Below are 71,158 nucleotides of genomic sequence, written 5' to 3'. Positions count from 1 at the left end.
AAATTAGAGTTAACGGCCAGCTTTCCTCTCCCCTCGACATTTGTAATGGTACGAGGCAGGGGTGCCCTTTATCCCCGTTGCTATTTGTCCTCTGTATGGAACACCTTCTAGTAGTGATTCGACAGAATCCCGACATTAGAGGTCTCCAAGTACCCTCGCACCATCACAAATGCTCCGCTTTTGCGGATTACCTTTTATTGTTCCTTTCTTCACCCCTCACCTCTCTCCCTTCAGTGCTCTCCACCATCCGCACCTATACACACTACTCGAACTATAAGATTAACTCCACCAAAAGTGAGGCCCTTAATGTCTCCCTTCCTCCTGAGGTAGTTCACCACATCCAAGCCAATTTCCCCTTCAAATGGTGTTCCACGTCCCTACAATACCTTGGTATTCAGGTTCCAAGTGACCCTAAGGACACCTTTCGTCTTAACTTCCCCCCATTGCTACACACCATTAAGACTGACTTGGCCAGATGGGAGCGAAAGGATTTCTCCTGGTTGGGTAGGGTTAATATTGTGAAGATGAACATTCTCCCTAGACTTCTCTATATCTTCTCTTGTGTTCCCTCCAACCTCCCTAAATCCTTCTTTGGGGGACTCGTTTCGCTTTTATCTGGTTTTGTCTGGGCACACGCAAGACCGAGGGTGGCGCATTTTGACTAGACGTAAAGCCGATGGAGGGCTGGGTCTCCCTGACTGCCTTTTCTACTTCCTAGCAGTGATCCTGACCAGAGTGATGGATTGTCGTGCAGCCCCGACTATTAAACAGTGGGTGACGCTGGAGAGCCACACCTCCTCCCTGGACCCTAAAACTCTGTTGTGGCTCCCTACGCCATCCCTAGCGACCGCTTTCACCCCAGAGGTACCTCCTGTAACCTCTTCAATTGTATTTGCCCGACGATACTATTTGACGGCCACCTCCCTCTTCACCCCAGATGGTCCCCTAACACCAGTTTTCGGAAACCCAGCCTTCCCTCCAGCTCTCTCCTCCACCTCCTTCCTTGGCCGATCTAGATTGGATGGTGTATCATTCTGCACCTTCCTAGACCACTCTGGCCTGAAGCCACTTGATGACCTCGTCCCTGATTCCGCCGCCACGCCTGGCCAACGCTTCCAATATATACAACTCCAACACTTTTACTCCTCTCGAAGGGCCGACCTGCACTTACATCGCCCCCTTTCCTTGTTTGAGAAGCTATGTGTCTCTACGTCAGGGCCTGGTCGCCCAGTTAGCGCTATCTACTCACTCCTCCTTGACTCCCTCAGAATGGAATCCCTTCCCTTCAGAGCAAGCTGGGAGAGGGAGCTGTCGCGTGGGTTCTCGGACGAGGAATGGAATAAGGCTGTTCGTATGTGTCATAAATCCACCATCTCTAGTAAAGCGCAGGAGACAAACTATAAAGTTCTGACGAGGTGGTATAGAGTTCCGACACTACTGTCTCGTATGTATCCCGGGGTGCAGGACGTTTGCTGGCGTTGTGGCGGTGGAGGAGGCACGATGTCACACATTTGGTTACACTGCCCCATCCTAGCCCCGTTCTGGTCGACTGTTCGAGAGGTCATACGCAAACTAACTTCTGTATCACTTGACTTAGATCCGGCTGCTCTCCTTCTTTCCATCCTCCCGCACTCGTCCCAAAATGGCACTCTCGCCTGATCAGTTTTATGCTCCTAGCGGCCAGGTCAGTTATCCCGAGGCTCTGGAAATCCACTACACCCCCGTCTTTCTCTTCCTGGGCCCAAGAACTGTCCAAAATACATAGGATGGAGGAGCTTATTGCTGACTCCAAAAACCAGGTGACAAAACATCATCGAATCTGGAGCCCTTGGACTACGTTCTTGTCGTCCAGTGACTACAGAACCTTTTACACAACACCCTAGCCGCCTCCTTGACTCTCTTGTGCCTTTCTCGAGTGTGTTGCCCTGCTCAGCATAGCCAGCAAGCCTGCCCCGTGAGGGCCCTGCCCGCGCCTGTCGCCTCCCGAGGTACGTACACCATCTAACTTGCCCAGTCTCCCTCTATCTAACCCTCTCTCATACTCCCTATTACTCATATTCTGCCTATCTCTGGCCCTTCCTCCCTTTTTCTCTGTCTCTCCTCTCCTTTTCTCACATCCCCTGCTTCTCATGGGAACTATCAACCTACTCCCACTTTGTTGCCGCCAATTGCTCCCTCAAGTTCCGACTGGTAGTTATGGCTCCTCAGAGTATGACCTAGTATACATGCACTGCTGATAGTGTTCACCCACACTTGTCTTCCTTAGATATTGATATGTGTCCTCCTGTCCTCTCATGAGGAGATTTGCTTAGGCCACCTAACAGTGCTCTGCTGTTCTTCCTTTTTTTGTCTTTCTGTTTTGGCGACCTAAGCTGACTAAATATGATAGTCTCTCATTTACTTTGAGTTTGATTTCCATATGTCTAGTGCTCTACCATGCATGTTACTGTTACATGACTCCACTGACATGTTGGATATGTTGCTGTTACCCCAACTATGTATGACTTTAAAACTTAATAAAAATTTACTGTTTAAAAAAAAAAAAAAAAAAAAAGGAATAAAGTGAGCCTTAATGCCCCACTGGGGTTTCACGTCTTTTGCATATGTAAAAAAAATAATAATAATTTCACTAAAATGTGTGTTTCCCCCCCCCAAATTTCACATTTTTGCAAGGGTTAATAGCAGAAAATACCCCCCAAAATTTGTAACCCCATCTCTTCTGAGTATGGAGGTACCCCATAAGTTGACCTGAAGTGCACTATGGGCGAACTACAATGCTCAGAAGAGAAGGAGTCATATTTGGCTTTTTGAGAGCAAATTTTGCTCGGGGGGCATGTCGCATTTAGGGAGCCCCTATGGTGCCAGAACAGCAAAAAAAAAACACATGGCATACCATTTTGGAAACTAGACCCCTTGAGGAACGTAACAAGGAATAAAGTGAGCCTTAATACCCCACAGGGGTTTCACGACTTTTGCATATGTGAAAAAAAATGTGTGTATCCCCCCCAAATTTCACATTTTTGTAAGGGTTAATAGCAGAAAATACCCCCCAAAATTTGTAACCCCATCTCTTCTGAGTATTGAAGTACCCCATAAGTGGACGTCGTGAGCGCTACAATGCTCAGAAGAGAAGGAGTCACATTTGCAAATATTGCTGAAATGGGTGGGACATGTCGCATTTAGGAAGCCCCTATGGTGCCAGGACAGCAAAAAATAAACACATGGCATACTATTTTGGAAACTGCACCCCTCAAGGAACATAACAAGGGGTACAGAGAGCCTTAACACCCCACAGGTGTTTGATAAATATTCATGAAGTGGAATGTGAAAATGAAAAATTTGATTTTTTTTACACTAAAATGCTGGGGTTACCCCAAATTTTTCATTTTCACAAGTGGTAAAAGGAGAAAATGTTATTGTAAATGTGTAAATACATTTCTTTGGAGTAAGTACATACCTCAAGTCTGGGCGTAAACAGCGTGCACACCGGTCTCAGAGGTGCCGGAGATCAGTCAGGGTCCTTGAGCTTTGGCTTTCTCCTATGGAGCCAGAACAGTGGGACCCCCCTCAAGGGGCATTACATGGGGTAAATAACTGGGGTACACTAAGTAACTAAAATGGGGTACAGTGGGACATAAAATTATAAAACAGATTATGTTCCCAGAATGATGACCCAGAGCACAGCCAAAACAAAAAAATATGCCCGCCCCAAACCCTATACTCTGAATCATCATTCTGGAATGTGATATGTGTGGCCGTCCCTAACTTGTTGCCTCAAATGCGCACCCCGCTCAGGTGGAGAGAGCGCTGCGCATTTGAGGCAACAAAAAAAGTCCCCGATGATAGTGACTCAGTGACCCATAACCCATTTATTATAAAAGATACCCCCAGAGGTCCTATCAGTTTTTAGTTTTTTTTGGATTAAATATTTTTTTGGGCAATTTAGTGGTTTTATGGGGTTAAAACTTGGAATGTACTCTGGACTTGGTACATTTGGGTCAAATTGTGGAAAATTAAAATGAAGAGGGAAAATTTAGAACTCCATGGAAGTGTGATACTCCCTGAAGCAATCCTTAATGCAGAGGCCCGGATTATCTGGGCAAGTGTCACATTGAGTGGTGGTGTCCTTCCGTATCCCCCTCTTGTAACACACTCTGCATCTTTTCTGGGCTCATCCCTTCTTTCCAGTGTGGGGGACCTCACCTGGAAAGTGTTGGCCTGGGATGATCCTGGCACCTATTACTTCAGTTCCTTGGGAAGCCCGGCCTGCTCTTTCCCGGTCGCCAAAGATCAGGACCTTTAGGACTTCCTCTTGGAACTGGAGGAATGTCCCTGTGTTGCCAGTGTACTGGGACAGTACAAAAGAGTTGTACATGGCAACCTGTACCATGTAGACCGCAACTTTCTTGTACCATACCCGTGTTTTCCGCATGGCGTTACATGGCTTGAGGACTTGATCAGAAAGATCAACTCCCCCCATATACCGATTGTAGTCCAGAATACAATTGGGCTTGAGGACCGGTGTTGTTGTACCTCGCACAGGGACAGGTGAGCTGCCGTTGCCATGAATAGTGGTCAGCATAAGGACATCCCTCTTATCCTTATACTTGACCAGCAACAGGTTTTCATGGGCAAGGGCACGGGACTCACCCTTGGGAATAGGTGTCTTAACAAAATTTAGAGGGAGGCCTCTCTGGTTTTTCCGCACGGTCCCACAAGCGGACGTGGATCTGGAGGCAAGGGATGTGAAGAGAGGGATGCTGGTATAAAAGTTGTCCATGTACACATGGTAACCCTTATCCAGCAATGGGTGCACAAGCTCCCAAACGATTTTCCCGCTAACACCCAGAGTGGGGGAACAATCTGGGGGTTCAATACGGGAATCTCGTCCCTCATACACTCTAAACTTGAGAGTGTACCCGGAGGTACTCTCACAAAGTTTATTGAGCTTCACGCCATACCGCGCCCGCTTCGAGGGAATATACTGGCGGAAGATGAGTCTCCCCTTAAAACTGATAAGAGACTCATCAACCGAGAGCTCCCTGAGGGGTATATAGGCCTCCAAAAATTTGGCCCCTAAGTGATCGATGACCGGCCTCACTTTGTAAAGCCGGTCATAGGCGGGATCACCTCGGGGTGGACATGCCACATTATCTGCATAATGCAGGCATTTCCAAATGGCCTCGAACCGCCTCCGTGTCATGACCATACTGTAAAGTGGGGTCTGGTAGAGGACGTCCCCGCTCCAGTACTGTCTGACACTTGGCTTTTTGACCAGGCCCATATGCAGCAAGAGGCCCCAAAATGTCCTCATTTCTGCTGCATCAATGGCGCACCATTCATTGGACCTGGCCAAAAAAGAATCAGGGTGGTGGGCGATGAACTGCCTGGCGTACAGATTCGTCTGCTCCACCATGTGATTGACAAAACTGTCACTGAAAAAATAACTGAAATAGTCAATTTCAGTGAATCCAGAATTGTCAATCCGGATTCTGGAGTCGCCAACAAACTCCGGAACCCGTGGCTGATAACCCTCTGGGGGTCTCCAGACAGGTTCACCGGAAGGGGGCTCCGGTAAACTTGTCTGGGGGGTCGGACTCCTAGTACGAGCGGCATCACAACTCGCACTAGTGCCGGCCACTGGGCCTCTATCATGGGGGGTGCGTGGCCTCGCACATGGGGGGTGCGTGGTGTATTAACACGCCTGTGATCAGTGTTATCGGCGCTTGACTGCTCCTGCCTGGATCTCAGGCACGGAGCAGTCATTCGTAGATCGGACACCGAGGAGGCATGTAAGGGCCCTCCCGATGTCCTGCAAGCTGTTCGGGACGCCGCGATTTCACTGCGGCGGTCCCAAACAGCCCGACTGACTAGCCGGGATACTTTCGCTTTAGAAGCGGCGGTCAGCTTTGACCGCCGCTTCTAAAGGGTTAATACCACACATCGCCGCGATCGGCGATGTGTGGTATTAGTCGCGGGTCCCGGCCGTTGATGAGCGCTGGGACCGACACGATGTGATGCGGGGTCGCAGCGCGACCCCGCTTCATATCGCGGGAGCCGGCACAGGACGTAAATATACATCCTGCATTGTTAAAGGGTTAAACACCCTCCTTGCACACTGAAGCAGACTTACAACTCCTCCAATGTGGTTCTCAGCAGTACATAATATAACAGGCAAACAGTCCACTTAGATAATCCAGATGCCCTTGTCCAGATCTCGTTCTATGAAGCGCGCTCAGGAACTGAGCTTGCTTCAAACCCGGTGGGTCTCTGTTGCTTTTAGCAGCCAGAACCCATGGCTAATGCAGGACATCATCGATTGGGCCAATGTTCGGCATTAACCCTTTAGACGTTAATCAAAGTTGATTGCGGCATCTAAAATGGGGAAAAAAACTTTGCTGGTCAGGGAGCTGACTGTGACCACTACGACAAACGCGCGATGTCCCAAGGACGGGCAGGGGTCTTTTACCTATGTCCGTCAGTGCTGCTTCAGCCTCAGCAGCCTGTAGTAATGGAGCACCAATAACACTGATCATTGATGTGCTATAGCACAACATAGTTTAGTGAATGCAATAGCGAGGTTACAAGTAATAGTCTACTATGGGGACTAAAAAAAATAGTAAATTAAATGTAAAAAAAGAAAGGAATAAATGTAAAAAAAATGCTTCAAATAAAAGTTTGAACCACCCTCCTTTTTTTCTTTTTTAAACAAAATAATATAAACGAATATAAACATATGTTGTATCGCTGTGTACATTGTCACGATTCGGCTTACAGGTAGTGGATCCTCTGTGTCAGCGAGGGATTGGCGTGGACCGTGCTAGTGGACCGGTTCTAAGAGGCTACTGGTGTTCACCAGAGCCCGCCGCAAAGCGGGATGGTCTTGCTGCGGCAGTAGCAACCAGGTCGTATCCACTAGCAACGGCTCAACCTCGCTGACTGCTGAGAAGGCGGGGGACAGAAGTACTAGGCAGAGGCAAGGTCAGACGTAGCAGAAGGTCGGGGCAGGCGGCAAGGTTCGTAGTCAAGATGGATAGCAGAAGTTCAGGTAACACAGGCTTTGGACACACTAAACGCTTTCACTGGCACAAGGCAACAAGATCCGGCCAGGGAGTGCAGGGGCAGTGAGCAGATATAGTCTGGGAGCAGGTGGAAGCCAATTAAGCTAATTGGGCCAGGCACCAATCATTGGTGCACTGGCCCTTTAAGTCACAGAGAGCTGGCGCGCGCGCGCCCTAGAGAGCGGAGCCGCGCGCGCCAGCACATGACAGCAGGGGACCGGGACGGGTAAGTGACCTGGGATGCGATTCGCAAGCGGGCGCGTCCCGCTGTGCGAATCGCATCCCCGACGGCCATGACAGTGCAGCGCTCTCGGTCAGCGGGACTGACCGGGGCGCTGCAGGGAGAGAGACTCCGTGAGTGCTCCGGGGAGGAGCGGGGACCCGGAGCGCTAGGCGTAACAGTACCCCCCCCCTTAGGTCTCCCCTTTTCTTTGTCCGGTAACTGCCTCCCCTGGGATGAGGACACCGGGAAAGAATGGAGGGTTTCCTCAACGGCAGGCAGTACAGCAGGAGTGGGAATGGGGAGGGAGGGCATAGGGGGAAGCCTGGCACGGGGCAGTGTGTCACCAGGACGGGGGCCATGAGGAGGCACTGAGGCTTGCCTGATGGGACTGGGAGGGGGGGAGAGGCACTTCCTATGGCAGGCAGAGTCCCAGTTCTTGATCTCCCCGGTGGTCCAATCAAGGGTGGGAGAATGAAGCCGGAGCCATGGCAGACCGAGGAGGACCTCAGAGGTACAGTTGGGAAGGACGAATAACTCAATCCTTTCGTGGTGGGGTCCAATACACATCAGGAGGGGTTCTGTGCGGTAACGCACGGTGCAATCCAATCTGACTCCGTTGACCGCGGAAATGTAGAGCGGCTTGACGAGACGGGTCACCGGGATGCGGAATTTATTCACAAAAGACTCCAAAATAAAATTCCCGGAGGCACCAGAGTCCAAGCAGGCCACGGCTGAGAGGGAGGAGTTGGCTGAAGGAGAAATCCGCACGGGCACCGTGAGACGTGGAGAAGCAGACTTAGAACCAAGAGACGCCACACCCACGTGAGCTGGGTGCGTGCGTGCGTTTCCCAGACGTGGAGGACGGATAGGGCAATCCACCAAGAAATGCTCGGTACTGGCACAGTACAGACAGAGATTTTCTTCCCTACGGCGATTCCTCTCTTCCTGGGTCAGGCGAGACCGATCCACTTGCATGGCCTCCTCGGCGGGAGGCCCAGGCGTAGACTGCAAAGGATGCTGTGGGAGAGGTGCCCAGAGATCTAAGTCTTTTTCCTGGCGGAGCTCCTGATGTCTCTCAGAAAAACGCATGTCAATGCGGGTGGCCAAATGGATAAGTTCTTGCAGGTTGGCAGGAATCTCTCGTGCGGCCAGCACATCCTTGATGCGACTGGATAGGCCTTTTTTAAAGGTCGCGCAGAGAGCCTCGTTATTCCATGATAATTCGGAAGCAAGAGTACGAAATTGGATGGCGTACTCGCCCACTGAAGAATTACCCTGGACCAGGTTCAGCAGGGCAGTCTCGGCAGAAGAAGCCCGGGCTGGCTCCTCGAAGACACTACGGACCTCAGCGAAGAAGGACTGGACTGTGGCTGTGGCAGGATCATTGCGGTCCCAGAGCGGTGTGGCCCAAGAAAAGGCCTTTCCTGAAAGAAGGCTCACTACGAACGCCACCTTATACCGTTCTGTAGGAAACAAGTCCGACAACATCTCCATATGGAGGGAACACTGAGACAAAAATCCACGGCAGAGTCTGGAGTCCCCATCAAATTTGTCCGGCAGGGACAAGCGGAGGCTAGGAGCGGCCACTCGCTGCGGAGGAGGTGCAGGAGCTGGCAGAGGAGATGGTTGCTGCTGTAGCAGAGGCAGAAGTTGCTGTAACGTGGCGGTCAACTGCGACAGCTGCTGTCCTTGTTGGGCAATTTGCTGCGATTGCTGAGCGACCACCGTGGTAAGGTCAGCGAGACTTGGCAGCGGCACCTCAGCGGGATCCATGGCCGGATCTACTGTCACGATTCGGCTTACAGGTAGTGGATCCTCTGTGTCAGCGAGGGATTGGCGTGGACCGTGCTAGTGGACCGGTTCTAAGAGGCTACTGGTGTTCACCAGAGCCCGCCGCAAAGCGGGATGGTCTTGCTGCGGCAGTAGCAACCAGGTCGTATCCACTAGCAACGGCTCAACCTCGCTGACTGCTGAGAAGGCGGGGGACAGAAGGACTAGGCAGAGGCAAGGTCAGACGTAGCAGAAGGTCGGGGCAGGCGGCAAGGTTCGTAGTCAAGATGGATAGCAGAAGTTCAGGTAACACAGGCTTTGGACACACTAAACGCTTTCACTGGCACAAGGCAACAAGATCCGGCCAGGGAGTGCAGGGGAAGTGAGCAGATATAGTCTGGGAGCAGGTGGAAGCCAATTAAGCTAATTGGGCCAGGCACCAATCATTGGTGCACTGGCCCTTTAAGTCTCAGAGAGCTGGCGCGCGCGCGCCCTAGAGAGCGGAGCCGCGCGCGCCAGCACATGACAGCAGGGGACCGGGACGGGTAAGTGACCTGGGATGCGATTCGCGAGCGGGCGCGTCCCGCTGTGCGAATCGCATCCCCGACGGCCATGACAGTGCAGCGCTCTCGGTCAGCGGGACTGACCGGGGCGCTGCAGGGAGAGAGACGCCGTGAGCGCTCCGGGGAGGAGCGGGGACCCGGAGCGCTAGGCGTAACATACATAAATGTCAAAACTATTAAAATATAATGTTAATTGAACTGAATGGTCAATGTTGTAAATGCAAATAAAATACCAAAGTACAGAATTGCTGATTTTTGATCACTTAAAATACTAGAAAAAAAATATGTACAAAAAGTGATCAGAAAGTCCCATGAAAAAAAAAAAAGGTAGTTATAAAAGCTACAGATCATGGTACAAAAAATGAGCCCATCTAAAGAATATGAGTGTTATAGGGGTCAGAAGAGGACAATTTTAGGCATACTCAATTTCGTACGAAAAGTAAAATGTTTTATAGTAGTATTAAAATAAAAGGAAACCTACATAAATTGGGCATCGTTGTAATGGTATTGACCCACAGAATAAATATCATGTGTTATTTTTACCAGAGAGTCCACTGTGTAGAAATGAAGCAAAACTATCTTGTTGTTTTTTGTTTTTTTTTTGTTTTGCCCCACACTTAATTTATTTTTGTTTCACCATAAATTTGGTGGTAAAATGATTGATGTCATTACAAAGTAAAATTGGTGGAACTAAAAACAAGCCTCATATGGTTCTGCAGGTGGAAAATGTAAAGTATCGTGGCTGATAGAAATGAGAAAAAAAAAAAAAACACGGATGTCCTTAAGAGGTTAGGGGGTTACATTTGATTTCTTTTCATTCTACAACTATTTCATTATTGTGGATGCTTTTTACTTATGATTTTATGTGAATATATATATATATATATATGCAGATAAGGTCAGGCTGCTCACCACTCTCGCGTTTGCTGCACTATCTCGTGCTACGGACACCGGTACCGCTCCCGGCTTAGTAGAAATCACACAGAAAAGAAAACGTCCGGCACTCGGGAAGATGCAGGTAAAACTTGTCAATGGCTTTATTCACACTCTTAGGCAGGACACAATCTGACGCGTTTCGCACACTCAGGTGCTTAGTCGTAGATGAGTCGTATATATATATATATTAGCTCAGGGATAGTCCCATCTTTGTACAGGACACATTTTTACTCGGAGTCAACAGGCTACAGCCGCTTCATGCAAGGTCTGGCTCCTCGCCAGGTTTATTTCACTCAAGTTGCAGAACAAAATAATTTGAAGTCAATGGGTAGTAAAATCAGCTGCATATTTGGCTACCCATTGACTTCAATGGGAAGGAAAATACACAGCAGCAAATACACAGCAAATTACGGCATGTGGGAACAGACCTTGAAAGTTGATGTAAAGGCCAGGATGACATTCTTTACGGTATGTGCACAATGGTGAATTGGAGAGGAATTTAATTGATTAATTCTGCTTGTGTATTCCGCTCTAAATCATCCCAAAAAAAATTTCCATTGACTTTAATGGACTTTCCACTGCCCTGTTCACACTGAGGAATTGCTGCTAGCAGAATTCCAATGCTGAATTCTGTTCAGCCTGAAAATAAAACATGTTCATTCTTAAGGCTGAGTCCTCTTTTTTTTTTCACATAGAAATTTAATGCAGAAATTCCTCGCAAATTCCCTGCAATTTCCACACAAATTCCGTACAAGGGAGAAAATGGAAAAAAAAAAAAAAAAAAGATTTTCCTCACCAAAACTATTCCTCGTCAATTCTGCTCCAATTCCTCAGCATGAACATACCCTTAAGGCTTATAGGGATGTATGCATATTTTTTCAGGAACCTGGAAAGTAGAGCTAATTTATTCAGACTAAAGCAATCAACAGCCAAGCCATCAGGTTCAGCCATTTACTGTAAGTTAACTTAACACTATTCCTGGTCTCTGTATGAGAATCCCAGTGATTCTCTGAAAGAGTCCCAATACTGTAGTATAAAAGTTTTGAACAAGAAAAGCCCATCATTTTCTTTATTTTCTAAATATTTTTTACATGCATGTATTGGCTCATATATTGTAACCTCCTTAGTGGTGGTTATCAGTTTATTGTCCTATATGTACACGGGATTTTGTATTCAATTGAGGCTTGACCAAAATTATATAACATTTTGGGAAAAATATAAAGCTTAAAAGTCCAGCACTCGAAGCCAAGATGGAGAAAATTTCTACAGCCACCATGTTTTTCCCTTTGGTGCTCAGATAGGAAGGTACCATAGTAATCCAGACACTACAGAACACCAGCATACTGAATGTGATGTACTTGGCTTCATTAAATCGATCTGGTAATGTTCTAGCCAAATAAGCTAAAGTAAAGCTAATAGCTGTCAGGAAAAATAAATAACCTAGAATAGCAAAAAAGGCTACTTGGGATCCCTCATTGCACTGAATGATGATCCTTCTCTGATAGGAATGTGTGTCCTGCTCCAGATATGGGGGAGAGAAGTATAGCCAAATAATGCTGATAATAACCTCAATGGCTGAGGCCAATACAACTATAGAGTTGGACATCTTAATTCCAATCAGTTTTCTCCATCGATTTCCAGGTCTGGATATTTTAAAAGCTGTATAGACAGTGATGGTTTTGGCCAAAATAGAAGACACGGAGATGGAGAAGATGATGCCAAAAACAATTTGTCGTAATTTGCAGGTTCTATCAACAGGACGACCAATAAATAAAAACACACAGAGAAAGCACAATGAGAGTGAGATGAGAAGGATGAAGCTCAGGTCCTTGTTATTTGCCTTCACAATTGGTGAATTTTTATGTGAGACAAATATTCCTAATATCAGAACAGATATTGTCCAAAAGAGAAGAGCAATAGATGATAAAGCTATGGAGAGTCCATCAGAAAAGGAGAGGAAGTCTTCAAGTTTGGGAATACAGTGATCTCTTTTACTGTTTGAAAATTCAGTATCCAAACACTTCAGGCATTTTTCACTATCTGGAAGGACAAAACAAAATGTTAATATGTGTTATTTTTAGAAACATATAAGTTAAACTGATTTTGCTGAAATACACTGTATAATATACTTACCTGGTCATTCTCCCTCCATTGGCAAACTCTTCCTCCTAGCCTCTACAGCACCGATAGTGTTCCTCAGCAGCTTTACTAGATAAGTGATCAAGACCAGTGTTTCTCAACCCAGTCCTCAAGACACACCAACAGTCCAGGATTTGAATTTTTCCCTGTTCTATTCCTATGGAGTAACTGAAAAAACCCGGAATGTTGGTGTGCCTTGAGGACTGGGTTGGGAAACACTGATCAAGACAATGAAATCTTACCCAGGCCAGCCCCTCATCTCAGCCACAGTCCTCTTCTTTACTAGTCTTGGGCGTGAATATTCGCATTTCAAATTTTTATCTTGAATATCGCAAATTTGCGAATATTGCGAATATATTCAAAATTACGAATATTCACTTTTTTCCCGCCAATGCACATATTTGCATATTCCTTCTTTTCACTTGTGGGCCAACTAAAATTATGCAAAAACACTTGTCAGAGGTTATCAACAACATCCCTAGCAACCAATAGTAAAGTTGCCCACGCCCTCACTGTTTTCTTCCTCGAATACGCCAATATGCAAACATTCACATATTCGAATATTCACATATGCGAATATAACGAATATGCAAAATTAGTGAATATAGGATTAATATTGGTCTATATATTCCCGAAATATCGCAAATTCGAATATGGGCAATTCCGCTCATCACTATTCTTTACTACTGTTGCTGATGTGCAATACAGACAGGAAATGTCCACTCAGCAGCTGATCTCTATGCTGTCTAGAGATCAGCAAGCTTTTCTGAAAAGTTCAATCCGCCAGACTCACCATACTTTCATGAAATATGCAGTTCTGGGCTAACTAGTTTGACGTAAACAACAATAAAATTAACTCCTAAACTGGTGTAGAACACAGCCTAAGAGCTCTAAAGCCCTGTATAACACTTTTCGGAGAGTATTCAAGTTTAAGGCTCAGTTATTACAACATGCGGTAACCAATGATAACTAACAACACTGTATGTTTTTTTTTTTTTGCTACAATAAAGCCACATAATGTGTTCCTGGTGGTTGGCAGATGCCTGCCAGTGTTAAAATGCACATGGAGGTATCGGAAGATGCAATGTCTTTTTCCAAGAATTTCAAAAAATTATTCCTTTTTGTCAGTAGCAACAGGTTTTGAGTCTGGCAAGTGAAGAAGTTATGGATTTTTCCAATCATTCCAAAAAGTATCCCTTTTTTGGAGCAGCAGCAGGATTGGTGTCCCAAAATAGTGAAGAAGAAATAGCTTTGAAATAAAAAGTCAAAAAATGATCCAATTTTTATGGATGTATGTGTAGGCCTGGCTGGAAGTAGCAGCAGCAAGGGTAATGACGGACTGGTTGGGGTTTTAGTTAGGTATGAGCGAATCGAATCTGGCAAATCCAAATTAGTTACGAAATTCAGGAAAAATTTGATTTGTAACAAATGCGAATATCACCGCGATTCGATAGGGACAGAGAGCAGTGTGTTGCACTGAAAAGCTTTCTTTACAGCAGCGAGTGAGATTGAAAGAGAAAGTGCAATTTTGGGTGTAGACTCCACCTCCTCACCACCATGTCCTCAGCCTATACTGCACGGACAAGTCTCAGTGCCCCTCCAGCATACCATGCGTGCAGGGCACGGCAGTGTCACGATGTTCTTCACATGGTTTGCCTTGGCAACCAGAGTCACACAGGGGAGGAACTGCTTCAAGAAATTGTATCATGGCTTACTCCACGAAAACTGGAAATGGGAACCATGGTGACCAACAACGGGAAGAACATCTTGTCTAAGCTGCGACAAGGAAGGCTGAGCCTTGCGCCCTGCATGGCACACGTGTTCAATCTGGTCAAGCAGTTTCTGTGTTCCCCATCTGCAAGAAATCCTAACAATGGGAAGGAAACTTTTCATGCACTTCAGCCACTCGTACACTGCATAGCACATCCTCCTTGAGCTGCAGCGTCAGAATGGTATGCCCCATAGTCTGATTTGCGACATTTCCACACGTTGGAATTCCACCCTCCATATGTTGGACCGACTATATGAACAGAGAAAAGCCATCACCAATTTCTTGATGATCCAAGCGGATAGGGGTACTCCCCTTTGAGGAACCACATTATTAGTCAGTCGCCAGGGTAACGGGATGAACCATGTCATTCCACTGCTTCATTTACTACAACACATGTTGGAAACGATGACTGGTCAGGGCACTGGAGATGTTGTGCCTACATCTCATGGCCACATGAGCCCTGTGGGGGCTGAACTGAAGGAGGGGGAGGGACACAGTGGAGCACAGTTTAGGTTTCATGAGATGGGCGTTTTTTTCTAGTCATTTGATAGGAGAGGAGGAGCAGAAGCAGCTATAGGAGCTAGAGGGTTATGAGGAAGGCGAGACAGAGGACCTAGACACATCGTGGCAGTATGCAGTGGAGATGGAGGCAGAGAGTCCCTCCGAGTCACTTGCACAAATGGCAAGATGCATGCTCACTTGCTTGTGTAGTGGCCGCTGAATTGTCACCATTCGGCAGCGGGATGACTTCTGGCTCTCTACCTTAATGGATCCTCACTACCGGCACAAAATGGGGGCCTTTTTTACACCCACTAAGAGGGAGGACAAACTGACCTACTACAGAGACATCCTACGTAGTCAGTTGGCCGATTGATCTGCACGATCATCCATCCTCTCGCAGGTCTGACTCAGGGGACACTCTGCCCTTGCCTTCTACTCCCATGGCTGTGTGAGGAGGGTTGGGGTGGCAGGAACAGTACCAGCTCCATCAGCAGCAGCCTGAGTCTACAGTTGCTGATGAGTACCTTTCTTCACCCGCATTGTGAAGCAACAGTAGCAGATAGACCTGGATCATCAGTAGCAGTTAGATCTGGAGCAGGACCTGAACCAGCAGGTGGTGGCATACCTTGACATGCCCATGCCAACACACCTTGAAGATCCGCTGGACTTCTGGGCATCCAAACTTGATTTGTTGCCGCGACTAGCAGTGTTTGCCCTGGAAAAGCTATCCTGCCTGGCCAGTAGGGTGTCATCAGAGTGGGTGTTTAGTGCGGCGGGGGCTATAGTAACCCCAAGGTGAACTCGTCTGTCCATGAAAAATGTAGAGAGACTGACGATTGTGAAGATAAATCAGGCACGGATCAGCCAGGATTTCCACCCACCAATGCCTGATGCATCAGAGTAGATTGACCATGGTACCACATCAACACTTGACAAATATGGATAGTGCTTAACATATTTAAGGTGCTGCTCCCCAGTTACAGACATTCCTTGGCATCAGACCACAAGTAATGAGGATGTGCATTAGCTAAAACATAACTTTTCTTAGGAAAAAATACAGTATATGTACCCACATTTTTTTTTTAAATCAAACAAAAGGAAAGGTGTGCAAAAAACACCATGTGCCACCTACACCACCAAGTATTGATGTGATGCAAAGACCTCTAAAAGGTGGAAGGGAACAACGTATGGTTCATTGTAACTGGTGGGGGTAAAAACTTCCCCTGTAAGGCTCTACTCTCGCATTATTAATTCCCTTCTTTGCAAGTGTTACTTGTCCAAAAAAGGACGGCCCCACACAGGAACCTCTCCCTATTCCCCCCTACAAACACTGCCATTTCACAAAGTTTTTAGGTGGAAATAGGGAGAGTTTCCTGTGTGGGTCTGCCCTTTTTAGGGTGAGTAACCCTTGACAAGAAGGGGATTAATAGAGCAAGACTAAGACTTTACAGGGGAATTTTTTTTAACCCCCGCCTGCTACATTGGAGAATACTTTGTTCCCTTCCACCTTTTCGAGAAGTGTTGCTCTTCTTAAAAAGGGCGGTCCCACACAACTCCTTATTTCCACCTAAAAACCCTGGGAAATGGCAGTTTTTGCAGGTGAAAATAGGGAGAGGTTCCTGTGTGGGGCTGTCCTTTTTAGGGCGAGTTAGATTTGCCAAGAAGGGAATTAATAATAGAGAGTAGGGCCTCACAGGTGAAGTTTTTTCCCCCACCGGTTACAATGGACCATGCGTTGTTCCCTTCCACCTTTTAGAGGTCTTTGCATCACATCAATACTTGGTGGCACATGTTTTTTTTGCACACCTTTCCTTTTGTTTGATTTAGAAAAAAATTTGGGTACATATATTTTATCCTAAGAATATTAATAAAAGTTACGTTTAACGTAATGCATATCCTCAATACTTACTTGTGCACACTAACACTTTTACAAAAGAGACTGTTTTCTTCTGTCTATCTGCCTCAGCTACTATTCTGATCCTGCCACCCACCTGATGTCACACATCTGATGCAAAGTTCTCCTTTTTTCACCCACCTTCGTCACTGGGTATTGCCACCCACTGTCCCACTATGTCACTGGGTCACTTTCAGGACTCCTGATGCTGCTGATGCCACCTCCAGGCCGTCTCATACTGCCACCATATGTTCTCCTCATGCTGATGCCAGCTCCAGGCTGTCTCATTCTGCCACCATAGGTTCTCCTCATGCTGTAGCCAACTCCAGGCTGTCATTCAGCCACTATATGGTCTCCTCATGCTGCTGCCAACTCCAGGCTGTGTCATTCAGACTATATATGGTCTCCTCATGCTCCCGCCAACTACAGGCTGTGTCATTCAGGCAATATATGGTATCCCCATACTTTTGCCACCTCCAGGCTGTGTCACTGTACCGCCATATGGTCTCCTCATGCTGCTGGTACACTAAATAAAACTTTTTAGGTTCATCTATTTGAAATCCTCAATTTAAATGTAAAAAAAATCTTTAATCTTTTCAATTGTGAGGCCCTGTTATCTCATCAGGCTGTTGCCACCTCCAGGCTGTGTCGTTCAGACTCTATATGGTCTTCTTATGCTGCCGCCACCTCCACGGGGTATCATTCAACCACTATATGGTCTCCTCATACTGATGCCACCTCCAGGCTCTGTCATTGTTTCACTCTGCAACATTGATTCTAATAGCAACGCCTCTAATCTGCATTTCATACTGAATAACAGTATTATTTCACTAACCCAGTACACACCCTATGCGTGTTACAGCAAGGCAAAGTGTTCTACACTCTTATTGAGGCTGGTGACAGAAGCTGGACCAGACCGGCACAACCAGGGTGGTGTAACTACAATTTCCTGGTGGTGGAGCCTTTTTCTGCAGAATGTTGATCCAGTGTGCCATAAAAGACATGTATTGGCCCTGGCCATAGCTACTACTCCAAGTAGATTCTTGAAGGAGAACAGCACTTCCTTATATCATGTCCAGGTGCAGGCTGGTCTGGCCCAGGTAGGGCTCCCAAAATTACCAAAAAATGCAGTAGCACTCCGGTTCAGATGAAGATGACAAAGACCGTGTGAGATGGTTGAAACGTTGCATGTTTTCTCTTGATGAATAAAGCCTAACACCATCTTCATCTGAATCGGAGTGCTTCTTTATTTTTTGGTACTACTCCAACTATCTACCATGGCATGCACTGACTGCCCACCAACAACCGCACAGGGTGACCCACCCTCTCCATCACATGATTGTGCAAAGCAATGACGGCTTTCTTAGCAAAATAATAGTGACTAGGTATACGGCCCATTAGTTGCCTAAAGGCCTTGGAGTCAACAAAATGGTATGGCAGCACCTGCACAACTAACAACTTGAACAGGTGTGAATTAAGGTGCATTACAACAGGGTGACTGGGAGAAAACTATTCTGTAGGACATAGATTCCCACATAGATAATTGATGGGATTGAGTAGGAGGACTAGACACTGATGAGGAAAAGACAGATAATGTGCTACCTGTGTGCTATACAGTTGGAAGGGATCTGGAGGAACACAAGTAACAGCAGCAGGGTTTTCCTCCCATTGTGGGGCATCTCAACTGTCCCATGCCTCTCCATATGCCTACCTGCCGACATAGTTCCTATACTCAGACCCTGGCCACAGCTTATGTTTCACAGGTGTTCTTCCTACCTCGGGTACGCTCTTCTCCGCTGACATTACCAATACCCTCCTGCTCTAAACATGTCACCTCTATCTCACCAGGTTCCAACGTCCTGTCCAACATGACATCATCATCAAACTCCTCATCGTCACCGTCACTCCTCTTTGCATGAACTTCTTGGGCCCCTTGCTCCTTCCAGCATAGCCACCATGACACTGCTTCCACCACCTCGGTAATACACTCCAAAGGTTAATTCTCTTCACACATCTCCTTTTCGTGACCTATGCTGTCCTTCTAGTTAGCACTAGGGGTGGGAAGCAAAGACAGAGACAATGTAACAGACCATCTAGGACTGACATTTTCACTGTGCCATGTAGACGATGAGGAATCTATTGATAACTGACTCACCGTCATATCGTCAGACTCCCCTTCCTCCTCCTGAGAAGACATTAAATGAGTCCACATGGGCCGTACTATTCTGTGAAACCATACAAACCCTGACAGACAGTGAGAACTATGGATGGATGGAGAGACTACTCCTACTACCACAAGGCACCTGGCTGCTGTTACCGTTACTGGTGTTCATACTGCCACTAACATTCTTACTGGCAGAGGACATAGCAGGGATTTTCTGTCCACTAACATGTCTAACAAATCCTTTACCAGACATTTTGGGGTTATTTCGATCTTTTTGTGGGTTTTCACTCTCCTATCAGTCAACGTACACCTTTTTACTTTCAACGCATAGTTCTCTTAAAACCAGGTAAATATAACGTGTGTTTGATTATACTAAAAATATATACACGTACAAGTGCTTTTTATTGCGCTGTTAGCTTACATCTGGCAGAAATACTGTGTGGGCAATTAAACCCTAAAGTAAAGTTGCTTTACTATGGCTATGCTGCTTTTACAGCTATTTAAATATGTATTGCTATCATAAAGGTTAACCCACAACTTTGCTCAGTTGTACAGATATTTGTATGTGCCTGGAACAATGTTGGCTGGGATTTGTACTGCACAATGATACTTCTACAGCAAGGGACAGGAAGTCCCGAAAATCTGCCCGCAGATCATTTTGCTATGCAATTGTATTTCCTAGCATTTGTGCTCAGCCAGCTGAGGAGGTTATTGTGATATGAGAAGGGTTTTTGGGATTCTGCTGGATCGCTGGCTCCTGCTCACACACACACACACACACATACTCTCTTTCTAGAATGTCGGCAGCAGTGCGCCAACATCTTTTTAAAACTGTGTAAAAGTCCCTCCCCCTTTGGGCAAAATCCATTATAAGGTAGAGTAAATAAAGATGAACTACAAAAGATGGGACCTGCAAGAAATTATTATATCCATATAACTAAAATTCAAATAATTGAAATGAAGAACAAATCATTCACTTCACAGGAAAAATGTTTATTCATGAGGTAATACATAACCTATTAAAGTGAGAAATGTTATTAATCAAATAGTATATAGTTTATGGATACATAATATATGTTACGATTCGGCAGACTGGATGTGGATCCTCTGTGTCAACGAGGGATTGGCGTGGACCGTGTCGGTTGACCGGTTCTAAGGTGGCTACTGGTTTTCTCCAGAGCCCGCCGCAAAGCTGGATGGTCTTGCTGCGGCGGTAGCAACCAGGTCGTATCCACTGGCAACGGCTCAACCTCGCTGACTGCTGAGAAGGCGTGGGACAGATGGACTAGGAAGAGGCAAGGTCAGACGTAGCAGAAGTTCGGGGCAGGCGGCAAGGTTCATAGTCAATAAGGATAGCAGGAGATCTGGAACACAGGCTTTGGACAACACTAAATGCTTTCACTGGCACAAGGCAACAAGATCCGGCAAGGGAGTGCAGGGGAAGTGAGGTAATATGGACAGGGAGCAGGTGGAAGCTAATTAGGTTGATTGGGCAAGGCACCAATCACTGGTGCACTGGCCCTTTAAATCTTAGAGAGCTGGCGCGCACGCGCCCTAAGGAGCAGAGCCTTAGGGCGTGACATGACAGAGACGTGACAGCCGGGGATCGGGACAGGTGAGTGACTTGGGATGCGATTCGCGAGCGGGCGCGTCCCGCTATGCGAATCGCATCCCCACCGGCAATGTCAGGGCAGCGCTTCCGGTCAGCGGGTCTGACCGGGGCGCTGCAGAGAGAGGAACGCCGCGAGCGCTCCGGGGAGGAGCAGGGACCCGGAGCGCTCGGCGTAACAGTACCCCCCCCCCTTAGGTCTCCCCCTCTTTTTGTCGGGATGTTTCTTCATCCGGGATGAGGCCTGTATGAGGGATTTTTGAGTCTCTTTCCAGATGGTGGAGAAGTCCCGGGAAACCTCATCAACAGCGGGCAAACCAGAAGGCGTGGGAGTGGGGAGGGGGGGAAGAGGGTGAAGCTGGGCACGGGGCAAAGTGTTACCAGGACGGGGGCTATGAGGAGGAGACACAGCATAGTCCTGATAGGCCTTGGGGAGACCAGGTAAAGGAGGAGACACTGAGGTTTGACTGACGGGACTGGGAGCAGACATGAGGCATTTTTTATGGCAAGAAGCATCCCAGCTCTTGATCTCCCCGGTGGTCCAATCAAGGGTAGGAGAGTGGTGTTGGAGCCATGGCAGACCAAGGAGGACTTCAGAGGTGCAGTTGGGCAAAACAAAAAGTTAAATTTTTTCGTGATGCCGTCCAATACTCATGAGCAGGGGTTCTGTGCGGTAACGCACGGTGCAGTCCAATTTAACTCCGTTGACCGAGGAAATGTAGAGCGGCTTGACGAGACGGGTCACCGGAATGCAGAACTTATTCACTAAAGAGGCCAGAATAAAATTTCCAGAAGAACCAGAGTCCAAGAAGGCCGTGGCTGAGAAGGAGGAGTTGGCAGAAGGAGAAATCCGCACGGGCACAGTGAGACGTGGAGAAGCAGACTTCATACCAAGAGACGCCACACCCACGTGAGCTGGGTGCGTGCGTTTCCCAGACGTGGAGGGCGAATAGGGCAATCCACCAAGAAGTATTCGGTACTAGCGCAGTACAGGCATAAATTGTTATCCCTACGGCGAGTCCTCTCTTCATGGGTAAGGCGAGACCGATCCACTTGCATAGCCTCCTCGGCGGGAGGCACAGGGGTAGATTGCAAAGGATACTGTGAGAGAGGTGCCCAGAGATCAAGGTCTTTTTCCTGACGGAGCTCCTGGTGTCTCAGAAAAACGCATGTCAATGCGGGTTGCCAAATGGATAAGTTCTTGCAGGTTGGCAGGAATCTCTCGTGCGGCCAGCACATCCTTGATGTTACTGGATAGGCCTTTTTTAAAGGTCGCGCAGAGAGCCTCGTTATCCAAGATAATTCGGAAGCAAGAGTACGAAATTGGATGGCGTACTCGCCTACTGAAGAATTACCCTGGACCAGGTTCAGCAGGGCAGTCTCGGCAGAAGAAGCTCGGGCTGGTTCCTCGAAGACACTACGGACTTCAGCGAAGAAGGACTGGACAGTGGCTGTGGCAGGATCATTGCGGTCCCAGAGTGGTGTGGCCCAAGACAAAGCCTTTCCAGATAGAAGACTCACTACGAACGCCACCTTAGACCGTTCTGTAGGAAATTGGTCCGACAACATCTCCATATGTAGGGAACATTGAGACAAGAAGCCACGGCAGAGTCGGGAGTCCCAATCAAATTTGTCCAGCAGGGACAAGCGGAGGCTAGGAGCGGCCACTCGCTGCGGAGGAGGTGCAGGAGCTGGCTGAGGAGATAGTTTCTGCTGTAGCAGTGGCAGAAGTTGCTGTAACGTGGCGGTCAACTGCGACAGCTGCTCTCCTTGTTGGGCAATTTGCTGCGATTGCTGGGCGACCACCGTGGGTAGGTCAGCGAGACTTGGCAGCGGCACCTCAGCGGGATACATGGCCGGATCTACTGTTACGATTCGGCAGACTGGATGTGGATCCTCTGTGTCAAGGAGGGATTGGCGTGGACCGTGTCGGTGGACCGGTTCTAGGGTTGCTACTGGTTTTCACCAGAGCCCGCCGCAAAGCGGGATGGTCCTGCTGCGGCGGTAGCAACCAGGTCGTATCCACCGGCAACGGCTCAACCTCGCTGACTGCTGAGAAAGCGCGGGACAGAAGGACTAGGCAGAGGCAAGGTCAGACGTAGCAGAAGGTCGGGGCAGGCGGCAAGGTTCGTAGTCAATAAGGATAGCAGGAGATCTGGAACACAGGCTTTGGACAACGCTAAACGCTTTCACTGGCACAAGGCAACAAGATCCGGCAAGGGAGTGCAGGGGAAGTGAGGTAATATGGACAGGGAGCAGGTGGAAGCTAATTAGGCTGATTGGGCCAGGCACCAATCACTGGTGCACTGGCCCTTTAAATCTTAGATAGCTGGCGCGCGCGCGCCCTAAGGTGCGGAGCCGCGCGCGCCAGGACGTGACAGTCGGGGACCGGGACAGGTGAGTGACTTGGGATGCGATTCGCGAGCGGGCGCGTCCCGCTATGCGAATCGCATCCCCGCCGGCAATGTCAGTGCAGCGCTCCCGGTCAGCGGGTCTGACCGGGGCGCTGCAGAGAGAGGAACGCCGCGAGCGCTCCGGGGAGGAGCAGGGACCCGGAGCGCTCGGCGTAACAATATACCCCTATAAATTATAATATTCCCCATTACTTCCTTTGATAACCCCTGATGAAAGTACTTTGTTTCTTGGCCTCATAATGAATCCGAAACATTATAAATATCCTAATAAATATCTATGAAAAAATATGATATCTTGAGTCGGATCTAATACTTATTATATACTAATTATCTTAGCCAGTGAGAATCCTTTATAAAACCAAACACGCCAGAAGGCAATAATATACTACCAAAGCATAGTGAATCGTAGCACAGGTTTTAATTTTTGCTTTATTAGTGTAGATTTAATACAAGTTATATTAGTTATAGTTATGGTATTAGTTTATGGGAAATCATGGGTAATTTGTGGATCAACCTTGAGGTATCCTATGGGATTATATTCCCCCTTGCTGTCTCCTTATTGGCCTGGGAGCTGATTGACATATAAACCAGTGTTACGCCGAGCGCTCCGGGTCCCCGCTCCTCCCCGGAGCGCTCGCAGCGTTCTCTCATTCGCAGCGCCCCGGTCAGACCTGCTGACCAGGTGCGCTGCGATATTACTCCCAGCCGGGATGCGATTCGCGATGCGGGACGCGCCCGCTCGCGATGCGCATCTCGGCTCCCGTACCTGACCCGTTCCCCGTCTGTGTTGTCCCGGCGCTCGCGGCCCCGCTCCTTAGGGCGCGCGCACGCTGGTTCTCTGCGATTTAAAGGGCCGCTGCACCACTGATTGGCGCAGCAGGCCTAATCAGTATTCTCACCTGTGCACTCCCTACTTATACCTCACTTCCTCTGCACTCCCTCGCCGGATCTTGTTGCCATTGTGCCAGTGAAAGCGTTTCCTTGTGTGTTCCTAGCCTGTGTTCCAGACCTCCTGCCGTTGCCCCTGACTACGATCCTTGCTGCCTGCCCTGACCTTCTCCTACGTCCGACCTTGCTCTTGTCTAATCCCTTGACCGCACTTATCTCAGCAGTCAGAGAGGTTGAGCCGTTGCCGGTGGATACGACCTGGTTGCTACCGCCGCTGCAAGACCATCCCGCTTTGCGGCGGGCTCTGGTGAATACCAGTAGCAACTTAGAACCGGTCCACCAACACGGTCCACGCCAATCCCTCTCTGGCACAGAGGATCCCCCTCCAGCCAGCCGAATCGTGACAGTAGATCCGGCCATGGATCCCGCTGAGGTCCCGCTGCCAGTTGTCGCCGACCTCACCACGGTGGTCGCCCAGCAGTCGCAACAGATAGCGCAACAAGGCCACCAGCTGTCTCAACTGACCGTGATGCTACAGCAGCTACTACCACAGCTTCAGCAATCATCTCCTCCGCCAGCTCCTGCACCTCCTCCGCAGCGAGTGGCCGCATCCAGCCTCCGATTATCTTTGCCGGATAAATTTGATGGGGACTCTAAGTTTTGCCGTGGTTTTCTTTCGCAGTGTTCCCTGCATTTGGAGATGATGTCGGACCAGTTTCCAACTGAAAGATCTAAGGTGGCTTTTGTAGTCAGCCTTCTGTCTGGGAAAGCCCTGTCATGGGCCACACCGCTCTGGGACCGCAATGATCCTGTCACTACCTCTGTACACTCCTTCTTCACGGAGATTCGAAGTGTCTTTGAGGAACCTGCCCGAGCCTCTTCTGCCGAGACTGCCCTGCTGAACCTGGTCCAGGGTAATTCTTCTTTTGGCGAGTACGCCATCCAATTCCGTACTCTTGCCTCCGAATTATCCTGGAATAACGAGGCCCTCTGCGCGACCTTTAAAAAAGGCCTATCCAGTAACATTAAAGATGTGCTGGCCGCACGAGAAATTCCTGCTAACCTGCATGAACTTTTTCATATTGCCACCCGCATTGACATGCGTTTTTCCGAAAGGCGTCAGGAGCTCCGCCAGGATATGGACTTTGTTCGCACGAGGCGGTTTCTCTCCCCGGCTCCTCTCTCCTCTGGTCCTCTGCAATCCGTTCCTGTGCCTTCCGCTGTAGAGGCTATGCAAGTTGACCGGTCTCGCTTGACACCTCAAGAGAGGACACAACGCCGCATGGAGAACCTTTGCCTGTACTGTGCCGGTACCGAACATTTCTTGAAGGATTGTCCTATCCGTCCTCCTTACCAGGAAAGACGCACGCTGACTCCGCACAAAGGTGACACAGCTCTTGATGTGAACTCTGCTTCTCCACGCTTTACTGTGCCTGTGCGGATGTCTTCTTCTACCATCTCTGCTATGGCCTTCTTGGATTCCGGATCTGCAGGAAACTTTATTTTGGCCTCTCTCATCAACAGGTTCAACATCCCGGTGACCAGTCTCGCCAGACCCCTCTACATCAATCCTGTTAATAATGAAAGATTGGACTGTACCGTGCGTTACCGCACGGAACCTCTCTTAATGTGCATCGGACCCCATCACGAAAAAATTGAATTTTTGGTCCTCCCTTACTGCACTTCAGAAATTCTTCTTGGATTACCGTGGCTTCAATGCCATTCTCCTACCCTTGATTGGACCACAGGGGAAATCAAAAACTGGGGTACTTCTTGCCACAAGGACTGTCTTAAACCGGCTCCCAGTACTCACAGTCAAGACCCTGTAGTTCCCCCGGTATCTGGTCTTCCCAAGGCCTATCTGGATTTTGCTGATGTTTTTTGCAAAAAATAAGCAGAGACTTTGCCTCCTCACAGGCCTTATGACTGTCCTATTGACCTCCTCCCTGGTACTACTCCACCCCGGGGCAGAATCTATCCTCTGTCTGCTCCGGAAACTCAAGCCATGTCGGAATACATCCAGGAGAACTTAAAAAAGGGGTTTATCCGCAAGTCCTCCTCCCCTGCCGGAGCTGGATTTTTTTTTGTCTCCAAAAAAGACGGCTCCCTACGCCCTTGCATTGATTACCGCGGACTTAATAAAATCACTGTAAAAAACCGCTACCCCCTACCTCTTATCTCGGAACTCTTTGACCGCCTACGAGGCGCCCACATCTTTACCAAACTGGACTTAAGAGGTGCTTATAATCTCATCCGCATCAGGGAGGGGGACGAATGGAAGACTGCATTTAACACCAGAGATGGACACTTTGAATATCTGGTTATGCCCTTTGGCCTTAGCAACGCCCCTGCCGTCTTCCAAGACTTTGTAAATGAAATTTTTCGTGATCTTCTGTATACCAGTGTTGTGGTTCACCTGGACGATATTCTGATTTTTTCTGCCAACTTAGAAGAACACCGCCAGCATGTCCGCATGGTTCTTCAGAGACTTCGGGACAATCAATTATATGCCAAAATGGAAAAATGTCTCTTTGAATGTCAGTCTCTTCCTTTCCTAGGATACTTAGTCTCTGGCCAGGGACTACAAATGGACCCAGTTAAACTATCTGCCGTATTGGATTGGCCACGCCCCTCCGGACTCCGTGCTATCCAACGTTTTTTGGGATTCGACAATTATTACAGACAATTTATTCCATACTTTTCCACTATTGTGGCTCCTATCGTGGATCTAACCAAGAAAAACGCCAATCCTAAGTCCTGGTCTCCTCAAGCGGAAGACGCATTTAAACATCTCAAGGCTGCCTTTTCTTCTGCTCCTATACTCTCCAGACCTGACCCATCTAAACCCTTCTTATTGGAGGTAGACGCCTCCTCGGTGGGAGCTGGAGCCGTTTTTCTACAAAAAAATTCTTCCGGGCATGCTGTTACTTGTGTTTTATTTTCTAGGACCTTCTCTCCGGCGGAGAAAAGCTACTCCATTGGTGATCGAGAATTACTGGCCATAAAATTGTCGCTTGAGGAATGGAGGCACCTGTTGGAGGGATCCAAATATCCAGTTATTATATACACTGACCCCAAGAATCTCTCTTATCTCCAGTCTGCCCAACGGCTGAACCCTCGCCAGGCTAGGTGTTCGTTGTTCTTTGCCCGTTTTAACTTTGAAATCCATTTTCGCCCTGCTAACAAGAACATTAGGGCCGATGCCCTCTTTCGTTCTTCAGATGCCTCTGAAGTGGAAGCCTCTCCGCAACACATCATTCCTCCGGACTGTCTGATCTCCACTAGTGTTGCTCACGAATATTCGCAATGCGAAATTTATTCGCGAATATCGCATATTCGCGAATTCGCGAATATTTGCGAATATAGCGCTATATATTCGTAATTACGAATATTCGTTTTTTTTTTTTTTATTCATTTTTTTTTTCACAGTACACATCACAGTGATCATCCCTCTCTGCTTCCAGCTTGTGTGGTCTAAAGAAGTCTCTAATACTACTGTGTGAGACCGGCGTGCGCATTTTCGCACATGCAAAAATTAGCATATGCTAATTTTCGCATTTGCGAATTTTCACTTATGCTAATTTTTTTATATGCTAATTTTCGCATATCTTAATTTTTCGCATATGTTAATCGGCGAATTTTCGTATATGCGAAAATAAAACGAGAATATTACGAATATGCGAATATTCGCGAATATATCACGAATATTTGTCCATATATTCGCGAATATTCGCGAATTCGAATATGGCCTATGCCGCTCAACACTAATCTCCACTTCTCCAGCTTCCATCAGACAAACTCCTCCAGGGAAGACCTTCGTTTCTCCACGCCAGCGCCTCGGGATTCTTAAGTGGGGTCACTCCTCCCACCTCGCAGGCCATGCTGGCATCAAAAAATCCATTTAACTCATCTCTCGATTTTATTGGTGGCCTACTCTGGAGACAGATGTTGTTGATTTCGTGCGGGCTTGTACTGTCTGTGCCCGGGATAAGACTCCTCGCCAGAAGCCTGCTGGTCTCCTTCACCCTCTGCCTGTTCCTGAACAACCTTGGTCACAGATTGGTATGGACTTTATTACTGACTTGCCTTTATCCCATGGCAACACAGTTGTTTGGGTGGTCGTTGATCGATTCTCCAAGATGGCACATTTTATCCCTCTTCCAGGCCTTCCTTCGGCGCCTCAGTTGGCAAAGCAATTTTTTATACACATTTTTCGCCTTCATGGGTTGCCCACGCATATCGTCTCGGATAGAGGCGTTCAATTTGTGTCTAAATTCTGGAGGGCCCTCTGTAAGCAGCTCAAGATCCAATTAAACTTCTCTTCTTATCATCCCCAATCCAATGGGCAAGTAGAAAGAATTAATTAGGTCCTGGGTGACTATTTGCGACATTTTGTTTCCTCCCGCCAGGATGACTGGGCAGATCTTCTACCATGGTCCGAATTCTCATACAATTTCAGAGTCTCCGAATCTTCTGCTAAATCCCCATTCTTCGTGGTGTACGGCCGTCACCCTCTTCCCCCCCTCCCTACTCCCATGCCCTCTGGTTTGCCCGCTGTTGATGAAGTGACTCTAGACCTTTCCACCATATGGAAAGAAACCCAAAATTCTCTTTTACAGGCTTCATCCCGGATGAAAAAATTTGCTGATAAGAAAAGAAGAACTCCCCCCATTTTTGCTCCCGGAGACAAGGTATGGCTCTCCGCCAAGTATGTCCACTTTCGTGTCCCCAGTTATAAACTGGGACCACGCTATCTTGGTCCTTTCAAAATCAAGTGCCAGATCAACCCTGTCTCTTACAAACTCCTTCTTCCTCCTTCTCTCCGTATTCCCAATGCCTTCCATGTCTCTCTCCTTAAACCACTCATCCTTAACCGCTTCTCTCCCAAAGTTGTTTCTCCCACTCCAGTTTCCGGATCTTCTGACGTCTTTTCTGTGAAGGAGATTCTAGCATCCAAGACGGTCAGAGGTAAAAGATTCTTCTTGGTTGACTGGGAGAATTGCGGCCCAGAGGAGAGATCCTGGGAACCTGAGGACAACATCCTGGACAAAAGTCTTATCCTCAGGTTCTCAGGCTCCAAAAAGAGGGGGAGACCCAAGGGGGGGGGGGTACTGTTACGCCGAGCGCTCCGGGTCCCCGCTCCTCCCCGGAGCGCTCGCAGCGTTCTCTCATTCGCAGCGCCCCGGGACGCGCCCGCTCGCGATGCGCATCTCGGCTCCCGTACCTGACCCGTCCCCCGTCTGTGTTGTCCTTAGGGCGCGCGCTTGCTGGGTCTCTGCGATTTAAAGGGCCGCTGCACCACTGATTGGCGCAGCAGGCCTAATCAGTATTCTCACCTGTGCACTCCCTACTTATACCTCACTTCCCCTGCACTCCCTCGCCGGATCTTGTTGCCATTGTGCCAGTGAAAGTGTTTCCTTGTGTGTTCCTAGCCTGTGTTCCAGACCTCCTGCCGTTGCCCCTGACTACGATCCTTGCTGCCTGCCCTGACCTTCTGCTACGTCCGACCTTGCTCTTGTCTACTCCCTTGTACCGCGCTTATCTCAGCAGTCAGAGAGGTTGAGCCGTTGATGGTGGATACGACCTGGTTGCTACCGCCGCTGCAAGACCATCCCGCTTTGTGGCGGGCTCTGATGAATACCAGTAGCAACTTAAAACCGGTCCACCGACACGGTCCACGCCAATCCCTCTCTGGCACAGAGGATCCACCTTCAGCCAGCCGAATCGTGACAACCAGCAAATTGTTTTATATTCAAGTGATAGTTGCAAGGTATACTCTGACATCATCTCATCAAAATAAAAAAACAGAGAGAGAGTGTTCAGCACAGCAGGCAGCATTGTCATCCCTAAGCAAACAAGATTGTCTGCCAGAAATGTGGAAAAGCATTTTTTTAAATACATTTGGTAAAAATGATTGTTGAATTTAAAGCTTCTCTGCCTAATGCCACTAATTAGACAGCACCATTACCCTCACTGTCCGCTGCCTACTTTAATTCCCACCTCCTGCTGTACGCTGTTTACTACACCCCACCAGTCCACCACATCTTGTTGTACACTGACTTCTAGAACTTTCACCAGTCAGCCATATCCCGCAGTACGCTGGCTACTACTACTTCCATTAGTCCACCATCTCCTGCTGTATTCTGGACACTACCACTCCCACCAAGTCACGACTGCCTGTTGTATGCTGTATACAACTACCACCAGTCAAGGCCTACACATACACAACCCATGAGCCACAAAAGGGTAAATTTTTTTGCCTTTTCATACAAAAGCTATTTCTTCTTTCACCAATACTGTTGCTATTCCCAAAAAAAGGATCATTTTTGAAATGCTTGAAAAAAGCCAATCCAATACCTCTGTGAGATTTTAACACCAGCAGGCATCTATCAACTACTAGGAATACTTTATGCAGCTTTATGTGTTTTCAACATGCTGTTAGTTACCATGGGTTACCACATGTTGCCATAACTTAGCCTTTAAAACATTTTACATTCCTAGGAGTGTTATACATGGCTTTAGAGCTTTTGGGCAAGTTTTGAGGCTTCTTTCATTAGTTCGAACAGAACCAAATGTTTTCCAAAAGTTCTGCAAGCCCGGGGAATCAAACTTTTTGATTTACGTATGCTCATCTCTATTAGAGACTGGGCACTAGGAAAATTGCTAGAGGTAGGGGAGCAGGCTGGGTAGGTATACCGTTTTTTTATGGTTCATGGAGACCAGGCAACATACTAATAAAAAAATTCCTGGTCGGACAACCCATTTATTCTAAAACAGTAGGGAAGTATCATGTGACCTTAAAGCACAACTGTCACACATTTTTAACCCCTCTAACTAATAGGATGGTAAAGTTAATTAGAATTGCAACCCATACTTTTGGGCTGCTGTTTAGCATTCTTGATCTGCCTGAAAAATAAACTTTCTTGTGGGGTCAGCAACAGTCATATAGGTGTGGCCATGGGTTATTAAACCAATAAGATATAATTTCTATATAATGAATGATTACCGGTTGTGTTTGATATTTCTCCTTCTGGACAGATAACACAGTCATAACAGCAGATCGGCTTCACGTCATTCTTCACCTTTCTGCTACCAGGTGGACAATTTTCTGAACACTGAGAACTTGGGATCTGTTAAAACAATAAAATTTCCTTTAGTCAAAGGAGATTTTCTGTGGCTGCTAAATTATTATACATTCTATATTAACCCCTTAAGGACAATGCATATAAATGTACGTCCTAGTGCCCTGCTTTAAAACGCACCAAGATTTACATTTACATCCTGAGCGGCACTCTGTTTATCACCGGCTTGCAGTCACAGTCAATGATGGACTTTAGCAATCTTACCAATGTTTGTCATTAACCCCTTAAGTGCCCTGATCAATTGTGATCACTGCACTTATTAGCCGCAATCACTATTTCCCTGACCCGTTGGCATCTCTGCAACATAAATGTGTGGGTTCAAATATTTAACAGCACTGCCAGAGGTCCCTGTCACCTCAATATTTACGATCGGTGATAAGAAGGCTTGTGAAGACTGTGAAGACATATAACTATGTTTATTTTACTATAGTTAACACTACTTCTTTACATATAAAATAATCCATAGGACTAATGGAATTGTCATGTATACGATTAAATATTGTTAAGTGGCATCACACAAGATATATAATTATATGTTAAACACATGAAAAGGTAGACAAAGACCGCCACTGGTGTCTATGGTCCGGATCATTCTTTAGCAGACTCTGGCTCTCTGCCTAACACTCATCGCTTCAGCAAAGCAACCAACTAGCTGAAACCGAACGAGGTGCTCAATCCTCCAGAGCATACAGTGCAACATCCATAAAGCAGAATAAGATAATGAGGAGACTCTCCCAGTTTCACGGTGCAGCAGTTTTCTTTATTTTCAGTGCCGGATTGGAGCAGTACAGCATCCGCACACTACACCTGCGGTCCTGCAATGGTGTCTTGCGGATGCTGTACTGCTCCAATCCTGCACTGAAAGTAAGGAAAACTGATGCACCGTGAAACTGGGAGTGCCTCCTCATTATCTTATTCTGCTTTATTATTATATGTTACACAGTGCACATAATTCTGGAATGTGTGTATATATATATATATATATATATATATATACACACACACACATATATATATATATATATATATATATATGTAGATAATATTTATATTGGTGCCATCTTATGATCTCACTGATCTTTTACAGTGATCCCTGCAAAGCCATAGCTTTGCATTGATCAGTGTTATAGGCGGTCGATTGCTCAAGCCTGTATCTCAGGTTTGAAGCAATCAATCGCCAATCGGACGCAATGGAGTAAGGTGAGGGGACCTCCACTCACGTGCTAGTTGATCGAGACATCGATTTTTTATCGCGTTGGTCCTGATCAGCCCGACTGAGCTGCGGGTAAGCTTTCACTTTCATTTTAGGGTTAATAGCGCAGCACAACGATCAGTACCGCAGGTTATTAGCCCAGGGTATCATTAGCCGCCGGGACCGACCCGGTATTTACCGGGATCGGGTGCAGGGTGTACAAGTACGCCCTGCATCCTTAAGAGGAGTAATTGTATCATTTGGCTAAAATTATACCATTTAGTCTGATGAATAGATTTATAAAATATTACCACTACATTGAGATTGTAGCCTTAGTTTGCTTTGGATCTTATATTTTAACTGCAGAAGAATCTGTGAATCAGATCCATATTAAAGCACTGAACTGTTTATAGACCTTCATCCTTCGCCAGCTAATTGTTATAAACAATATTCCCAAATCTGCATATCATTATATTACCTGTGGATTATTTTATTATATAGCCAAACTACCTCCCTAGCTTTACTGATCATCATAACAACTTAAAGGGGTACTCTGCCCCTAGACAACTTATCCCCTATCCAAAGGGTATAAGGGGATTAGATGTCTGATCATGAGGGTCCTGCTGCTGGGGACCCCTGCAATCTCTCCTGCAGCACCTGCTTGTCATCAGCTACAGACCGCTCCGTGCTGATGACTCACGATACAGGGGCTGGTATATCGTACCATCACGGCCCGCACCCTCGTGACATCATGACCCGCCCCCTCAATGCAAGCGTATGGGAGGGGGCGTGATGGCCACCACACCCCCTCCCATACACTTGCATTGAGGGGGTGTGGCCATGACATCAAGATACTCCAGCCCCTGTATCGGAAGTCATCAGCGAATATCGCTCCGTGCAGCTGATGACAGGTGGGTGCGGCAGGAGAGATAACGGGGGTCTCCAGCGGCAGGACACCAGTGATCAGACATCTTATCCCCTATCCTTTGGATAGGGGATAAGATGTCTAGGGGTGGAGTACCCCTTTAACATATCTGAGAAATAGTCGATGTGAATTGCATTGATTATATTTTCTGCAATTCTGCAAATGGGGACTTAAAAAGTGTAAATAAAATAATAAAACATTTTTTTGAAATATAAAATATACCTCCTTTTTCCCATTTTTCAAATAAAAAAATAAGCTTGAAAAAAAACCATATTTGATATTGCCACTGCTGAAATGTCTAAAGTATTAACCCCTTAAGGACGCAGGGTGTAAATGCAGGGTGTAAGCCCTGCACCTGATCCCTTTCCATGAAGTCCGCTGAGGAGCTGAGAGCGCTTCATACTGGGGTGGTCCCATCTGCCATAAGAAGAGGACAATTTTAAGCAAGCTAATTTGAGTACAAAAAGCTATAATTTTATGGTGGTCTTTCCCGGCAGATTAGAACCTATTCTTATCTTTCCAGCTCAAATAAATGTTTATGGTCTTGTTATAAAAAAATATGGAAAAGAAAGAAAATTCAAATATTTGCATAAATAAAAAATACAACCCTAATTTTAAAACAACAATAACAGGCATTTATATAGCGCTTTTCTCCAAACAGGACTCAAAGTATTTCAATACCTCCAAATTATTTTGTACATACCCTTGTTTAGATTTACTAAAACATAATTTGATCCATTTTCAATCTGCTGAAGTCTCTCCTTACCTTCCTATTCTTCCAGATTATTTTAGATGCATTGATGGTAAGCTGCTCATTTGCTGGAGCCCAGGGTGTAAAGGAGCCCACAAGTTTATATATGGAATATTTATTTTTTACCGATATCCAGTTATAAATATGAAATATAGAATTTAATTCTCCTCCTTCATCATAATATTTTCTCTTTCCTGACTTATCCATGTATTCAAATCCTTTTAAATATTTGTTCAGCTTTCAATGAAAAAGTGAGGAACATGTTTTATTATTTTTTTCTGTTTATCATTTGCCCCATAGCCGATATATATTGCTAATGCTGTCTGGGCATTATGGAGCATGAAAGGGGTACTCCGCTGCCCTGCTTCCAGAGCTCCGCTCACCAGCGTCCGGAAGTTTATTGTTCCTAATGCTGTGTGCGGGCTTCCGTGTTCAGGGCCGCCCCTCATGATGTCACGCCCGCCCCCTCAATGAAAGTCTATGGGAGGGGGCGTGACGCCATGAGGAGCGGCCCTCAACACGTAAGCCCGCACACAGCGTTCGGAACAATAAACTTCCAGACGCTGGGGAGCGGAGCTCCAGAAGCAGGGCAGCGGAGTACCCCTTGAAGGGGGTTGGATACAGTCATAGGAGACATCAGAGTGTAATACGAGACTTTTCTATTAGGCACTATATTTGTTTGAATCTGAAAACTGTCCTCATCTCTATACATATAACGGTACAATATTGCTGCTGGGCCAGAACATTTCCCGTTTGGTATCAGCCGATAACCACAATACAAATATAATAAAATTGTATGCAAATAAGACAACATCCTCTCCTGTGACAATCCGCACTGCTTTATGTCTTGGTCAACAGAGCTAATGGACATTTCATGTGATGTACTTGGGGGTCTTAATATAAAGCTAAATAAACATTAGTTTCTTTTTATAAACTTTTAGAAATCTATACAATAGTTTCACCTTTAGATGGAGATATATCATAGGGAAGGGCTATTACCTAAAATGTGCACTACAATTCCTTACCCATAAGGAGAATAATCTTATCTTTTACTGGTATCTTTGTCATACTATAGCTATGGTTTTGTGTCATATGGAAATTCCATAGTTTGGATAGGTTTAGCTCAAGTGGTTTAAAAACGTGATGCACATGTAGAGACCATGTGTCACGTAGCTTAGTGATGCAACCCATTGTCCCCTGGTGGACCCCACATTGTCCATTTTCCAATGAAGCTGTTCCCCTACACAAACCCCAGAAATGAGACAATTGAAAACCATAGTTTAAAAGGTAGCTCCCACCATCCCTTTTTTTCCCTCTCTATCCCTGCCTATTTCCCATCTATCCCTAACCTCCTCCCTGCCTAATTTTTTTTTTACTATATAAAAAATGCAGTTTTGTCTGCCTGGTAGCGTGCTCACTACCAGGCAGACTTCCCCAGCAGGCACCACGTCACTGATGCCTGCCAGGGCTGACTTCCGCCCTTAGTTCATCTACACAGGGTGCCTCCAGCTGTTTCACCACTACAACTCCCAGCTTGCCCTGACATCTATTGGCTGTCAGGGCATGCTGGGAGTTGAAGTGGGGAAAAACTGGAGGCACCCTGTGTTAAAAACAATACATGGCTGTGGCGCAACCCAAACCCCGCTAACCCTCCCCTTAACCCCGCTACCCAAACACCCCCCCTAACCTCCCACAGACATACCAGGACAGTGCAGCGATGGGCAGGACAGCAGCAACGGGATGCCAGGAGGGGGGGCCGACGTGAAAAGCCATGGAGCAGGGGAGCCAATGCGCGCTTCTTCTGTTCTCAGCGCTCGCTCCCGCCTGTTTGATTGACAGGCGGGAGCGAGCACCGCAGTGAGTGAATTCCGACTCATTGCCAGGCTTCAATGAGTCGAAATTCACTAGTGACGTCACTGCCGAATGCAATCGGCCACTAGGATGGCGACCCCTAGTGCCCGAATTTAAAAGTGATTTTAAACTGTTTTAAAATCACTTTTTTTAATTAAAGTATATTAGAGATATGTTGTAGTACTTAAGTACTAAAACATATCAATTTTTTAAATTTCATGACATGTCCATGTAATGAAACTTACACTTTACTACTTATACAATCTATTCATTTCTTTAGCTTTATTCACATATTTCTACTCTACTTACTTTTGTAGCAAACTGTGACACGCTCCCGCCCGTTGGCTGGAATTTCTACAGCTCACTCACCGATCCAAATAACAGAAGTTTGGTTTAGACAAATGTAAAGCAGACATGACAGTAAGCAAACGCTGTGTGATAGGAGGGGAGACATGGGAGCAGCTCCGTGCACAGTATATGCCCCTTATGGAAATCACTGTCCCTCACAGTACTAGAATAAAGTATACGCGCATCTGGTGGACTCACTGTCAGTCAGATTTAGTACAAAAACCTACGGAATTAGGGGGGGGGGAACTAATGAATAAACTATAAACACCCCTAAACTTAGGGCACCCTAAGCTATCAGGGTATATTTAAAAAAAAACTACAATGTCTGGGGAGGCCACAGGTTCCCTTTTAAGATATATTTCTATTCCCATGCTACGTGATGAAATTGGGAATTATAGATCCGGCAGTACTACACTGAGCACATTCAATTATTATTTTTTTTATCACTGTGTCCACATTTTGTGTTTTTTATTCATCGCAAGGATTGGTCAGGGTGTTGCAGCACTTCTGCGTGTCCCTCATGCCGGTCTAAGGGAGGTGTGTGTGGCCATTAGGTTATTCACCTCCTTGCCATTCCCCCCCCCCGGGCATCCTTGCTTCGCCAGGGGTGCCAAACCGTTTTTACTGTCTGCTTGGTGACAACTTGGCTTTTGCCTGGTTGTTCACCATAAGCACTTTTGGTCATTGAGTAGCTTCGGCAAAAGGGGACTTTGTATTTTGGGGGCCTCTCTCCTTTAGGAGAAGGGCTTGCGATGGACCGCATCCTTGTGCATGGCTTTTTGTGTGAACACTTTTTACTTGCACTAGGGTTACTTGAGACCATGTACATTGGCTCCTAAATAAGAAAAAAAAAAGAATTAGACTAGCTCCTGCATTCATTGGCTAGTAGTCAAACATGTGACTAGTTTCTGGTTTCAGCTGTACAGAAATGGAGTGAAATGTGCAGTTGTTAACCCGTTGCGCTCTAAAGAACTCAGAGTATGCCAAAAATGACAGAAAAGTCTAGAAAGACACATTTGCAATGTAGAAAAGCAAAGTTACTTAGGTTCTCAGCCCCTGAAATAAATACTTTACTGTCTAGCAAATCTTTTCTATCCTTAGCCACCTGAATAGACTCAGAGTAGCAGCTGGTACAGCTAGTGCTTGACCACCGCATACATTTTTGGACCTGGTGCTCCACCCGATTGTGTAAGCTCATTGTATTTCCAGTTTGCAGTTCTTTGTATCTTGTTGCTTTATTCATTATCAATGAAGTAAACAATATGTCTTCACTTCGCTATTGTGTGTGAACCTAACTATTTTCTCAATCTATTAATGCACCATAAAACCGCCACTTGGTTTCAGTGAGAGGAAATCTTAATGTTTAGCAAGTAATTTTTACTTTCAACTTTGTGGGAATAGTTTGGATAATGTGATTTCTGTTTCTAGAACGACTGTTCATTGATGCACAAAGCAAAGTCTTTAAAGGAATAGATAGGGGTTGACTAACACATAGCCTGGACCTCAGTCTCGTCAAACACCTTTGGGATGAACTACAATGTAGATTGTGAGCCAGACTCTCTTATCTAACATCAGTATCTGACCTTCTATAAGTGTTCTCATAGACACCTCAAGAAAATCTTCTAAAAAGTTGTTCCAGAACAGTGGAAGTTGTTATACCGCCAAAGGGGGGGGGGGGGGGGGGGGGATCAACTCATATGGTTTTAGAATGGGATATTCTAAAAGTTTTTGAAGGTGTAGTATGTAGGTGTCCCAATACTTTTGTCAGCAAATATATTAACACTAGAGGCTTAAGTTTAGCTGATGATTTTTCCACAAAATCAAAAAGTGCATAAATCCCTTCCTAATGGTCTGACATCTCACAGCAGGGAATGCTATGGGAATTTTTTTTTCTTTAGTGTTTTAATTTGAGCACTGCTATTTGAATTGTACCTTATGTCTATATGAAAATTTTGTCATATACTTGGCAGAAGCTTCTCTTCCAAGAGACTTATGTAAAGCATTAAGTGCATAAGCCATGGATATTAATGCATTGTATGCAACAGTAGATCCATCATTGTTCAGAATGAGAGGTAATACTGTGATATTCTCTTTTCCTGAACACTTGTGCAATTTCATACAAAATACAGCCTGAAAGGCTTTGTTTTTAACATCATTTGGTGACAAGCACCCAAAACCAAAAATCCAAATATCTTCAAGCCATTTATCATCCGGATAATTTGAAGGATGGATGTTACAAAGAAATTCTTTCATATTTTTTGTATTGTAAGGATCCCTCAAAAGTTCTTGACTACTGTTCTGCTCTAGATCATCGTTCATAAGGACCTCAAAGCCCAAGGAACAGTTAACCGCTTTATAAAAATGGTGAAGTATTTCACCATTCACAAACCAGTTAGGTGGCAGAAAAAAAGTTTTTGTATTCAGAACATTATCAGGCAAATCAAAAATTTCCAGTATAGAGAAAGAATAAGTTCCACAAATAATAATGATTTTAGCGGATGAGCGTGAAATAATGTCCCGGCTTTTTTTATTCATGGTTTTCATTTTTGTATCTTCAGAATTTGCCACTGTAAGAAGGAAGACTTTCACAGTAAACTCTATGCAGATACCTTGACTATTAAGAATTGAGGAGACACTTTTGCTCTCTTTTTCTCCACTGTCATCAGCAGTAGCGATAATCCCAACCCAGTTCCATGAGAAATGCTTCAGTACTGCTAACAATGCAGAAACATAGACATGGTCACTACGTGCTGTACGGAACAGGTATGGATACACAACTCTGTCGCTGAACATTGGATCTGTTGCTCCATAACTGATCTAGAGAGAAAGTTACTTTAGTGTTAACATTCCTTTAAATAAATCATTAATTTGGTCCGATCAAACAATGACCTATCTTTATTATTGTCCGTCATGATAACCTTACTTTTCCATGACTTTATCCATATAACTGTTACATATGGGCACGGAAGGAGTGCACTCTAATCTCACCCGCTCCCCTATCCCTGCCTACTTACGTACCTGCCCTAAATGACAAGTCCGTAACCACGAAGACAGTCCCTTCCTGAATATGTGAGGGGCGTAATAGTCAAAACAATAAATTACAAAGAAACAGACTATGTCCGGGATAAGTAGGAATACAGGAAGACTAACAAAATATAACTAAACACACACAATAGTCCAGAGTCAACTAACCGTGTCAAAGGAGAAGTCAAAAGTACCAGGTCACTAATATCAGAGAGAAGTCGAGATCAAATCCAGAGGTCAAAGATGCTGGGTATACAGGAGATACAGGGAAAACAAGTGAGTTTCTGAAGCTGAAAAGACTCTTTCACAGGCGCTGACTGAGAGCCAACTGCTGGGTTAAATAGATAACCCACAGGTGCTCACATCAAGCATTCAGCTGACCAGGCAGACATCTAGGCGTAACCCGGCAACAAAACAAACAAAGAACCTGTCAGAACCTATTAACCCTGTAGGTTCTGACAGTACCCCCCCCCTTTAAGAGGGGCCACTGGACCCTTAAATTTGGTTTTATGTTTGTACGCATGAGAATTGTGGAACCTTTTTATCAAAGTGGAAGCAGGAATAGAAGAGGCTGGAACCCACGATCTCTCCTCCGAACCATAACCTTCCCAATGAACTAAATACTGGACAGAATTTTGACTGTCCAGTCTGGAGACCTCATACTAAAGTTCTTTGTCGACCTCAACTGGAGGAGGTGGAACCGGAACAGGAGACTGAGTAGGAACATAACGTTTTAACAAAGAGCAGTGGAACACATTATGAACCTTAAATGAAGAAGGTAATTTTAATCTGTAACCAACTGGATTAATAACTTCAATTACCTCATAAGGTCCAATAAACCTAGATGCCAATTTTATGATGGAACCTTAAGACGAAGATTTTTAGCAGACAACCACACTTTATCACCAACTTTAAATGTTATGCCACAGTACGTCTCTTGTTGGCAGATCTTTTTTGTAGTTGTTAGGCATTTCTAAGGTTCTTCTGAACCTGGGCCCAAACTGTGCACAGTTTTCTCAGGGTTATCACTATCAGTATCAGTACAGGAAGAAAATCATGGATTAAATCCATAAACACAAAAGAACGATGACATACCAGTAGAAGAATGGTCTTGGTCATTCAAGGCAAACTCAGCAAGAGACAGAAAAGATACCCATTCACCCTGTCTATCTGCTACATAATGGTACTGTTCCGTATTTTGATTCAACCTTTCAGTTTGACCGTTAGATTGGGGTTGAAAAGCAGATGAAAAAGACAATTGAACACCCAACTGTTTACAAAAAGCTTGCCAAAATTTTGAAACAAATTGTACCCCTCAATCTGATACAATATTTTCTGGAACCCCATGATATCTAACAACATGTCTTAAAAATAAGTCAGCAAGAGTTTTAGCCGAAGGGAGATGTTTTAAAGGAATTATATGACACTATAATCTCGAAGTAGAGGACAAATGTAGCCAGCACCGCTGCTATAAGTAAAAATCAGCATGGATGACAGACCAAAAAGTCCTTTACAACCTATGGACAGGTGTAGGTACTAGAGTGGCGCTACATGCTGAAAATACACAGAATCCAATGCAATTTCACACGAAGAAGAAAATAGCAGAGCGCTCACCGTATCAAATGATAGGAGGATCAGTTGGAAGCGTTCATCCACGGACTATGATCGGTCCTGGCAGGGAGGTGGCAGGTGGATACGGGGGATCTCAGATGTCAGGCCACGGACTGTATCATCAGTTGGATCCGGTATTCTTCTTTTTCTGTATAGATTTTAGATAATCCCTGATGGTTTTATCACATCTGTATGTAATGATGGGTTTTTGGGCTGCCACTTCCTGAATGTAGATGTCCGCTTCTAACATGCACCAATTGGAATGTATTATATTTTTTATTCGTTCGTTTAGAGGTGAATTTCTAAACGAAAAAATGGCTCGAGAAGGACCATGCATTTTTTATTCCTGATCTTTGTCTAATAATAATGTTTCCCTGGTGATTTCATTAATTCTGTTGCGAGCCTTATCGAGGTTATCACTTTTCTAGGGTACCCTCTTTTTATTAAGCGGTTGGAAAGTTCTCATATTTGTTGATCACATACTTCAGGGTTACTATTAATACATTTGAGGCGCCCAATCTGACTAAAGGGAATCCCATTTTTAGTCTGACATGTATATGACGACTTGTAATGCAGGTAGGCATTCCTGGCTGTCTTTTTCCTGAAACCAGAGGTTTTAATTTGACCATTAACAATGTTAATCATGACATCCAGAAATTCTAGGGATATCCCCCCCAAAACTGCTGTAAAGTACATGTTCATGTCATTGATGTCGTTCAGGTACGAGACAAATTCTCGGAAATTCTCAGATCCTGCTGTCAAAACCATAGAAAAAGTACGGAATATGGAAAAAGGAGTCCTCACTCTGAATACGGCAGAAAAATTAGTTCCAATTAACCCATGCAAACCACATATGTATATCCTCCCAAAAATTCACAAGAAGGAAAACCCCCCTCCTGGATGCCCAATTATTGCAGCCATTGGCTCCCCGACCCAGTACCTCTCCAGTTACTTGGATTGGCTCCTATCCCTGCTCCTTAAATGCATACCTACTTTCTTGAGGGACACAGGTGATTTGATCAAAGCCCTTCAAAATTTCAAATGGCAGGAAGGTTACAGTTTAGCTTCTATTGACGTCGAGAGCCTGTACACCTGCATCCCTCATGATGCGGGTGTACAGGCTCTCGAGACATTTTTGTCATCCTCTGCCAGGTCAACTGATTTTATTCAGTTCGTCACTGAAACTACCCTCTTGGTCCTAAATAATAACTGCTTCCAATGTGCAGGGGAATGGTACAGACATTTGCTGGGGACAGCAATGGGGTCCCCAGTTTCATGCGTTTATGCAAACATATTCTTGAGTATTTTGGAACAAAATGATATCTTCACATCGCTCAATCCCTTCCTACACCCTATCAAACTGATTTTAAGGTACTTAGACAATATTCTCGTGGTCTGGTCGGGATCCCCGGACCAGTTCCGAGAATTCGTCTTGTACCTAAACGACATCAATGACATGAACATGTACTTTACAGCAGTTTTTGGGGGGATATCCCTAGAATTACTGGATGTCATGATTAACATTGTTAATGGTCAAATTAAAAACTCTGGGTTCATGAAAAATATAGCCAGGAATGTCTACTTGCATTACAAGTTATCACATACCTCTCAGACAAAAAATGGAATTCCCTTTAGTCAGATGGTGCGCCTCAAACATATTAATAGTAACCCTGAAGTATGTGATCAACAAATAAGAGAAACTGTCCAATTGCTTAAAAAAAAGAGGGTACCCTAGAAAAGGGATAACCCAGGCTTGCAACAGAATCAATGAAATCCCCAGGGAAAGATTATTATTAGACAATGATCAGGAAGAAAAAAAATGCATTGTCCTTCTCAAGCTATTTTTTTGTTTAGAAATAACCTCTAAACGAACTAATTAAAAATATAATACATTCCAATTGGTGCATGTTAGAAAAGGACATCGACATTCAGGAAGTCGCATTACTTACAGACGTGATAAAACCATCAGGGATTATCTAAAATATAAACAGAAAAAGAAGAATACCGGATCCAACTGGTTAACAGATACCCCTAGTGCTGGCAATCATTGTTATGGTTCCTGCTCTTTTTGTGAGATGAACATCAAAACCAGTGTGATACAGCTAGGTAGTTACAAAATCTTGGTTAAACAACCCATCACTTGCAGGTCCTCCTATGTAGTATACTGCATGGTGTGTCCATGCGGGTTGTACTACATAGGGAAGACAATTCGGCCCCTGTTTCACAACATCAGGGAACATGTCAGATCGATCAAATTGAAAGAATTGAGTTTCCAGGTAGAGGAATCCATCATAAGGAATCCAGATAGATCCCTTGGCTGAACACAACAGGACCACTGGGTTTAACCCCTTAAGGACTGAGCCTTTTTTCACCTTAAGGACGAGGCCCTTTTTGCAATTCTGACCACTATCACATTTATGCATTAATAACTCTGGGATGCTTTTACTGATTATTTTGATTCCGAGATTTTTTTCGTGACATATTCTACTTTAACACAGTGGTAAATATTCATCGTTACTTGCATCCTTTTTTGGTGAAAAATCCACAAATTTCATGAAAATTTAGAAAATGTAGCATTTTTCTAACTTTGAAACTCTCTGCTTGTAAGGAAAATGGATATTCCAATAAAATTATATCTTGATTCACATATACAATACGTCTTCTTTATATTTGCATCATAAAGTTGACATGTTTTTACTTTTGGAAGACATCAGAGGGCTTCAAAGTTCAGCAGCAATTTTCCAATTTTTCACAATATTTAAAAAATCGGAATTTTTCAGGGACCAGTTCAGTTTTGAAGTGGATTTGAGGAGTCTTCATATTATAAATACCCCATAAATGACCCCATTGTAAAAACTGCACCCCCAAAGTATTCAAAATGACATTCAGAAAGCATGTTAACCCTTTAGGTGTTTCACAGGAATAGCAGTAAAATGAAGGAGAAAATTCTAAATCTTCATTTCTTAAACTCTCATGTTCTTGTAGACCCAGTTTTTGAAATTTTATAAGGGGTAAAAGGAGAAAAGCCCCACAAAATTTGTAACCCAATTTCTCTTGAGCAAGGAAATACCTCATATGTGGATGTCAAGTGCTCTGTGTGTGCACTACAAGGCTCAGAAGGGAAGGAGCGACAATAGGATTTTGGAGAGTACGTTTTTCTGAAATGTTTTTTTGGGGGGCATGTCAAATTTACGTATATTTACGTCCTGCGCCGGCTCCCGCGATATGAAGCGGGATCGCGCCGCAATCCCGCATCATATCGCGTCGGTCCCGGCGCTCATCAACGCTCCTGGCAGGAGCAGTCAAGCGCCGATAACACTGATCACAGGCGTGTTAATACACGCCTGTGATCTGTGTAAGAGATCAGTGTGTGCAGTGTTATAGGTCCCTGTGGGACCTATAACACTGCAAAAAAAATGTAAAAAAAAGTGTTAATGAAGGTCATTTAACCCCTTCCCTAATAAAAGTTTGAATCACCCCCCTTTTCCCATAAAAAAAATAAACATATGTGGTATCGCCGCATGCGTAAATGTCCGAACTATAAAAATATATCATTAATTAAACCGTACGGCCAATGGCGTACGCGCAAAAAAATTCCAAAGTCAAAAAAAGCACATTTTTGGTCACTTTTTATACCATTAAAAAGTGAATAAAAAGTGATCAAAAAGTCCGATCAAAACAAAAATCATACAGATAAAAACTTCAGATCACGGCACAAAAAATGAATACCCATACCGCCCTGTACGTGGAAAAATAAAAAAGTTATAGGGGTCAGAAGATGACATTTTTAAACGTATAAATTTTCCTGCATGTAGTTATGATTTTTTACAGAAGTGCGACAAAATCAAACCTATATAAGTAGGGTATCATTTTAATCATATCGACCTACAGAATAATGATAAGGTGTAATTTTTACCGAAATATGCACTGTGTAGAAACGGAAGCCCCCAAAAGTTACAAAATGGCATTTTTTCCTCGATTTTGTCGCACAATGATTTTTTTTTTCCATTTCGCCGTGCATTTTTGGGTAAAATGACTAATGTCACTGCAAAGTAGAATTGGTGACGCAAAAAATAAGCCATAATATGGATTTTTAGGTGAAAAATTGAAAGGGCTATGATTTTTAAAAGGTAAGGAGGAAAAAACGAAAGTGCAAAAACGGAAAAACCCTGAGTCCTTAAGGGGTTAAGAAGCCCCTATGGTGCCAGAACAGCAAAAAATAAAAAATAAAAAAAACATGGCATACTATTTTGAAAACTACACTCCTCAAGGAAAGTAGCAAAGGGGTACAGTGAGCCTTAACACCCCACAGGTGTTTGACGACTTTTCGTTAAAGTCGGATGTGTAAATAAATTTTTTTTCTCTTAAATGCTGGTTTTCCCCCAAATTTTTGCAAGGGGTTATAGGAGAAAATGCCACCCAAAATTATTTGTAACCCCATCTCTTCTGAGTATGCAAATACCTCGTGTGTGGACGTCAAATGCTCTGCTGGCAAACTACAATGCTCAGAAGAGGAGGAGTCACATTTGGCTTTTGGAAAGCAAATTTAGCTGAAATGGTTTTTGGGGGGCATGTCGCATTTAGGAAGCCACTATGGTGCCAGAACAGCAAAAAAAAAAAAAACCACATGGCATACTATTTTGGAAACTACACCCCGCAAGGAATGTAACAAGGGATACATTGAGCCTTAACACCCCACAGGTGTTTGACAAATTTCCGCTAAAGTTGGACAGGGAAATGAAAAATTAGATTTTTTCACTAAAATGCTGGTGTTACCCCAAATTTCTTCTGAGTACGGAAATACCCCATTTGTGGATGTTAAGTGCTCTGCGGGCGAACTACAATGCTCAGAATAGAAGTAGCGCCATTTAGCGTTTGGTGAGAGCATTAGGTTGGAATAGAAGTTGGGGGCCATGTGCGTTTACAAAGCCCACTGTGGTGCCAGAACAGTGGATCCCCCCCCCATGTGACCCCATTTTGGAAACTACACCTCTTAAATAATTTAATAAGGGGTGCAGTGAACATTTACACCCCACTGGCGTTTGACAGATCTTTGGAACAGATCTTAAATTTTTCATTTTCACGGACCACTGTTCCAAAAATCTGACACATTCTCTTTCCAAAATCCCAATGGCGCTCCCTCTCTTCTGAGCATTGTAGTTCAACAGCAGAGCAATTTACATCCACATATGGGGTATGATCTTACTCAGAAGAAATGGGGTTACAAATTTCGTTTTTTTTTTTCCTATTCTCCCTTGTGAAAATGAAAAATGTAGGGTAACACCAGCATTTTAGTGGGAAAAAAAAAGTATTTTCTCATTTTCACATCCAACTTTAACGAAAATTTGTCAAACACCTGTGGGGTGTTAAGGCTTACTATACCCCTTGTTACATTCCGTGAGGGGTGTAGCTTCCAAAATGTGGTCACATCTGGGTATTTATTGTTTTGCGTTTATGTCAGAACCACTGTAAAATCCCCTGTGCAAATCACCAATTTAGGCCTCAAATGTACATAGTGCACTCTCACTCCTGAGCCTTGTTGTGCGTCCGCAGAACATTGTACACCCACATATGGGGTATTTCCGTATTCAGGAGAAATAGCGTTACAAATTTTGGGGGTCTTTTTTTTTCCTTTTACCGCTTGTGAAAATTAAAAGTATGGGGCAATACCAGCATGTTAGTGTAAATATTTTTATTTTTTTTACATTAACATGCTGGTGTAGACAACAACTTTACCTTTTCATAAGGGGTAAAAGGAGAAAAAGCCCCCCAAGATTTGTAGTGCAATTTCTCCCAAGTACGGAGATACCCCATATATGGCCCTAAACTGTTTCTTTGAAATATGACAGGGATCCAAAGCAAGAGAGCGCCATGTGGATTTGAGGCCTAAATTGGGGATTTGAATCCGCCACAAAAATACCCCACGGCAGTGTTTCCCTACACAGGGTGTCTCCAGCTGTTGCAAAACTCCCAGCATGCCTGGACAGTCAGTGGCTGTCTGGCAATACTGGGAGTTGTTGTTTTTCAACAGCTGGAGGCTCTATTTTGGAAACAGTGCAGTACAAGACGTTTTTTTTTTTACTGGTTGGGGGGAGAAGACTGTGTAGGGGTATATGTATATGTAGTGTTTTACTTTTTATTTTGGGTAGGTGTAGTGTAGTGTAGTGAGTTTGAGCTGTGGTGGAAAATTTGCCACATCTCAAACTTGCAGCAGAAAACTTACTGTAAACCCTGTACATTCACATGGGCGGGGGGCAAACCTCCAGCTGCTGCAAAACTACAACTCCCAGCATGCACTGACAGACCATACATGCTGGGAGTAATAGCCAACTCAGGTGGGGCTTGCAGCTTGCCTCCCTCCTCCCATTGCATGTGTGCGTAGTAACACTGGAGGGTATCTGGAAGGAAGTTGTGAGCCAGCCGAATGCTGCCGTAATTGCCCACTGGCCCCTGTTCTGTTTATCAAGCACAGGTAGGACTAGCGTTAGAAACCTTGAGAAACCTTGGCGTTGGTGTGCGGGCTCTGGTGTGTCCTTCATATAAGGATACACTGGCGAATGTCTCAATTTTAACATCAGTGTTGAGGGATAGCCAATGTATTGTTTACATCTACCACAGTAGTGCACCCATATTCTTGTATTGTATTCTAATTGTTACATATCCACACTGTTTATGTAGGATTCTATTGTGGCACTTGCAGTCCGCTGCAGGCATCCTCCATTGTATGCATTTTTATGCTGGGGATCGCCCCTAGCAACGGACTACAAGGGCAGGATCTGCTCCCCCAGTATAAATGCACAACCGCATTTGGGGTTGAGCACTTCCAGCCATTTGAGACCACGTTTTTTGTTGTTTGTTTAAATTTTAAATTTGGAGGTGTGTAAACTCCAACATTAATGCGCCTTGAATATCTACCAGGCAGCATTAAGGTAGCACCTGTGAGGCCAGGCACCCATAATAGCCAACTCAGGTGGGGCTTGCAGCTTGCCTCCCTCCTCCCATTGCATGTGTGCGTAGTAACACTGGAGGGTATCTGGAAGGAAGTTGTGAGCCAGCCGAATGCTGCCGTAATTGCCCACTGGCCCCTGTTCTGTTTATCAAGCACAGGTAGGACTAGCGTTAGGTCTCACACCAAATTGAGAAACCTTGGCGTTGGTGTGCGGGCTCTGGTGTGTCCTTCATATAAGGATACACTGGCGAATGTCTCAATTTTAACATCAGTGTTGAGGGATAGCCAATGTATTGTTTACATCTACCACAGTAGTGCACCCATATTCTTGTATAGTAATAGTTATACAACAGCTGGAGGCACGTTGGTTGGGAAACACTGAGCGTTTGTTACTTAACTCAGTGTTTCGCAACCAGTATGCCTCCAGCTGTTGCAAAATTACAACTCCCAGCATGTACAGTCTCTCAGTGCATGCTGGAAGTTATATTTTTGCAACAGCTGTAGGCACACTGGTTGCAAAACACTGATCAATGTGTCTCCAGCTGTTACAAAACTGCAACAATCAGCATGCATTGACAGACGAAGGGCATGCTTAGAGTTGTAGTTTTGCAACAGCTGAAGGCACACTGCTACAACTCCCTGCATGCCCTTTGGTAGTCTGTGCATGCTGGGAGTTTTCATAGCAAAAAATGTGCCTCCAGCTGTTGCATAACTACAAGCCCCAGCATGCACAGACTACCAAAGAGCATGCAGGGAGTTGTAGTTGGAACTCCAGCTGTTGCAAAACTACAACTCCCAGCATGCCCTTTGGCTTTGCATGCTGCGAGTTGTTGCTAAGTAACAGTAGGAGGTGAACAGGACTCACCTCCTGCTGTATCCTGCCGCCGGGACCGATCCTGCTGCTCCTGTCGCCGCCACTGATCCTGATGGGACCCCCGTTGGACCAGGGCAAGGTAGGAGACCCCCCGCCGGTGCCCATCTCCGCTCCAATCGCCGTCCCGATCGCCGCCCAGCAGGTCCGTGATTGGTCGGTCGTGCCACCTCAATCCTGCTGGGTAAGGGTGAATGGGGCTGTCTCAGACAGCTCCATTCACGCTTTTTTTTCCAAGTCATCAGTGACCCAATTGACCCGGAATAGCGTCAAATCGCAGGTCTGAATTGACCAGCGATTTGCAGCGATCGCCGACATGGGGGGTCTCAGGACCCCCCTCGGCGATGTGCTGGGATGGCTGCTGATAGATATCAGCAGTCATCCCATTCCGATCACCGCATCCAGAGACGCGGTGATCCAGGAAAGTTGCGCTGTAAATGTACAGCGTTGTGCGCTAAGTACTTCTTAGCAGCGCCGTATATTTACGGTGCTCATCCTTAAGGAGTTAAATGACAAAAATTAATTTAGTGCATTACTATATATCTCTATACAACATCCTGCTATTCGCAAGTTAGAAGTTATTAATTCAGTATGTTCTTGTTTTTATCATATTTTTTTCACTTTCACTGTACATAATTAACTAACACTCACCTGTGTTTGTTTCATTCTCTGGCGTGACGTCCTTTGGGAATAGGTTAAAGACATGGAGCATGCGTGATGACGTCTCTCAGCGGCCTGACAGTGCCTAGGGGCATGATACGGTCCGTGGCCCGACGTCTGAGCTCCCCCCGTATCCACCTGCCACCTCCCTGCCAAGACCGATTATAGTCCGTGGATGAACGCGTCCGACTGAACCGCCTGTCATCTGATACAGTGAGCTCTCCGCTATTATCTTCTTTGTGTGAAATTGCATGATATGACACTGTTTACTAAACCTGTCCACCACCACCCATAGAACAGTTTTTCCCTCAGATGGAGGCAGTCAGTCATAAAATAAAAACAATCCCTTCTTCTCCCACTCTTCACACACTGATAGCAACACCGCAGGAGAAATAACTTATGAAAGAATAAAGTTATGTTAAAACCAAACACATCATTGTTTTTCTTATGAAATTCCCAGTAAGTTTGATGTGTCACATGACCCTCTTCCTATTGAAATTTTGATTCAAAATGGCCGACTTCAAAATGTCCGCCATGGTCACCACCCATCTTGAAATGTTTCCCCCCTCACATATACTAATATGCCACAAACAGGAAGTTAATATCACCAACCATTCCCATTTTATTAAGGTCTATCCATATAAATGGCCCACCCTGTACATTATTAGCAGTGTTAGAGTGTGCTTCAGAGCTGTTGGGTAGTGTTAGAAACGTATTTGGGGTTTATTTAATTGCCGGTATGCGTTAAACCAAGCCGAATCTAGCAACAATTTTGAAAAAGTTCAGCAAACTTCAGTCAAACTTTTCAAAAGTTCGCTCATCTCTAATCAAGTTCATAAACTGTATTAATATATTCAAGCACCTGTAAAATGTGCTGGGAAACCGAGTACAGTCCAGATAGCACAGGACACTTTCAAAGGTTTTGTGTAGTCCATATGTTACAACCCGAGGTATGCTGAGACCTGTGCTTCTACTATAATAATGTCACTCGTGGTTTAAGTGGTAAGACAGTCTCATGCAAGTTCTCCCTGTGCACACAGCCTTTGCCAATGGAAGGCCTACTGATGACTCTAAGGTAATTACTGTCATGAACGGGAGGACAGGGAAAAGTGAACCCTAAGCTGTCCCTATAAACCACTCTCCCTGCCTACCTGCCCATCCACCCTAAATGACAGATTGTTAACTTGGAGCCGGTCCCTTCCAAGCGGAAAAGTGCATTGGCGTAGAAGTGAACAATACATACGAAACTACACATGGTCGGGGAACACTTCAGGAAAATAACGGGAATACAATAACCAGAACAGAAATCTAAATACCAACTAGGCAGGATATAGCATACTAACATAAAACAGGTCAGGAAATCAAGAACACTTTTCACACTGGACACAGAACACATTAGACACCCCACTCCAAACATGGAGGGACATCAATACCAAACCAAATAGACTCCTAGCCAACGGGCACTCCCCACTGAATGATCAAGATACTGGCCTAGGAGGAAATATAAATACTAAATACAAGCAAACATGGGTACAAGCACAAGACTCACTCACTCCTTGATAGACCGAATAGCCCAAGGCTCAGAACATGATTCTATCTTCAGAGTTGCAGGAACAAAAGGTCAAAACAGGACTGACAACGCTCAGTGTAAACACGGACTAAGATCTATCAAGGTAAATGCAGAACGAACATACAAAATACTAAAACCCATCAAATGTACTATAAAAAGGCAGGCTAAAATCTATTTATCAAACAGTACAGATAACCATGGTTAAAACTCAGGATATGTGCACAGACATAGTGAAAGTGCATAATAAACCAGACATTGTCAGAGTATAAATCTAAATACCAGCCGAGAGTTCCAGCAGAGCACAAGTCTAAATAACTACACCCGAGATGCCATAGGCTGAAAGCATTAACTCTTCCCAAACAAGGGAGAATTAGCACAGAAACTTTTCAGACAAACCTAATGTCTGAACAGGAGCACCACAATGCAAAAACATAGAAACGGACATTACAGTTACCCACGTGCAGGCAGAGGAAAAATGCTGCTACAATGTATCATTTTGGATTTCTTCCTTGGGAATGTACTTCTCTTATTGTCAATGCTTGGACTCTGTGATGTGTACATCCTTCACAGGCTAGTCAGTAAACAACTACAGGGAGCAAAACAATTTACAATATTATTTGCACATAAATCTGAACACATCTGACACTCATCCCCTTAACCCGTGGTGGGACATCACACATTCCCTTAAGAATTCACAGCTATTTTTGCAGCAAAAGGGCGACCTTTCCAAAATTAGGCACATGGTTTTAATGTAATGTCTGACTATGTGGCGTACATAGATTAAAAAAAGGGCCCCATAGCAAATATCAAAATGGACCTCCTCTTTTGGTGTCTGATTTTGCCCCAGCACAGAAAGGTTTGGTGTTTATTTCCCATTAGTTTTCATGACCCATTGGTCTATACGCTTTCTTACCATTACTTTGCTGACAATGCAGTTTCCTTGCTGTGTCACCAATAGAAAATAGAATAGGACAGATCAGGGCAGAGCTCACTCTCTCTGAGGGCCCCATAGCAATGACATGGTCTCCTTCTCTGGTATGTACGCCTACGCCCTTGATCTGACTGATATACATACATGTTAGTTACCTGTGTATACCCGTATACATTCAGTATTTGGGCTATGGGAACAGTTGTTACAGATACCAGATCTCCAATAAAACCCGCAATGTCCTCTTCTCCTGTACAGTAGTAGTTGGGTACAGTAGCTCCAGGTCCTGATAATATTTTTATTGTACTTTTTACAGCTTTATTAGCATTGGAACAAGAATCATATACATGAAATCCCAAAGTCACATTGGGTAAAATATTTCGATTTTTATTGACTTCTTCAATAGCAAATTGAAAGTTCAAAAAGTATTTATAATTGAATGGAAAATGTCTGCAAATAGTAATAATAATAATTATGATATTAAAATGTAAAGCAAATTAAAGTTATAAATCAAAAACTTAAAGAGGTATTCCAGGATTTTTTTTATTTGACTATGCTACAGAGGCTGTAATGTTAGTGTAGTTCATACTATAGTGTCTGTACTTATATTTCATGGTGGTCTCACAATTCTCATGTGATTTTTGCCCCAATGTTTATTTTCAACAGCATATAAAATTAGTGTCGTCTCAGGCTTTCCCAGGTTGCGGTGTGGCCCGAGACATTTCAATCTAATCAGGTGCTGACAGGGAGCCTGTCTGCTTCAATGGGTGGAGCGACCGCTGGGTGGGAAGGAAATCATTCTGCAGTAAATTGTAGTTTTGCAACAGCACAGCATGGAAGGCAGCACACCTGTGCTTCAATGGGTGGGGTGGCTGATGTGTGGGATGGAGAAAAGTGACCTCACACTTACAAACAAGGTGTTACAGGACTACAGCCCAATACTTTGTGTATAATCTGCAAAGGTAAACTTCCAGCAGCCCTTCTCCTTCCCTTACCTCTTCTCATAACACAGACACTGAAGGTGGGTGACTGCAGCTGCATCTACCTCCTCCCTGTCTATTTTGCACTGAATTACTCCAGATAGGAATCTTGGCTGCTGCTTGACATTAGCGTTCTGCAATGGTTTTATTTTAATCCCTTAAGGACTCAGGGTTTTTCCGTTTTTGCACTTTCGTTTTTTCCTCCTTACCTTTAAAAAATCATAATTCTTTCAATTATGCACCTAAAAATCCATATGATGGCTTATTTTTTGCGCTAAAAATTCTACTTTGTAATGACATCAGTAATTTTACCCAAAAACCTACAACAAAATGGAAAAAAATTCATTGTGTGACAAAATTTAAGAAATAAACACAATTTTGTAATTTTGGGGGCTTCCGTTTCTACGTAGTAAATTTTTCGGTTAAAATGACACCTTCTCTTTATTCTGTAGGTCCATATGATTAAAATGATACCCTACTTATATAGGTTTGATTTTATTGTACATCAGGAAAAAATCATAACTACATGCACAAAAATTAATACCTTTAAAATTGTCATTTTCTGACCCCTATAACTTTTTTATTTTTCTGCATATGATGGCTCATTTTTTTGCACCGTGATCTGAAGTTTTTAGCCGTGCTATTTTTGTATTGATCTGACTTTTAGATTGCTTTTTATTACATTTTTCATAATATAAAAAATGACCATAAATTTTTTGTTTTTTTGCGGCAACGCCAATGACCGTGCAGTTTAATTACCAATATATTTTTTATAATTTGGACATTTTCGCATATGTTTACTTTTATTTACACTTTTTTTAAATGGGAAAAGGGGGGTGATTCAAACTTTTATTAGGGAAGGGGTTAAATGATCTTTATACACTTTTTTTTCCCTTTTTTTTTTGCAATGTTATAGCTCCCATAGTGGGCTATAACACTGCACACACTGATCTTTTACATTGATCATTGTTATACCATAGAAAACCATTGATAAATTATTCTGCCGCTTGAATGCTCATGCCTGTATCTCAGGCACTGAGCAGTTATTCGGCAATCGGACACCAGGAGAAAGGTAAGGGCCCTCCTTGTGTGTTCCAGCTGTTCTGGATGCTGCCATTTAGCTGCGGCGATCCTGAACAGCCGACTGAGCTAGTGATCAACTTTGAATGCTGCGTCTAAAGGGTTAATAGCGTGCCAGCTAAATATTATTTACACTGCTCCTTAAAGGTAAATTAAGGACTCCTGACCATATCTAAGTACCAGGGTGGTTATGCCTTGAGTAAATCCAAGTGTACCTACTGTTGTATGTCCACAGTGCTGTAGAGTAATCTCCCCCTTCCTTTAGTTTTGCAGCACAACCAGTAACAGTTCAGTTAGTAACCTCTTTCCCCTCCATACATCATCTAGTTCTATACTGCAGGGCTTCTTAAACTTCTTCCACTGGGGTCTCACCCAATGGACCAAAGGGATGCCTAGGCCTCAGTGGACAGATTGATAGGATGCCTGAGCCCCACCATTTGTGATGGAAGTCCAATTAATAAGTATTGCTTAGTCTACATTAAAATAAGTACAAAATGAGTCAATAATGTTGCTAAACCAAAGATTGTTGCAGCCAGGGAAAGGATTGTGTGGCCTATAGTCCCATATTTGAGAATTGTCTCCCCGGCTGAGCCTCACCATCCAATAGGGATCAATCCCCTGGAACAACATGTCTCGCAGTTTGAGAGGCTCTTCTGTACTGTATGAATTATCTGCTCAGCACAATGCTAGCCTGCTTAGTCCAGTGCACTTTCTACAGCACCATGTCATGGAATAGCAGATAGCAATATGTGATTGGCTAGAGAAGTGAGGGAAACTAAGCCCTGTCTGTGTATGTGTTCTGCTGGTAAACAGCCCAGCTCTGGTCCCACTCTATGAAATGTAGAGAATGAGAAATACTGTATGTAAGCACCATGGTGGAGAATCTCAGAGGCTCAATAACAGCAGTGAAAGCTATAATTGACCTTATCACCACTTGTGCAGGTTTAAAACAGAATAAATGACACCTACACTTCAACAAAAAAGGAAAAGAAGTGGGTCCTAATCACAGAAAAAAAGGTGCAAATCTTTCCATTTGTTTCCCTCTGTGTTAGATCCTTTTTCCAATTTTGGATAAAAATACTTTAATTACTACATGTGACCCCAGCCTTATAGTGGCTGAATATGCAGCACTATTTTTTTTTCCAGTTTCTAGGTTAAATGTGCACATGACATGCCATTGCAGGGGGCAAATATACAGAGGCTGGTGCAAGGGACAAGGCAGGCATCAACATGGTAGTATACTGTTTATTTGTTAGGTTATGAGGATCGGATATGAGGTTGGGATATGAGGACGGGATATGAGGACAGGATATGAGGATGGATATGAGGATGAGATATGAGGACGGGATATGAGGACAGGATATGAGGATGAGATATGAGGATGGGATATGAGGATGGGATATGAGGACGAGATATGAGGATGGGATATGAGGATGAGATATGAGGACGGGATATGAGGTCAGGATATCAGGACAGGATATGAGTGTGGGATATTAGGATAAGATATGAGGTCGGAATATCAGGACGGGATATGAGGACAAGATATAAGATCGGGATATGAGGATGAGATATGAGGATGGGATTTGAGGATGGGATATGAGGACGGGATATGAGGTCGGGATATGAGGTCGGGATATGAGGACGGGATATGAGGATGGGATATGACGTCAGGATATGAGGACAGGGTATGAGGTCGGGATATGAGGACGGGATATGAGGATGGGATATGACGTCAGGATATGAGGATGGGATATGAGGACGGTATTTGAGGATGGGATATGAGGACAGGATATAAGGTCGGTATATGAGGACAGGATATGAGGATGGGATATTAGGATAGGATATGAGGTTGGAATACCAGGACAGGATATGAGGATGAGATATGAGGAAGGGATATTAGGATGGGATATGAGGGCCGCATATGGGGTTGGGATATGTGGACGGGATATGAGGATGGGATATGAGGACAGGATATGAGGATGAGATATGAGAACTGTATCTGAGGACGGGATATGAGGACAGGATATGAGGACAGGATATGAGGACAGGATATGAGGACAGGATATGAGGACAGGATATGAGGACAGGAGTGCCACTGTTGCTTTTTCTCTCACAAGGTTAAGGAAGAGCAACAAAAATGTTCTATAGCTTTGGACAGTGATACAAATAAATGCTTTTTTTCTGCCATATGTTTGGTGACTTACCCATTACACCACATTATTTTCTCATGTGTCTCTGTCTGAAATTCATCCATGTTAAAATTTACAGTAAAAATCCCTCCAATGATAATGTCTCCATGTTTATAATACTTATAATCATCAAATGAGGGTTTCAGGCTCAGCTTACACACAGGTGACAGCGCCAAAGTCATAGACAGTGTAAGGGAGGAGAGGATCATACCCATCATTACTGGAGAGAAGGCTGCTCCGAATTTCATCATTTTTATATGGTTGGAGAAACATCTCATGGAGTAACTTAGCACAGGACCCTTTGTATATAAGTTATACAGCTTCCTGACACATCCAAATCATTTCCAGCAATGCCTGAACCTGCATAATCTCAGCCCTTATATATATATATATATATATATATATATATATATATACGCTGGTAGAAGCTTCCTGAAGAAAATACAATTTAGTCACAATCTAATCTTATTGTCACCAGATGCTTCCAAGTCATGAATACAAACTGAAGTTATATTTATATTTTCGTATCTGTATTAGTTTATTCCTCTTGTGATTTCTTTAAATAATGTAGTCACAAAAAAATAAAATTACAAGCAAAAAAAAGTTCTTAAAGACTTGGCATTGCTTACACCAGCACGAAAGAAAGATAAAACTAAAAGGGACATTAGAAGCCTTGAGAGCACATGTGCGGCCATTTTATGGGGTCAGTCAATCAAAAACATTGAGACAATTGACTTTAAAGGGGTACTCCGCTGCTCGTGACGCCATAGCCCTGTCCCCTCATGACGTCACACCCCGCCCCCTCAATGCAGGTCTATGGGAGGGGGCGTGGCAGCTGTCACGCCCACTCCCATAGACTTGCATTGAGGGGGCAGGGTGTGACGTCATGAGGGGACGCGGCTATGACATCACAAGCTCCCGACCAGAAAAAGGTTGGGAAACACTGGGCTAGATACTTATAACTTTAACACGCTTTTTGACTGGCAGAGATAACTGCACAATGAGTACTGACAGTGTTTGTGGAACTATATGAAATGCAACAGAAATTTATTAATACTACAGGCTACATACGTATAACTTCAACACGTTTTTTGACTGGCAGAGATTAATGCACAATGGCCCTCATTTACTATTGCAAACCCAACATGTTTTGATGGGTTGTGCGCCAGATTCTGGTGCATTGCGCCAGAAATTCTGTCTGTGCCAGATTTTGTGCCTGAACTTGTGCTATAATTGAAAAAAACCTGGCTAACTCTCCGTGGCCGTCGGGAAAGGGGGAGGGGCGTGGTCACAAAAAGAGGCGTGCTCCCGACATTTTCACAAAAACCCAACATATTTACTAAGGTTTCCACAGAAAATGTGGTGGATTTGAACTGAGAAAAACCAGACAGATCAGCGGAAAATGTAGGGAAAGTGGAAAATGTAGGGAAACCTTAGTAAATACTGTGAAAAAAAAAATTAAAACCCAGAAAGAAATCTACACTTCACTCTTTGTAAATCAGGGTCAATGTGTACTGATGGTGTTTGCTAAAATATATGAAAATCCCCAGAACTACAGGCTAGATACAGATCACTATTCCCTATTCAATTCAGCAGGGGTCAAATCCTGGGGAAAAAAAAGTGTGGAAACTCACCAAGATTTCCACTCATAGGCTGGCCTCTCAGGACTCCAGCTAATGGAAACAGTGTTTCTGCTGTGGAAAAAGTGCAGTAACTCAGTTCCCATGCGTTCCTGTAGGACTTGAGCCATGATATTATTCCAGCCCCCATACTGTATTATTCTGGTCTTCATAATGTATTCTCTCAGCCCTTGTACTGTATTTTTCAACCCCTATACTATATTCTTCTAGCCCCTATAATCTATCCTTCTAGCCTCCATACTGCATTCTTTTGGCAACCATACTGTATTCTTCTAGCTCCCATACTGTATTCTTCTAGCTCCCATACTGTATTCTTCTAGCTCCCATACTGCATTCTTTTACCCCTATACTGTATTATTTTAGCCCCCATATTCTTCTAGCCATTATACTGAATTATTCTAGATACCATACTGTATTCTTCTAGCTCCCATACTATATTCTTCTAGCTTCCATACTATATTCTTCTACCTCCCATACTATATTCTTGTAGCTCCCATACTGTATTCTTATGGTCTCCATACTGTATTCTTCTAGCTCCCATACTGTATTCTTCTAGCTCCCATACTATATTCTTCTGGTCTCCATACTGTATTCTTCTGGTCTCCATACTGTATTCTTCTGGTCTCCATACTGTATTCTTATGGTCTCCATACTGTATTCTTATGGTCTCCATACTGTATTCTTCTGGTCTTCATACTGTATTCTTCTGGTCTCCATACTGTATTCTTCTGGTCTTCATACTGTATTCTTCTGGTCTTCATACTGTATTCTTCTGGTCTCCATACTGTATTGTTCTGGTCTCCATACTGTATTCTTATGGTCTCCATACTGTATTCTTCTGGTCTCCATACTGTATTCTTCTGGTCTCCATACTGCATTCTTCTGGTCTTCATACTGTATTCTTATAGGGGATATTTATCAAAACCAGTGCAGAGGAAAAGTTGCTGAGTTGCCTATAGCAACCAATCAGATCGCTTATTTCACTTTTGAAAAGGCCTCTGAAAAATGAAAGAAGCGATCCCATTGGTTGCTATGGGCAACTGGTCAACTTTTCCTCTGCACAGGTTTTCATAAATATCCCCCATAGTCTCCATACTGTATTCTCCTAGCACCCATACTGTATTCTTATGGTCTCCATACTGTATTCTTATGGTCTCCATACTGTATTCTTCTGGTCTTCATACTGTATTCTTATGGTCTCCATACTGTATTCTTCTGGTCTTCATACTGTATTCTCCTAGCACCCATACTGTATTCTTATGGTCTCCATACTGTATTCTTATGGTCTCCATACTGTATTCTTATGGTCTCCATACTGTATTCTTATGGTCTCCATACTGTATTCTTCTGGTCTTCATACTGTATTCTTCTGGTCTCCATACTGTATTCTTCTGGTCTTCATACTGTATTCTTATGGTCTCCATACTGTATTCTTCTGGTCTTCATACTGTATTCTTCTGGTCTCCATACTGTATTCTTCTGGTCTTCATACTGTATTCTTATGGTCTCCATACTGTATTCTTCTGGTCTTCATACTGTATTCTTCTGGTCTCCATACTGTATTCTTCTGGTCTTCATACTGTATTCTTCTGGTCTTCATACTGTATTCTCCTAGCACCCATTCTGTATTCTCCTAGCACCCATACTGTATTCTTATGGTCTCCATACTGTATTCTTCTGGTCTCCATACTGTATTCTTCTGGTCTTCATACTGTATTCTTCTGGTCTCCATACTGTATTCTTCTGGTCTTCATACTGTATTCTTCTGGTCTTCATACTGTATTCTTCTGGTCTTCATACTGTATTCTCCTAGCACCCATACTGTATTCTTCTGGTCTCCATACTGTATTCTCCTAGCACCCATACTGTATTCTCCTAGCACCCATACTGTATTCTTCTGGTCTTCATACTGTATTCTCCTAGCACCCATACTATATTCTTCTGGTCTCCATACTGTATTCTTCTGGTCTTCATACTGTATTCTTCTGGTCTTCATACTGTATTCTTCTGGTCTTCATACTGTATTCTCCTAGCACCCATACTGTATTCTTCTGGTCTCCATACTGTATTTTTCTAGCCCCCATCCTGTATTCTTCTAGCTTCTATACCGTTTTCTTCTAGCCTCCATACCGTTTTCTTCTAGCCCGCATATTGTATTCTAGTCCCATGTTGTTTTCTTATTTCTAACATTTTTCACTACTTAGACATTTCCTGATTTGTTTTTCTCCCGGTGTCGGTGAGATGATGCCAATGTAACCTTAGAATGCCACACACCTGCTATAACTCACATTGTGTAGATGAAAGGCGATCGCGGCCTTGTTATAATGTGTGTTAGAGATATTCCCAATTGGATTGTGTAGTTGGTGTGAATTGAAATCTTAGCAGGAACAAGGACAATGGTGCCATTGTAACAACAACTGTAGATTCAGAAAATAATATACTGTAAATGTAGCTTCACTGAAGTTAAGAATGAACAATGGAACATAAACACAGAGCCCCTGTCAGTGTTATCCCTTGGCACCTGGGCTTCCCCACTATAACTTGTACTTTGCATGTCTTCTAGAGGTTAAAGGAGTTATCCCACAAAGCAACGTTGCTGAGTTCAGATGTGTCCACATACAAATACTGTCCGCTGCTGGGGACCCCTGGGATCTCTGTGCAGCACCCCTCTGTCATTACTGCACAGGGCAAACTCACTCTGTGCGTAATGACAGGCGATACAGGGGCCGGAGCATCGCATCGTGACGCCACGGCTTTGCCCCCTGATGGCTGCCACGCCCCTTCCCATAGACTTGTATTGAGGGGGCGGACCGTGATGTCACAGGGGGCGGAGTCATGACATCACAATGCTCCGGCCCTTTATCGCCCGTCATTACGTACAGAGTGAGTTTACTCTGTGCAGTAATGACAGTGGGGTGCTGCACAGAGATCCTGGGGGTCCCCAGCGGCGGGAGCCCCGCAATCAGACATCTTATCCCCTATCCTTTGGATAGGGGATAAGATGTCTAGGGGTGGGGTACCCCTTTAAGTCTATTACTAACTTTAGATTGTATTAGATGATACTGAACTGTTTATATACAATTTCTTCTGGGCAGAAATTTGCTTTGGAGTAATAGAGGTTGTGGTCAGTCATTCCCTCCGCTAACAGACAGGTTGGACTTGCTCACTGCTTGCTTCTTCATTCAGTCTAAGTGGTTGAGCATGCACAGTAATTCCTAGGCATCATTACAGTTATGCGGCCCTGGTGTGATGATACACATGACAGTTTTGCATTAAAAGACTGGAGGACAACATGTCTCTACTTTCATAGGCAGACTGCGGCAATCGATTCCTATTAGTTTACTATACGTGTACTGCACAGGTGAAAAGTAGTGCATCGAACGCTGTTGTAGATTGTTGAGTGTTATATAGTACCATGCAAAAGTTTTAGGCAGGTGGGGAAAAAAATCTGTAAAGTCAGATGCTTCAGATCAAGTAGGCATCTGATCTGCATCTGGCTCCAAATGTTTATTCGGCAGCAGGACAACATCCCAAAACATCCAGCCATTAATAAAAAAACGTCAGCGTAAAGCACAACAAGGAGTCCTGGAGGTCATGATTTGGCCCCATATAACCTTTCCAGAGGGAGGATAAATTTGATTTACAGAAGCTATGCGGCCACTTGCCATAGCTTTCCAGCATCAAACACCTGCCAAACAGGGGTCAACAAAGCAGAACCATCATCTTCACTTTCTATTACATAATGGCAAAGTTTTTACATCCAATATTCCACCCTGAAATAGATTGTTACTAAATGGATGTTCACAACCAACTGAACAGCTAGGTTTATGCATACCTTAGTAGTGCCCTTACTCAGACAGCCACCATGAGCCCAGACCCCATGGTCTTCTGGGTCACCAGATTAGACCAATGGCCAGAACTTGCCCAGTTTGCGATAGATGTTCTGTCTTGTCCATCCTCCAATGTACCATATGGGAGACTATTTAGCGCGGCAGATGTTGTCAACCCAACTCGAACAAGATTGTTTGCCAGCAACTTGGAAAAACTCTGGTTTGTGAAATTGAATCAGGCTTGGATCAAGGAGGAATCTAAACATTCTGTGCCAGAGTCCACTGATTAAACAATACTACCACCAGCCCTGCTGTCTGCTGGCAACTAGAATACTACCATTTCGCCACTGCATTCTGTCCGTTGGCCACTGCAACTCCCGCCAGACGCTACTGCCTGCTGTCCACTGGTTACTATAACTCCCGCCATACGCTACTGCCTGCTGTCCACTGGTTACTATAACTCCCGCCAGTCTAATACCGCCTGCTGTCCACTGGTTACTATAACTCCCGCCAGTCTACTACTGCCTGCTATCCACTGGCTACTACAAATGTTACAAGTCCACTACTGCCTGCTGTTCTGTCTGCTGGCTACTACAACTCCCACCAGTCCACCACCCTTGCAGCTACTGCTACTACCCACCAGTCCTAGACATAAAAAAAAACATTAATCCCCCCAAAAAAGAAATTATTTTTTCAATTTTTTTCATACAAAAGCTATTTTTTTAGAGCGCCAATCCAGTTTCAACTTTCAATGCTATAGAAAAATATATGGTGTCTTCATTTAAAAACTGTTGCTATTTCCAAAAAGGGATACTAGGCTTGAAAAAGCTTTAAAAAAAAAAAAAAAAAAAGACATTGTGTCTTTCAATGCCGCCATGTGCATTTTAACACCGGCAGGCATCTGCCAACAACCGGGAATACTTTGGGTACCTTTATTTTAGCGTTTAAAAACTACACAAATCCGCTAACGAAGTGTGTTTTTTAAACGAGCTCTTCGTTACCATGGGTTACTGCATTTAGTCATAAATTTGACATTATCTTAGCCTTAAAAAAACTTTAAAACTACCTAAATAAATTTCTATGTGACCCTAGCTGTGGTTATACATGTGTTTGGAGGCTTAATTCACTGCAGTTTTTTTTTTTTCTCAGAAAATTTGGCAACCTGCCGAGCTGAACTTTTAAAATGTTCACTCAAGTCTAATGTACTGTGAAGCCAATGCACTGGCAAACTACATATTTCTTTAATAAAATAAGGTAAATCAATCTTTTATTCTATGTTGTATGAATAATTGGTTTATGTGAGAGAGATTTTTGTTTTACTTTTCCTTTATTATTCACTTCAGGCTCCATCATGATATTGTAACATTTAGGTAGAAACATGCAGATCAATATTCCTCCACCTGAGGCCAATATGGCAAATATCTCTACAGTGACCATGTGTTTCCCTGTACTGCTCAGATAGGCCGGGATGGCACCGATCCAGACACTGCAGAACACCAGCATGCTGAAGGTGATGTACTTGGCTTCATTATACATATCAGGTAATGTCCTCACTAGTGATGTCGCGAACATAACATTTTCGGTTCGCGATGGCAAAACTCCCATGGAAAATTATATAGTTGATGCAGAGTCTGGTTTTAATCCATAAAGGGCATAAATCACCTATTATTCCTAAATTCTTTGGAATAACGTGCTTTAGCCCCCTTTAGGCATCACATAGTTAGATCCCCCTTTGGGCAGCACATAGATTCCCCCATATTAGGCAGCACATAGTTAGAGCCCCCCTTTAGGCAGCACATAGGTAGAGCCTCCCTTTAGGCAGCACGTAGAGCCCCCTTTAGGCAGCACATAGTTAGATCCCTTCTTTAGGCATCACATAGTTTGATCCCCCCTTTAGGCAGCACATAGATTCCCCCATGTTAGGAAGCACATAGTTGGAGCCCCCCTTTAGGCAGCACATAGAGCCCCCCTTTAGGCAGCACATAGATTCCCCCATATTAGGCAGCACATAGTTAGAGCCTCCCTTTAGGCAGCACATATATTCCCCCATATTAGGCAGCACATAGTTAGAGCCTCCCTTTAGGCAGCACTGGTTTTATTTCACAGCCAAAAAAGGTTTTTTTTTTTATTTGAACAACTGTCACACCAAATGTGATTTGCACTAGTGTGACAATGAGCAAAAAAGGTTGCCAGCGGAGTTCCCCTTTTAAGCAGAGGTCCCCAACCAGGGTGCCTCCAGCAGGTGCAAGACACACGGACTGAACTTATAGCCCTTTTAATACTGTAGTTAGTTGCTTGAAGGAAATTAAGTTTTACACCAGAGTACCCCTTTTAACCAGCGGTTTCCTCCCAACCAGGGTGCCTCCAGCTGTTGCAAGACACACAGACTGAACTTATAGCCCTTTTAATACTGTAGTTAGTTGCTTGAAGGAACTTAAGTTTTACACTGGAGTACCCCTTTTAACCAGCTTTCCCCTCCCAACCAGGGTGCCTCCAGCTGTTGCAAGACACACGGACTGATATTTGAGCCCTAAAAAGGGCTTTTTTGGGTGCTGTCATTAAAGCAGATGTTAGACTAGTGCTTTAGGAGTAAAGTGGACCCTGAATACATCACCTAGCAGCAACCTAGCTATAGCTTTCCCTATTACAGCAGGAGCAGCTTCTCTGTCCCTTCACTTCCTAAGCCTGCAGCATGCTGAATGAAGGTAAAATGGCGTCCGTGCAGGAGGTAGGAGGGTCTGGAAGGGAGGGACTGCTGCTGATTGGCTGTAATGTGTCTGCTGACTCTGACTCATAGGATCAAAGTTTACCGCAATGTTAAAGTATAGGGGGCGTATCAAACTTCACATATGTTCGCCCGGCGATGCGAACATGCTAAGTTCGCCGGCAAACAATTCGCAACATCTCTAGTCCTCACCATGAAAGCTAGAACAAAACTCACAGCTGCCAGGAACCCCATATAACTCAACATGAGGTAAAAGGCAAAGACAGACCCTTCATTACACTGAATGATGATCTTCCCAGGATAATCCAGGTTAAGCTCTTGATATGGAGGAGACAATGACAACCAGATAACTGCATTCAGGATCTGAAGAGATGAACAGACCAACACTACAGAATAAGGAAGCTTAACCCCCAAACACTTTCTCCAGGAGCTGTCTGGTCTGGTGGCCTTGAATGCTATGCAGACTATGATGGTCTTGGCCAGGACAGAAGACACGACTACTGTGAAGAAGATCCCAAAGAAGATTTGTCTCAGCATGCAGGTTATATCCACTGGACGACCGATGAATAGAAACACACAGAGTAAGCTGAACATGAGAGAGGTCAGGAGAACGAAGCTTAGGTTCTGGTTATTGGCTCTGACAATGGGAGATTTCCAGAATAAAGTGAATATTCTGATTATAAATACAGTTATAAGAGAGAATAATATAGAGATGATGGAGAAGACTAAAGAAACAACATCAGATTCATATGACAGAAACTCATAATACCTTCCATTACAATTATTTTTTGAATCATTTGGCTATTCATGGTCAGGACATATGCACACTCGGCTCTGCTACATACACACACTCACACACTCAGCTCTACTACATACACACACTCAGCTCTACTACATACACACAATCACACACTCAGCTCTGCTGCATATGCACAATCACATATATACATAGGGGGAAATTTAAAAATGTTGGTGTAGGTAGAAGTTTTTTGTAGATCGTTTTGGTTGGTCTAAATTTGGTTCAATTGCACCAAATTTACCATACTTGTGCAAGGCACATGATAATGAGAACAAAGTCAGGCCTAGACAGTGTAGCTCTGCCCCCTAATGATGTCATCACTAGGGGCGGAGCAGTAAAGGTCACAGGGGGTCTCAGAAGTGAGACCCCCCTTTCGATCTGTCCCTCTGCCCTTGGACTACTACTCCCATCATGATAAATGGGGGTGACTGGTTCTCAAGGTCTTGAGTGTGATGGAAATGTGTTGTATGGTTCTGTCTGTGAATATGTAATGATGATAGTGGTGTTTATGAATAATTCAAGAGGGTGATGATGGGTGTTTGTATAAACTTGAGGGTATGTATATATATATATATATATATATAATGAAGGAGGGTGATAGGTGTTCCTGTATAAACTGGAGAATCTGTATATAATGATCGGTGTATATGGGAGAGAGGGAAAAGTATGGGGGAGAAAAGTATCTTGATAGGTGTTCGTGAATGATTGGAGAGGGGGATGGTAAGTGTTACTGTATAAATTGGAGAATATGCATGTATATAATGAATATTTGTGATGATAGGTGTTTCTATATAAACTGCAGGATGTGTGTGTATATATTGATCGGTGTATATGGGAGAGAGAAGTATAGGGGAGAAGGAAATGATTGAAGGAGAAGGGGGATGATGAAAGAGAGATAGAGGATGGTGAAAATAAAAGAAAAGGCTCTTACTTGGATAGATAAAAGCGTAATTTATTTGTAATTTAATAATATAAAACAGGAAAAAACGCTGGGCCCTAGCGCTTATACTTTCCAATGCATATGAAACAGTTAAAATAATTCATAAGTGTAATTCATAACAAGGTCAGTAGATGAAAAGCACTAAATAGCTTTTCATCTACTGACCTTGTTATGAATTACACTTATGAATTATTTTAACTGTTTCATATGCATTGGAAAGTATAAGCGCTAGGGCCCAGCGTTTTTTCCTGTTTTATATTATTAAATTACAAATAAATTACGCTTTTATCTATCCAAGTAAGAGCCTTTTCTTTTATTTTCACCATCCTCTATCTCTCTTTCATCATCCCCCTTCTCCTTCAATCATTTCCTTCTCCCCTATACTTCTCTCTCCCATATACACCGATCAATATATACACACACATCCTGCAGTTTATATAGAAACACCTATCATCACAAATATTCATTATATACATGCATATTCTCCAATTTATACAGTAACACTTACCATCCCCCTCTCCAATCATTCACAAACACCTATCAAGATACTTTTCTCCCCCATACTTTTCCCTCTCTCCCATATACACCGATCATTATATACAGATTCTCCAGTTTATACAGGAACACCTATCACCCTCCTTCATTATATATATATACATACCCTCAAGTTTATACAAACACCCATCATCACCCTCTTGAATTATTCATAAACACCACTATCATCATTACATATTCACAGACAGAACCATACAACAAATTTCCATCACACTCAAGACCTTGAGAACCAGTCACCCCCATTTATCTTTACGAATTTTCTGCTTAATCAGGGTATACAGGAGATTATACCCAGACTGAAGTTCTCAGTCACCACACCAGATTGAGTACATCTCACACTTCCTTAATCGTTTACTACTCCCATCATGTTACAGAGTCTGTCCCATGATGGGAGTAGTTGTATTACCGCAGCACTGAGGGATGGCACTTGCACATCCCCCGGCTGCAAGATTTTTAGGACTACTACTTCCATCATGGACAGACTCCGTCCATGATATGAGTTATAGTCTAGGGACTGAGGTGCAGATCGCAGCAGGTCATTCTACTGAGACCCGCTGTGATCTGCATTTAAGTTAACAAGCCGGCGGCACGTGCGGCTCCACTGCGCTCCCTGCCAGCTCCAGGCTCCTGTATACAGCTCTCATGATTCATAATCCCCGCCGCCAGGAGACCGGGGCTCTGATTGGTGAAGAGCCATTCACCAATCAGAGCTCTTGTCTCCCGGGCGGGGATTATGAATTATGAGAGCTGTAGGGGAGTGCAGTGTAGCTGCATGTGCCGCCGGCTTTTACAGTTAATAAATGCGGATTGCAGCGGGTCTCTGGAGAATGACCTGCTGCGATCTGCACTTCAGCCCCTGGACTATAACTCCTATCATGGGCAGAGTCTGTCCATGATGGGAGTAGTAGTACTAACTGTCCCAAAACAGTCCCGCAGCTGGGGGGGGGGATGTGCAAGTGCCGTCTCTTAGCGCACATGATGAGTTAGTATCCACTGTAAAATGCATTCCACAATACAAGAAAAATAGTGTACTTGCTTTTTGCTCTATCAAAAAAGAGGCACAAAAAAGATGCAATGAAAGTCACTGCGCTAATTTTTGTGCCAAAAAATACTCAAGAAAAAGGGGTAAACTCAATGATAAATCTCCCCCTTTATCATTAAATTCACCACCTTCTAATTCTAATCTTATGGATCCTCAAGCTTGCTCCCTTATCTCCAGTAAAATACATTACTGAAACTGAGCAACTAGGCTAGTGGTGGACGTCAGCAGGTGAAAAGGGGAAATTTTAGCAAAGTAAGACAAATACAAAGTTGCTTTTTTTGCAATGCATATTAGGGCTTGAAAAATCTATTTAATTGTCTTAAATACCCAAATGATGAAGAAAGCTTTGGATCAAGATGTAATGAAAAATTACAGAAACAAGACAAAATTGACTGGTTCTCAAGGTCAGGAAATAGTGAAATGAGAAGGGGGAGGGGTGAAAGTGAGATGTAAAATAATGTGTATCTAATGATAATTGTAGCTACGGATATTTCTATTGTGAATGTGTTCATACTGATGAGAGTATCTGTATGAGGGTAAATGTTTAATGATTGGGAAAAGAAGATATTACTGGTAGTTGTGGAGTGTGTGTGTGGTTAAAGAATAGGAGGAAGAAGAGAAAGTAGAAGAGAGAAAAGAAATGCCCCAAAGTAGTTGTAAGAGCCGTGTTGTACCGAATGATGTAGACTAGGACCGTCTGCAGACTAGCACAATAGAATACATGCGTTTCGGACTGGTTTAGTCCTTCTTCAGTAGTCATATGAAGAAGGACTGAGCCAGTCTGAAATGCATTGAGTCTATTGTGCTAATCTGCAGACAGTCCTAGTCAACGTTCCTTGGTACTACAAAACAGCCGCTCGGCACCACTAATAGTGGGACAGAACAGCATCATTAAAGCGCGCTGCAATCCACGAGACACGCACTATGCATTCTACTAACACCAGCTCTCCAGCTCGCTGCTAGAAGACAGTACATGGTCTCGGCCAAGACCCCGTCATCAGCTTGAGCTGCATCAACAAAAAGAAGAACACCGACACGGGTGAGAAGTACATAGTACCACCGTATCTTCTTTTCTCCCCCTGATAGCAACGTAAAGGATCAATAACTTATGGCGGCATAGTCGGCACATCGTTCTCTTCTCATAACAGGTTAGTCTTACCGCCCCAGGAACCTTCATTTTACAAGTTGTTGTTTCTCTTTTGGACAGGTGGCCTTTAGTATATTATCATACATTATTTTTTACCCTTACAACTACTTTGTTGTTTCTTTTCTCTCTTCTACTTTCTCTTCTTCCTCCTATTCTTTAAAGGAGTAGTCCAGTCCTGAAAAACTTATCCCTTATCCTAAGGATAGGGGATAAGTTTCAGATCGCGGGGGTCCGACCGCTGGGGCCCCCGATGATCTCCTGTATGGGGCCCCGCAGCCCATGGGAAGGGGGCGTGTTAACCACCACATAAAGTGGTGGCCGACACACCCTCTTAATACAAGTCTATGGCAGATCCGAAGATTGTCAAAGGCAGTGCTCCGGCTCTGCCATAGAGTTGTATTGAGGGGGCGTGTCACCCGCCGCTTCATGCAATGGTCAACATGCCCCCTTCCTGCAGGCTGCCGGGGCCCCATACAGGAGATCGCGGGGGGGGGGCAGCGGCCGGACCCCCTGTGATCTGAAACGTATCCCCTATCCTTAGGATGGAGGATACATTTTTCAGGACTGGATATCTCCTTCAACCACATACACTCCACAACTACCAGTCACATCTTCTTTTCCCACTCATTAAACATTTACCCTCATACAGATACTCTCATCCAGTACAAACACATCCGTAGCTCCAATTATCATTAAATACACATTGTTTTACATCTTACTATCCCCCCTCCCCCCTTCTCGTTTCACTATTTCCTGACGTTGGGAACCAGTCTTTTTTGTCATGTTTCTGTTATATTCATTCTGTGTGTATTGGGACCATACCCTGACTGTAGTTCTCGGTCAATAAACTGATTGATCACACCTCAAACAATATCTGCACCTACGTAATGAAAAATATTGTCAGAAAGGATTGTCATGCTTCTAGAGGAGATCAGCTCCCAAACAAAGTGTAGGCCTTTGTAAGACATTGAAAAAATATGTGAATACAGTAGGGCCCTCTTCTATGGGCTCCTTATTATGGTTCCAGATAACTTGAAGGTTGTAAGGAGATGTTCTAACATCATTGAATATGAGTAATTGCTTTTATTGATTTAGAAGCATATTCAACAATTTAAGAATACATTTAGACACATCAACATTAATCTCAATTTTAATAACTATAAAGCAAAAATGCCTAAAATAAAAAAGAAATTTTAGTAACAATAAGTAAAACTAATTCCACAAATATTAATATGCCCAATGTATGTCACTACATCATGTTTCTTTTTAAAAATGTTTTCCTAAAGTTTAAGTTGGGTTTTAAAAGGAGAATATATACTTTTGGAAAAAATATACAACCTAGAATACCAGCACATGAGGTCAGTATAGCAAATATCTCCACAGCCACCATGTATTTTCCCCTGGTGCTCAGATAAACCGGGATTGTGGCGATCCAGACACTGCAGAAAACCAGCATGCTGAAGGTAATGTACTTTGCCTCATTGAAGCTGTCTGGTAATGTCCTCACCATAAAAGCCAGAACAAAACTCACAGCTGCCAAGAATCCCAGGTAACCCAATATTGAGAAGAAACAGATATCTGACCCTTCATTACACTGAATGAGGATCTTCCCAGGATAAGAATGATGGTCAAAGTCTACATAAGGAGGTGACACCAATATCCAGCTAACACATATTAGAACTTGTACAGAAGAACAGACCAAGACCACATAATATGACACATTAACTGAGAGCAACTTTCCCCAGATATTTCCAGGTTTGGAGGCTTTGAAAGCGATGCAGACAGTGATAGTCTTGGATAAAACAGAAGAGACACCAATAGAAAAGAAAACCCCAAATGATATTTGTCTTAGCAAGCAGGTTAAGTCAACAGGACGACCAAGGAAGAAGAAGACACTGAGGAAGCCAAGCAAGATGGAGACCAGGAGGATGAAGCTCACAATCCTGTTATTGGCTTTTACGATTGGAGTGTCCCAGAAATGGAGAAAAATTCCTATTATAAACAATGTTACTACAGAAAAAAATAAAACAATTCCTAAAAATAATAAAGATATAACGTCCTTCTCATATGACAGAAACTCATATATTCTGGGAATACATTTCACTTTCTTCTCATCAGGCCACTCTTCTTTAGGACATTCTCGGCAAGTTTCACTGTCTAAGATATCATGAAGTAAAATGAACATGTATTGAAATATTAATAATGTTACCTGCATGAGAAAGTAAATATGCAGAAATGTTCTTTAAAGGAGAACTCCGTGATAGCAAAAATTATCCCCTATCCTAAGTGTCAGATCGATAAGTGTTTTAAATCCCTCGCCCTCATGATCTCCTGTATGGGGCCCGGCTGTCCTCCAGAATTAGACGTTTTGACCGCCGCACGACCGACGGCGACCTACAAGCCCCCTCAATGCATCTCTCTAGGAGGGCCAGTGTGCTGCCTTAGAAATCTATGGCTCTTCCATAGAGCTGCATTA

At 44.1% G+C, this 71,158-nt stretch overlaps 2 protein-coding genes across 2 annotated transcripts in view; both read right to left on the bottom strand.

Moving 5' to 3' along the window:
* Positions 1-11,621: 11,621 nt before the first annotated feature.
* On the bottom strand, positions 11,622-65,008 carry LOC130358786 (G-protein coupled receptor family C group 6 member A-like). The gene is made up of 7 exons (XM_056562828.1): positions 64,969-65,008; positions 64,392-64,924; positions 56,020-56,156; positions 51,914-52,205; positions 38,075-38,959; positions 30,940-31,063; positions 11,622-12,593 (listed from the first exon to the last, which is right to left on the bottom strand). Exons 1-7 carry the CDS (start codon positions 65,006-65,008, stop codon positions 11,695-11,697), a joined length of 2,910 nt encoding a protein of 969 aa, XP_056418803.1. The 3' UTR covers positions 11,622-11,694.
* Positions 65,009-69,750: 4,742 nt separating this feature from the next.
* The window catches only part of LOC130358300 (vomeronasal type-2 receptor 26-like), an 8,684-nt gene continuing 7,276 nt past the window's right edge, over positions 69,751-71,158 (bottom strand). The window contains exon 3 of the mRNA XM_056561757.1: positions 69,751-70,839. Coding sequence (XP_056417732.1) covers positions 69,932-70,839 — 908 coding nt within the window. The 3' untranslated portion in view covers positions 69,751-69,931. The remainder of the gene's footprint in view (positions 70,840-71,158) is intronic.

The sequence above is a fragment of the Hyla sarda genome, chromosome 1 (assembly GCF_029499605.1).
Source record: "Hyla sarda isolate aHylSar1 chromosome 1, aHylSar1.hap1, whole genome shotgun sequence".
Taxonomy (NCBI): Eukaryota; Metazoa; Chordata; class Amphibia; order Anura; family Hylidae; genus Hyla; species Hyla sarda.
Note: the sequence above shows the minus strand (reverse complement) of the source record. Positions and strands in the feature narration are given on the sequence as shown.

Excerpts from the sequence above, each read along its gene's own strand:
- LOC130358786 (XM_056562828.1), bottom strand. The coding sequence starts at position 65,008 with ATGAATAGCCAAATGATTCAAAAAATAATTGTAATGGAAG. Across the intron at positions 56,157-64,391 it reads GTTTTGTTCTAGCTTTCATG|CTGAGCCTGAAACCCTCATT; the intron begins GTGAGGACTAGA and ends CCTGTGTGTAAG. Across the intron at positions 52,206-56,019 it reads AAAATAATGTGGTGTAATGG|ACATTTTCCATTCAATTATA; the intron begins GTAAGTCACCAA and ends TACTATTTGCAG.